At 41.0% G+C, this 58324-nt stretch overlaps 2 protein-coding genes across 9 annotated transcripts; one reads left to right on the forward strand and one right to left on the reverse strand.

Annotated features, from left to right (window-relative positions):
- Window positions 1-3807: 3807 nt before the first annotated feature.
- ccdc22 (CCC complex scaffolding subunit CCDC22) lies at window positions 3808-29231 on the reverse strand. 7 transcript variants are annotated; one of them, XR_012050838.1, is made up of 18 exons: window positions 28848-29231; window positions 28430-28607; window positions 25263-25395; window positions 24202-24308; window positions 23892-23976; window positions 21889-22058; window positions 21593-21808; window positions 21362-21523; window positions 17606-17725; window positions 17429-17545; window positions 17262-17363; window positions 14754-14861; window positions 11808-11903; window positions 10498-10557; window positions 10343-10417; window positions 4662-4760; window positions 4510-4585; window positions 3808-4433 (listed from the first exon to the last, which is right to left on the reverse strand). XR_012050838.1 is itself a non-coding variant. In XM_072914814.1 (18 exons), exons 1-17 carry the CDS (start codon window positions 28895-28897, stop codon window positions 4495-4497), a joined length of 1893 nt encoding a protein of 630 aa, XP_072770915.1. In that variant the 5' UTR covers window positions 28898-29231; the 3' UTR covers window positions 3808-4374; window positions 4451-4494. The 7 variants fall into 7 exon arrangements, 6 of the variants coding, with proteins under 6 accessions (XP_072770915.1, XP_072770912.1, XP_072770908.1 ...); XM_072914814.1 differs by lacking the exon at window positions 4510-4585 and adding an exon at window positions 4451-4509 and having other exon boundaries at window positions 3808-4374; XM_072914811.1 differs by lacking the exon at window positions 4510-4585.
- Window positions 29232-29533: 302 nt separating this feature from the next.
- Window positions 29534-52202, forward strand: tbc1d25 (TBC1 domain family, member 25). 2 transcript variants are annotated; one of them, XM_061970196.2, is made up of 7 exons: window positions 29534-29834; window positions 39346-39455; window positions 39527-39681; window positions 47741-47868; window positions 47944-48132; window positions 49361-49636; window positions 49734-52202. In XM_061970196.2, the coding sequence occupies exons 1-7, from the start codon at window positions 29757-29759 to the stop codon at window positions 51351-51353; spliced, it is 2556 nt and encodes an 851-aa protein (XP_061826180.2). In that variant the 5' UTR covers window positions 29534-29756; the 3' UTR covers window positions 51354-52202. The 2 variants fall into 2 exon arrangements, with proteins under 2 accessions (XP_061826180.2, XP_061826189.2); XM_061970205.2 differs by lacking the exon at window positions 29534-29834 and adding an exon at window positions 34619-34782.
- Window positions 52203-58324: the final 6122 nt, after the last annotated feature.

The following is a 58324-nucleotide window of genomic DNA, read 5'->3' on the forward strand; positions in this document are numbered from 1 at the left end:
TGATCGGTCACATCTAGTCTTAAGACTTTGATCGGTCACATCTAGTCTTAAGACTGGTCACATCTAGTCTTAGACATTGATCAGTCACATCTAGTCTTAAAACTGGTCACATCTAGTCGTAGCCTTTGATTGGTCACATCTAGTCTTAGACTTTGATCGGTCACATCTAGTCTTAGACTTTGATTGGTCACATCTAGTCTTAGACTTTGATCGGTCACATCTAGTCTTAAGACTGGTCACATCTAGTCTTAGACATTGATCGGTCACATCTAGTCTTAAGACTGGTCACATCTAGTCTTAGACTTTGATTGGTCACATCTAGTCTTAGACTTTGATCGGTCACATCTAGTCTTAGACTTTGATCGGTCACATCTAGTCTTAGACTTTGATCGGTCACATCTAGTCTTAGACTTTGATTGGTCACATCTAGTCTTAGACTTTGATCGGTCACATCTAGTCTTAGACTTTGATCGGTCACATCTAGTCTTAAGACTGGTCACATCTAGTCTTAGACTTTGATTGGTCACATCTAGTCTTAGACTTTGATCGGTCACATCTAGTCTTAAGACTGGTCACATCTAGTCTTAGACATTGATCGGTCACATCTAGTCTTAAGACTGGTCACATCTAGTCTTAGACATTGATCGGTCACATCTAGTCTTAAAACTGGTCACATCTAGTCGTAGCCTTTGATTGGTCACATCTAGTCTTAGACTTTGATCTGTCACATCTAGTCTTAGACTTTGATCGGTCACATCTAGTCTTAGACTTTGATCGGTCACATCTAGTCTTAGACTTTGATTGGTCACATCTAGTCTTAGACTTTGATCGGTCACATCTAGTCTTAAGACTGGTCACATCTAGTCTTAGACATTGATCGGTCACATCTAGTCTTAAGACTGGTCACATCTAGTCTTAGACATTGATCGGTCACATCTAGTCTTAAAACTGGTCACATCTAGTCGTAGCCTTTGATTGGTCACATCTAGTCTTAGACTTTGATCTGTCACATCTAGTCTTAGACTTTGATCGGTCACATCTAGTCTTAGACTTTGATCGGTCACATCTAGTCTTAGACTTTGATCGGTCACATCTAGTCTTAGACTTTGATCGGTCACATCTAGTCTTAGACTTTGATCGGTCACATCTAGTCTTAAGACTGGTCACATCTAGTCTTAGACTTTGATTGGTCACATCTAGTCTTAGACTTTGATCGGTCACATCTAGTCTTAAGACTGGTCACATCTAGTCTTAGACATTGATCGGTCACATCTAGTCTTAAGACTGGTCACATCTAGTCTTAGACATTGATCGGTCACATCTAGTCTTAAAACTGGTCACATCTAGTCTTAGACTTTGATTGGTCACATCTAGTCTTAGACTTTTATCGGTCACATCTTAGACTACACACATCTACACACACATCTAGTCTTAGACTTAGATCGGTCACATCTAGTCTTAAGACTAGATGTGACCGATAAAAGTCTAAGACTAGATGTGACCAGTCTTAAGACTAGCATCTTTAATCGGTCACATCTAGTCTTAGACTTTGATTGGTCACATCTAGTCTTAGACTTTGATCGGTCACATCTAGTCTTAGACTTTGATTGGTCACATCTAGTCTTAAGACTGGTCACATCTAGTCTTAAGACTGGTCACATCTAGTCTTAGACTTTGATTGGTCACATCTAGTCTTAGACTTTGATTGGTCACATCTAGTCTTAGACTTTGATCGGTCACATCTAGTCTTAAGACTTTGATCGGTCACATCTAGTCTTAAGACTGGTCACATCTAGTCTTAGACATTGATCAGTCACATCTAGTCTTAAAACTGGTCACATCTAGTCGTAGCCTTTGATTGGTCACATCTAGTCTTAGACTTTGATCGGTCACATCTAGTCTTAGACTTTGATCGGTCACATCTAGTCTTAAGACTGGTCACATCTAGTCTTAGACATTGATCGGTCACATCTAGTCTTAAGACTGGTCACATCTAGTCTTAGACTTTGATTGGTCACATCTAGTCTTAGACTTTGATTGGTCACATCTAGTCTTAGACTTTGATTGGTCACATCTAGTCTTTGACTTTGATCGGTCACATCTAGTCTTAAGACTGGTCACATCTAGTCTTAGACATTGATCGGTCACATCTAGTCTTAAAACTGGTCACATCTAGTCTTAAAACTGGTCACATCTAGTCTTAGACTTTGATTGGTCACATCTAGTCTTAGACTTTGATTGGTCACATCTAGTCTTAAGACTGGTCACATCTAGTCTTAGACATTGATCGGTCACATCTAGTCTTAAAACTGGTCACATCTAGTCGTAGCCTTTGATTGGTCACATCTAGTCTTAGACTTTGATCGGTCACATCTAGTCTTAGACTTTGATTGGTCACATCTAGTCTTAGACTTTGATGGGTCACATCTAGTCTTAGACTTTGATCGGTCACATCTAGTCTTAGACTTTGATCGGTCACATCTAGTCTTAGACTTTGATCGGTCACATCTAGTCTTAAGACTGGTCACATCTAGTCTTAGACTTTGATCGGTCACATCTAGTCTTAGACTTTGATCGGTCACATCTAGTCTTAAGACTGGTCACATCTAGTCTTAGACTTTGATTGGTCACATCTAGTCTTAGACTTTGATCGGTCACATCTAGTCTTAGACTTTGATCGGTCACATCTAGTCTTAAGACTGGTCACATCTAGTCTTAGACTTTGATCGGTCACATCTAGTCTTAAGACTGGTCACATCTAGTCTTAGACTTTGATTGGTCACATCTAGTCTTAGACATTGATCGGTCACATATAGTCTTAAAACTGGTCACATCTAGTCTTAGACTTTGATCGGTCACATCTAGTCTTAGACTTTGATCGGTCACATCTAGTCTTAGACTTTGATCGGTCACATCTAGTCTTAAGACTGGTCACATCTAGTCTTAGACTTTGATTGGTCACATCTAGTCTTAAGACTGGTCACATCTAGTCTTAGACATTGATCGGTCACATCTAGTCTTAGACTTTGATCGGTCACATCTAGTCTTAAGACTGATCACATCTAGTCTTAGACTTTTATCGGTCACATCTAGTCTTAAGACTAGATGTGACCGATCTAAGTCTAAGACTAGATGTGACCGATCTAAGTCTAAGACTAGATGTGACCGGTCTAAGTCTACTTAGACATTGATCGGTCACATCTAGTCTTAAAACTGGTCACATCTAGTCTTAGCCTTTGATTGGTCACATCTAGTCTTAGACATTGATCGGTCACATCTAGTCTTAAGACTGGTCACATCTAGTCTTAGACATTGATCGGTCACATCTAGTCTTAAAACTGGTCACATCTAGTCGTAGCCTTTGATTGGTCACATCTAGTCTTAGACTTTGATCGGTCACATCTAGTCTTAAGACTGGTCACATCTAGTCTTAGACATTGATCGGTCACATCTAGTCTTAAAACTGGTCACATCTAGTCGTAGCCTTTGATTGGTCACATCTAGTCTTAGACTTTTATCGGTCACATCTAGTCTTAAGACTAGATGTGACCGATCTAAGTCTAAGACTAGATGTGACCAATCTAAGTCTAAGACTAGAAGTGATGAAGTCTAGTCAGATGAGAGATCTTCCAAGACAAAGCAGTTGACTAAATGGACTAAATGCCCTGAGAATATATCACAATAGTTTCACATTTGAGGATGAATTGAACTTTGACAGATATTGAGATTAGAGTATACATTGTGGTTAGACAAGGTAATAAATATATAAATATTGAGATTAGAGTTAGACAAGATAATAAAGTCATCAATAGTTAATACTTTAATAACAAATCAAGTCTCCTACATTGACTTTAATGTACTGATTGGCTCAATAGGAAAATGCTGCTTGGTTGAGACAATAATGGACTAAACATTTCAAAAATGGTTTCAACTATGATGCAGGTGGTCTTGAAGGAATAAGGCGGGTGGGGCAGCACCATCTGCTGCATCATTCAGGATATAAATACAATCAACATGGGGATACAAAAGACTTGTTCCATGGTACAAATATTGCAAAGAAAAGGGGCACCAACGGTGGTGTTAACCAGCTACCACCTACTTCCTGGTGATGGGGTCAAGCCTCTCTAACCTTGCAAAGAAAAGGGTGGTGGTGTTCACCAACTACCACCACCAATTTCCTTTTGATGGAGTCAAGCCTCTCTAACCTTGCAAAGAAAAGGGTGGTGGTGTTCACCAACTACCACCACCTATTTCCTTTTGATGGAGTCAAGCCTCTCTAACCTTGCAAACAAAAGGGTGGTGGTGTTAACCAACTACCACCACCAATTTCCTGGTGATGGAGTCAAGCCTCTCTAACCTTGCAAAGAAAATGGCGGTGATGTTAACAACTACCACCACCTATTTCCTGGTGATGGGAGTCAAGCGTCTCTGACCTTGCAAACAAAAGGGTGGTGGTGTTAACCAACAACCACCACCCATTTCCTGGTGATGGAGTCAAGCGTCTCTAACCTTGCAAACAAAAGGGTGGTGGTGTTAACCAACTACCACCACCCATTTCCTGGTGATGGAGTCAAGCGTCTCTGACCTTGCAAACAAAAGGGTGGTGGTGTTAACCAACTAACACCACCCATTTCCTGGTGATGGAGTCAAGCGTCTCTGACCTTGGCAGCAAGTGCAGAGTTCTCCTGTCTGATGGCCTTGTAGTCTTCCACAATCCTCTCCAGGTTAGCAACAGTTTTGTTACTATTCTCTGTCTCAATCTGTTGATGACACAGAAATACAAGACTTCATTGTGAGTCTAAAAGACTCAGATGAAAGCTTTCATCCACTGTAAAAAAAAACAACCTATGAATATTTGAACCTATCACACTTCCTTGTGATCTTGATCTGGGGTTCTTCAACCTTTTTGACCAAAGGGCCAAACATTTCCACAACCGAGAGGCCCACTCAAATATTAACACTCAATTAGTCATCTTAATCATACTTTTAATTCTACGGTTTACAAACTTGACAAATGATATTAGGGCCGGGCGATAAAATGATAACATATAGACACGTAATCCATATCAATAAAACACGTGTTCAATAAAATGTTCAGTATTTATTTTTCTTTGACGGAAGAAAGGTGACGTATGGAAGCAAGGTTGGTTGCATGAACAAAGTCACTCGCTGTCTGGTAACGCAGGAAGTGATCAGTGGGAGGGGCATACTAACAGACAATCAGATAGCAAACTATCAAGTTTGGTTGATTCTTTGCATGGAGTGAGACGAGAAATGTCCAAATGAACAAATTGTGGATAAAAGAGGAAGAGTCACCTGGACAGTATGGCACTTTTGGGGAATTTTCCAAAAGGACCGTAGTCAGACCAATGTGGTGTGTACATGATGCAAGGCAAGACCGCTAATACCACACCACCTTAGCTCACCCTTTAGAGCACAGCTGTAACTTCTTGCCACTAAACCTGCAGAAAATAGTTCTTCTCAGATTTTCTATGATTACATTTTCACACTTTGCACTATTTTTTCCACTTTATCAAGCATTTATTTTCCTTAACTTTGCACCAACATTTTAAGAGCTTATAGTTAAGTGTTAAATGTGATTTGACTATTTTGTTTACATTGTTTTCCATGCTTGTGTTGACATTTCCTTTCTGCTTTAATAGCTAAGGGATTATAATCAAAAGGAAGTTACAATTCAAATAAAAATGTTTACACTTAATATGTTTTTCTCCTTGTCCTTATGTTTGATAAGTCATAAAAAAAATACAAATAATTATCAATATCGACCGACATAAAATACTCATGATACGGTTTTCACCCAGCCCTAGTGTTAATTAACAAATGATTATTTTTTTCAACACTTAAACCTTAGAATTAGGTCAGGCTGATTAGAAAAATAAATACTAATCAAATATACTTCATAAGAAGGGCCTTGTAAATAACTGATGCAAAATAAATGTACACACAAATATGTAGTGTGAAAATAAATCAACTGAAAATGGAATAAATATGTTTCTTAATTAAAATGTCAATAAAATTCAAGTGCAAAAGAAAATAGAGCTTCCCTTCCCCATTAAGGTCATACATTTTGGGAGGAGTATATTGACAGCTAGAATTCACCAAGTCAAGCATTCCATACACACACATATACATATATATATATACATATATATATATATATATACATATATATATATACATACATATATACATATATATATATACATACATATATATACATATATATATATATACATACATATATATACATATATATATATATACATACATATATACATATATATATATATACATACATATATACATACATATATATATATATATATATATATATATATATATATATATATATATATATATATATATATATATAAACACATACACATACATACATGTATATATATATATATATATATATATATATATATATACCGTATTTTCCGCACTATAAGGCGCACCTAAAAACCACAAATTTTCTCAAAAGCTGACAGTGCGCCTTATAACCCGGTGCGCTTTATATATGGATAAATATTAAGATTCATTTTCATAAAGTTTAGGTCTCGCAACTACGGTAAACAGCCGCCATCTTTTTTCCCCGTAGAAGAGGAAGTGCTTCTTCTTCTACGCAAGCAACCGCCAAGGTAAGCACCCGCCCCCATAGAACAGGAAGCGCTTCTTCTTCTACTGTAAGCAACCACCCGCCCGCGTAGAAGAAGAAGAAGCGCGCAAATATTACGTTTCATTTCCTTTGTGTGTTTACATCTGTAAAGACCACAAAATGGCTCCTACTAAGCGACAGGGATCCGGTTCATGAAAAGACGCAATCTCTCCATCCGCACACGGATTACTATTTCACAGCAACTGCCTAAAGACTTTCAAGAAAAGCTGGCTACTTTCCGTGCATATTGTAAAAACAAGATAGCTGAAAAAAAGATCCGGCCAGAGAACATTATCAACATGGACGAGGTTCCACTGACTTTTGATATTCCTGTGAACCGCACTGTGGATACAACGGGAGCACGTACGGTGAATATTCGCACCACAGGGAATGAGAAGTCATCCTTCACTGTGGTTCTAGCTTGCCATGCTAATGGCCAGAAACTTCCACCCATGGTGATATTCAAAAGGAAGACCTTGCCAAAAGAGACCTTTCCAGCCGGCGTCATCATAAAAGCTAACTCGAAGGGATGGATGAAGAAAAGATGAGCGAGTGGTTAAGGTAAGTTTAAGTTTACGCGAAGAGGCCGGGTGGCTTTTTTCACACAGCTCCGTCCATGTTGATATACGACTCCATGCGCGCCCACATCACGCTGGTTTTTAATATATTATTAAAGTTTGACTGACCTATCTGACTGTTTTTTTGACATTCCCTTTAGCGCAGTTAGATGCGGCTTATAACACGGGGCGGCTTATAGTTGGACAAAGTTTTGAAATATGCCGTTCATTGAAGGCGCGGCTTATAACCCAGGGCGCCTTATGGTGCGGAAAATACGGTATATATATATATATATATATATATATATATATATATATATATATATATATATATATATACATATATATATATACACATATATATATATATATATATACACATCCTGAAAATATGCAAACAAAACTGTGTTTAGATAATTGATACATCAAACTTGCATAAATAAATCTTAATGAATATAACATAACTTAGCTTCTGAGAGCTTCAAAATGTAATGAATAAAATGCTAAAGTTGTTGATAAACAAGCAATTATTTTAATAATTAGATATGGTCATTTTAAATGAATTACTATGATCATTTAAAACTAATTATTTCAAACATGTTTAATTAAATGTATAATTCTATGGCTGGATGTAATAAGGAGTCAGAAAAAATACAAATAAAAATACAATTAATTTTGATGTTTTTAGCAAAATATAGTAAAAATGTATTTAGGTTTTTTTTTTTTTTAATTAACAAATATATTTATTTGTAGGTAAGATAAACATAATAATACAATTTATCTCTAGTCTGGATGATTTAGTTCTTGTCACCCTGTTGTCCTCCCGTCGTGAAAAAAGGCTGTCCTCACTCAGGTCTGCATGGAGCTGGAGGGGGCGTGGCCTCCAGCTCCGGCTGAAAACCGGGAGATTTTCGGGAGAGGCGCTGAATTTCGGGAGTCTCTCGGAAAATTCGGGAGCGTTCGCAAGTATGCATTACTGTCACAAGTGGTGGAAACATGTATTACAACCGAGTACGGACCGTAGCTGAGAAACGGATATTTTATAGAGGCCCACTAGGGGGCGCTTGTGGCCCAACAATGTATTAAGAAACATGATCTAGGGGTCTCTCAAGTGTTCAGCAGGAGTATCCAACAGAGGTGGGACCAAGTCATTGTTTTGCAAGTCACAAGTAAGTCTCAAGTCTTTGCCCTCAAGTCCGAGTCAAGTCCCGAGTCAAGACAGGCAAGCCCCGAGTCAAGTCCAAAGTCAAGACTGGAAAGTCTCAAGTCAAGTCCGAAGTCCTGCATTTTGAGTTTCGAGTCCTTTCAAGTCCTTTTAACCACAGACTAATATATTAACACAGATTGTGTATGCTTTTCAAATGCTGTATTTATTTATTAAAACAAGTGCATTTGAAAATGCAGGAAAGAAAATTGTGCTGACATTGCACTTTATAATAGCACTATTAACCAGTCATTTTAAACATTAACTCATTCCTTTACAGAACAAACACATTGAAAAATAAAGTGCAAATGTACTTATTTGTACAAAAGTGCTAACATTGAAAAAACATGAAATATACGTGAACATAACAAAAAAGTTGTACTTTTTATATGTCAGGGCCCTATGCTGCATTGCATTTGCAAAAGACCAAATTAGCCAAGAGTCTGTCAGTCATTTGTGCACGATGGGGGCGTAGTATGATGCCACCATGGCTGAAAACTCGCTCCACTGGAGCACTGGAGGCAGGCACTGCCAAGACTCTCATGGCCACTCGGAACAGTGAAGGAAGAGTCTTCATGTTCAATGCCCAGAACAAAAGGGGGGAGAGAGTTGTTTTGGGTTGGTGCACTACTTGTAAGTGTATCTTGTGTTTTTTATGTTGATTTAATTAAAAAAAGAAAAAAACTATTATTTCTTGTGCGGCCCGATACCAATCGATCCACGGACCAGTACCGGGCCGCGGCCCGGTGGTTGGGGACCACTGAGGTAAACAACCAACAGTATGTCAGAAAGCTAGCTAAAACGGTACACATATTCATAATATAGTATACATTTTAACTGACCTTTATTTGACTATTTTTGTCTTTTTTTAGGTGGCTAAAATACGCGGTGCTGCTGACCGCCGTCTAACGTTACGTGTGATATATTGACTAACGTAACCCTGCTTGAAAAAAATCACTGAACAAAAAGTATGAATAAGGTAGTGAACTGCAACAGATTCCCGTGTTTGCAATAACGTTATAACGTTAGCAGTGAGTTTACAGCCTCACTGATTTAACTACACAGCAAATAAAAGTCACGTTACTTAGCCAATAAACGTTATCTTACATTCAAAACTTACCGTTCTTTGTGCAACTTCAAATGCCGGACGAAGTTGGAAGTTGTTGCCTCTCCATCAGTCATTTTGGAACCGCATGTGTTGCATACTGCAAACCGTTTTGTGTTGACCACCTCGTAATTTTTATACCCAAACAAAATTATTTTAGGTATCATTTTTTGTTCACTGGCGTGTGGTTTGGACATGTCTTCTTCGTTGGTTGTCCTGCAATTTGATTGTGATGAAAACAAAGTAGATGTAATTTGATTGGCTGTTGTACTGAGAGCACACCAGCTGACACACGCAACGCTGATAGACAAGTACACAATGAAAAATACGGAGCGCTCCCGAATAACTTTTTCATCTTTGGGTTTTGGGGAAAGTAGCAAGTCATGTCAAGTCATGTCAATTCAAAAGGCTCAAGTCCAAGTGAAGTCACAAGTCATTGATGTTAAAGTCTAAGTCGAGTTGCAAGTCTTTTTACATTTTGTCAAGTCCAGTCTAAAGTCATCAAATTCATGACTCGAGTCTGACTCGAGTCCAAGTCATGTGACTCGAGTCCACACCTCTGGTATCCAACATTGTTACAACAAAAGACGAAAATCATCATGCAGATGGGAATTAGCCATTTAGCTATAATCTGGTACAGAACATATCTGTCTTTGAGTTTAATGTTTCTGTGCATTGTCCCTCCAAATAAAGACTCAACTCAACTAATCATAGGTCTTCGTTACAAAAAGACAACTCCATGTATCTTTTTTTTTGTTTGTGCCAAATATCTAAGGCAACTGGACGGCAAATCCTACCTGCTCTTCTAGATCTCTTATCTCCCTCAGGATGGTACCAGTGTCCTCGATGGTTTGGATCAACTGACTGCAGTTCTACACGAGAGAGAGAGAGAAGGTGAGGTACAACATTGCCAATGGAAATCACTTGAATTCGGGGAAATGGCTGATCGTACTTCGTGCAGAGCAGCCAGGTACTTGTAGGACTTGCGCACCGACTCGTCTTTTTTGGCGTCCTGTCGGTGATGACAAACATAAGATGTTGAATTTTGTTCATACGTACCAAAGAGAAAAACCACCTCTTAAGTGTCTTCATCTAAGGACGTGACAATCGACTTTCATGGAAAAATATAAGATTAGCCAACGGCCATCAGAAAAACCCATCCCCTCTTGCTGGTATTTGATCTATTTTTGGTGCTGCACACAGTGAACATACACAGTGTGGAGCCACTTCCATAAATGAATAATATTTACCTCCATTGCTGCAAATAAACTACATGTTTACAAGTAGGCATGCTAATCTAGCTGCAAAGCTAGCTTGAAACAACCAAAAATACCACAGAAGAAATAAGTGCTTAGTAAAGCTTAAGAAGTGTAGCTGGGAGCAAATATTGATTATTGACTATTTTATTGATTATGGGACAAGCAGTAGAAAATGGATGGATGATACTTTTTCGCCACTTAATGTTTGTCTTTGGTACACTAATGTGTATAATATAGTTCAAGTTAAGTTAGAGTTAAAGTAGCAATGATAGTCACACACACACTAGGTGTGGTGAAATGTGTCCTCTGCATTTGACCCATCCCCTTGTTCACCCCCTGGGAGGTGAGGGGAGCAGTGGGCAGCAGCGGTGCCGCGCCCAGGAATAATTTTTGGTGATTTAACCCCGAATTACAACCCTTGATGCGGAGTGCCAAGCAGGGAGGTAATGGCTCACATTTTTATAGACTTTGGTATGATTCAGCCGGGGTTTGAACTCACAACCTACCCATCTCAGGGCGGACACTCTAACCACTAGGCCACTGAGTAAGTCATAGGCCATTGGTTCTTTGTTTTATTTTTACAAAAATATATATCTATTTTTATATTGCTCTTTTTATCTTTGGTATGAACATTATTATGTAAACTCGAAGTTATTGTTTTTTTTTTGTTCTTTGTTGTTGCTATTTTTGTATCACACCATTTTATTATTGATCATGTTATACTGCATTGTAATCTTTTGTTTTGTGATTGTGTGATGTTTTTTGCCTGGACACCAGGAAGAATAGTCTCCACTGCGGTGTAGACTAACGGGGATCCTTAATACCGGTAAATTAAACTAAACTAAACTAAAATGAGCATATATTACCAGGAAAAGAACAAAAAGATAATAAAAGTAATATGTCTATTGCTGTGAGTAGCGTACTCCAAGTTAGTTATTGTGTACTACTGACTACGTTTGGACCAAACAATTGTATGTAATAAAAGAAGATTAACTTCACTGACCTTAAAGACAAGCTCATCGGTCACAGCAAAAGTCCTGTCCAGTTTTCCTGTCAGACTGTTGATCTCTTTTTGCAATTCCTTTGTGTCGCACAAAATCTGTTAAAACAAAACAAAAATGTTAAAGGTGCACCACATTCCTAGACTAGCTCATACCTGCCAACTTTTGAAATCAGAAAAACCTAGTAGCCAGGGTCCAGGGGCCGCAGGCCCCGGTAGGTCCAGGACAAAGTCCTGGTGGGGGGTTCAGGGGGGCCGACGCAAAATGATTATTAGCATTCAGACAGGTTAAAATGTTGCTAAAACCATCACTGTTTGGGCGACGAAAAACGTTGAAAGTTTTCCACTTGTATCGCTAGCAACGGCATTAGACTTGTGTTTTTTTGTCCCAACGTGGTCTTTTACATGCTAATTCCTCCGTGTCCGATCGAAAAATCTTGTCTGCACAAGGTGCAATTTGCGTAGTTTTCACCCTTTTTGGAACGGATAATTATTCCCGGATATGCTTTTGAATATTCTTCACGGAATGACTGCAGTTTTCTTTTCGGTTTAAGACTCGTTTGCGATTTTTCTCCGGCTGATTCCATGATCGTTCGCTCGTTTGGAAACAATGGCAACTGTATGGCGTCACATTAGTGCCAAAAATCCGAGCGCATAAAAACTGTTATCGCGCGCTGATTCTCCACTTCGTGCGCGCGCGACACCATTTTGCGCGCGCGCGGTGCCTTTCTGCGCGCGTGCGACGCCTTTCTGCGCGCGTGCGACGCCTTTCTGCGCGCTCTCTGTGTACTCCTGGCATCTCTCCTGGCGCTGTCATGTTTCTTTTTGGCACTTTGGGGGCGGGTATGCTTAGACGGCTCCTTCTTTCTGATTGGCTGTGAGCATTTTTCATATGACCAATCATTCTCCAGTGTAACAACGTTGTAGCCATCTTACTTCAGACATCTAGCCTCAATCATTACATTGATGTCAATGGTACATGTACTAATTAAATTACCGTAACTTGCTCGATTTTCCACCAATTTACAAACGGTTTGCCTTGTTACAAATCTTATTACATGTAGATATGACATAGGATGCTGTTGAAATTACCTCTTTCGCTTTAAAAAAAAAAAAAGACTTAATTGTGCAACATAGTTGTGTAGGGTCAGTGTTAGTCAGTTCTCTGATTATTTTAAACTGTTTCAGAATACATTATTAAAAGCTATTTTTAACATTTTAAAAACAAAATTCAAAGATTATTTCATTAATTTTATGGCTGAATCAAAAGAAATTCCATAAATTAGAAAACAAATGTTCAAGAAGAAGTGAAAATATAAAATAATGTTATTGCTGGTGGACCAGTTCTGGCTGAAAGATGTGATTATGGTGTTTGTTGTCTTATTATTTATTTGGCTCACATTTTGTATTACCCTGTATTGTGTTTATGTGCTATGAAATAACCTTCATCAGCGCGCAACATTTTTTTTATCCACTTCTTCCTCCGTAAATCTTGATACATATTGACGATGACCCGCCCTGCTATACTTCTGATTGGCTCCGAGCATTTTTCAGCGTTTTTCGCCTGACCAATCAGAAAGAAGAGGCCGTCTAAGCATACCCGCCCCCAAAGTGCCAAAAAGAAACATGAGAGCGCGAGGAGAGATGCCAGGAGTACACAGAGAGCGCGCAGAAAGGCACCGTGCGCGCGCTAAAAGGCACCACGCGTGCGCAAAATGGTGTCGCGCGCGCGCACGAAGTGGAGAATCAGCGCGCGATTACAGTTTTTATGCGCTCGGATTTTTGGCACTAATGTGACGCCATACAACTGGTGCCTCGTGCTTGGCAGCGGTGCTATAAATAGCCTCGCGCATGGCATTCGGAATGGCTCGATAGGAAGTTACGGGAAGCAGTGTCGATTGTCATTGTTGTTACGCGATTTCGTGAATAAAACTTTTTTTTAAATATATATTTTTAATTAATGAAAAACCGTACTTTTTATCACTGCAACCGTAACCCGGAATAGGTTGATGAAAACCGTACTAATTACGGGAAAACCGTAGTAGTTGGCAGGTATGCTAGCTCCAGCTGAAGGTTCTGTGAGGGAACTGACTGGCTTTGGGAGCTTTTCGTCATGTCTACATAACTCACTTTAGCCATTAGCGCGCTAGCTGCTTATCCTAGAAACGTGCAGTTGAATTGACCAAAGTGTGATAATCCATCATGGTTTCACAATAATTACAATTATTAACCATCAGGAATTTATCCTTACATCCCTAATCCCATCTTGACTAGGGATGTAACAATAAATGGTGATTAATAACTGCACTTTGATAAACTCAAGGACTGAATGGCGCCAGCTCGCTAGCTTAAATGCTAACAAAAAACAAGAGACATTAACGTCTTTCCCCATTATGAAACGACATACCCAAATCTAAATTTCTATAAAAGACATTGCGGTCTGAGCATGGAAGCTGTTTAATTGTGTACATGGAACCTACAAGCTGTGCTCTTTTAGAACAAAGTCATCCTTCTATACTCAGGAATACGAGACGTGTTCAAGGACCTCTGAACAGAGTAGGATGCCACAACGCCCGCCAGAAATAATAATAACAGATTTTACTTGTTACACACTTGTCATTTACGTAATTAAATCTTAAAGTACAAACCAATAATTAAAACGGTGAAGCAGAAGAAACACAAAACATGACAAAAAGTGGCTTTTCTAAGTGTGTCTATTTGTTTGACTTATTTCAAAAAATAACTTCTTCAAAAGATTTCAGTGTGTGTATAACACATTCAACAATAACAATGATAAGCGTGCTGTACTTTCATATTGTTACATCCCTAATCTTGACTAAAGCCCCACTTTGAATGTTGCAGTCACACAACTTTAACTTCACTTTCTTTCTCTTCAGAGACTTTCCTTTGTTGAAGCATATTCACTATCAAATCTTTTTCAAATGATACCTTGGTGATTTCCTCCTTCTGTTTCTTGATGTTGCTCACAATCTCCAGAATCCTCTGGGTGTATGCCGCCCGGGAAACGTCCTTGGGAAGGTTCTCTAACTGCGATACCTTTGTTGTAGGACAAAAGGACACAATGTTAACATACACGAAGAAATGAGGACACCCCTGAAAACACACAAAAGGCTTCAAATGTTATTGTGCTTCAAAATTACAAATACACCACATGATGGCGCTGTTGTTTCACCTCAAGTTGCATTGACTTCAGGCAATGGAAAGTAAAAATAATACAACTTGTAAAATAGAGAGAACCATGAGTAGAGATAAAGGATAAAATACAAGACATATGAAAATTTAAAAAAAATACATACATAAAAAGATAATAAAATGAATATACAGTAAATATATAATAAATAAATAAAATCTTGCATAACTAATTAGATAAAAAGTCAAATACAAATGACTTCAATAAAATAATTAATATTACGTAAAAGCCACATCAAAAAGGTGGGTCTTAAAAACATGAACGTTAAAGAACTATCTTGACACGTACAGATAAACAAAATATACATTACATTGGGGGGGGGGGGGGGGGGGCGTGAAAATAAATGATGTCCCAAATAGGGGGCGTAACAGAAAATAATTAACCAAAATGCAGTGCTTCTTAAATAGTAAGGTGTCGGGGGGAAAGAGGACATGAGAAGTAATAGCATCTTTTGTGCTAGTAAAGAACTATCTTCATACCTGCCAACTTTTGAAATCAGAAAAACCTAGTAGCCAGGGTCCAGGGACAAAGTCCTGGTGGGGGGTTCACTTCGCCCCCCGAAGCAAAATGATTATTAGCATTCCGACATGTTAAAATGTTGCTAAAACCATCACTTTTCTATCAGTCACAGTGACTTTTCAAAACAAAAATATTACAGCAAAAATCATATGGGTTGATTGACATGTTTATTCTGTAAGCTAACTTCAATAGTTTGAAATTATTTTGACAGTTAATGCCAGTTATCCTGTCAACCTTTCACAAGACTTCAATTTGTTCATTGAAAGTATAAACACTTTTTACAGTAAACAAATGGTAAAACAGTACTAAACAATTCCATTAAAAAAAAAAATTGGTGTCATTATTAACTTTCTGTTCAAGCTTGTATAATCTACTGCCTTGTTCAATTGTAAAAAATATTCTGTGCCTAAAATTCACATTTCTATCACAATTATCATACTGTAAACATGGTAAGCTAACTTCATTAAAATTAATAGTCCTGTCAATAGCATGGAATTACAATTCAAATGTAGTTTTTTTGTAAGCCTTTCAAAAGAATTCAAAATATGAAAAATGAATGAAAATTAATTGAAGCCATCAGACGCTTGAAAAGTGGCACATCACATCTCTAATGTAATCATTTGAACTTTTCAACAGAAATAGCACTGCAAAAATATTAAGGACATACTTCTGTATTTTGGTAGTTATGCTGTCAACATTTAACAAGATTTCTTCAACTTGGACTTGAAAGCATAAATAGTATAAACACTTTTAACAGTATAACAGTACTAAACAATTCCAATAGATAACATTGGTGTCATTACCTTTTTGTGGCTAAAATCCAAATGTATTCTATCAGATTGATGTGATCATGCCAGTGCGATTGGAAGTTCATGCTCAATTATTGCCTCCGTAAATAAAACTTCGGCATTTATCACATCCAAAGAATCTGTTTGGGCGACGAAAAACGTTGAAAGTTTTCCACTTGTATCGCTAGCAACGGCATTAGACTTGTGTTTTTTTGTCCCAACGTGGTCTTTTACATGGCTAATTCCTCCGTGTCCGATCGAAAAATCTTGTCTGCACAAGGTGCAATTCGCGTAGTTTTCACCCTTTTTGGAACGGATAATTATTCCCGGATAGGCTTTTGAATATTCTTCACGGAATGACTGCAGTTTTCTTTTCCGTTTAAGACTCGTTTGCGATTTTTCTCCGGATGATTCCATGATCGTTCGCTCGTTTGGAAACAATGGCAACTGCTTGGCAGCGGTGCTATAAATAGCCTCGCTCATTGCATCCGGAATGGCTCGATAGGAAGTTACGGGAAGCAGTGTCGATTGTCATTGTTACGCGATTTCGTGAATAAAACTTAAAAAAAAATTTAAAAAATGTATTAATGAAAAACCGTATTTTTTATCACTACAACCGTAACCCGGAATGGGTTGATGAAAACCGTACTAATTACGGGAAAACCGGAGTAGTTGGCAGGTATGTATCTTGACGTGTACAGGTGAACAAAATATACATTACATTTGGGAGGAGGCGGGAAAAAGAATCTGTCCCCTATAGGGGGCGTAACAGTAAATAATTAAGAACCAAAATGCAGTGCTTCTTAAATAGTCCACAGAAGTACCACAGATTGGTTAAGCAAAGCGTTAGTAATTAAGTGACTCATCCAAATTCAAAAGTGTGATTCATCTGATATTAAAAATGTATTGTTTGACAGCACTTGTAATGATTTATTTTACCAACTGTTTGTAGATTTCCTCCTTCTGCTTGGCCTCTTCTGTTGACACTCGGATTTTGTCGTGCAACACCTTGATTTCAGACAGCTTCCTGGAAGACTCCATCTGAGAAAAATGCAGATGAATTATACACATGACTGAAACCTAAACATGTGATGAATCCTATTTACATCCTGATGACTGCAGATCTCCTTGAGTCTGCGGTGTTGGTCAATGAGCGGAGCGCGGTGTTTCTCCCACTGAGAAGCCAGGCTGACCACCCGCTTGGCGCTGGCCTCCACGAGACCCTGCACACAAGCCCAGACGTGACTGGACGCTCTGCTACATCTGAAGAAGTAACAACCCACCTGAAGCTTCAATAGGTTGTTCTCAGCATCTGGCAACAAGTCAATGGATTTCTTCTTCACCTGCATCTTCTCCTCCTCCTCACGGTTTTGCAGCTCTCGCTGCTTCATCTCATCAAGTACCTTCACAGAAGAGCAGCAGGTAACGTCAAACACTCCGATGCCCAAGTAAAAGATTATTATCTCATTAAAATACAGATCTGATACCAAATATCTGTCTAATATCAGCAAATAAAATGAGTATTTGACGATATCTCCAATATAAACGTCAATACAAGCAGTCCTGCAGCGTCTGTACTTGTGCAAACACCTAAATGTCCCCCAATAAACACACAAAAATGGTCATTTCTTCCAGTTTAGTCATTTACAAAAGGTAAACATGGTGGGCTATAGGCTACTAGGAGCTAGCAGCTACACAACAGCTAAGCACAAGATAGCACACTAGCTAAACATGTGTAATTGAACAATGTTGCAATGTAAAACAGCACGTTTGTTCATAAACAACTGTTTAACATTTTACAATTACATATTAATTACACCTACAGCATCTCCAAGGCAGATGCACATTAGAAAGTATCCAGTAACAAACGTGTCCGCAGCATTGAACTACTTCATGAAAGTCATACGCTTAACCTAATGCAGTGTTTACTTAACCTTAAGGACGGGGCCTTTTGTTAGATATTCGTTTCTCAACTGTGGGCTGCAGCGGTACTCAGTTGTAATACACTTTTCCACCACTTGCGGCAGTAATGACAATATCAAAACAAACAAAAGAAGTCTGGAGCTAAAGTCTTAGGGAAGATTCTTAAAGGGTAACTGCACTTTTTTGGGGGAATTTTTCATATCGTGCACAATCATGAAAGAAATGACGGATGGATTTTTTTTTATGCATTCAAAATATTAAATACATTTGATCAAAATCTATTTAGTTATATCTGCACCTTATTGCTTTTTTATCCTGCACTACCATGAGCTAATGCAACGAAATTCCGTTCTCATCTGTACTGTAAAGTTCAAATTTGAATGACAATAAAAAGGAAGTCTAAGTCTAAGTCTAAAAGTCCACTTACTTATGGAAGCCGCTCTATTCTGCCCATAAATCACTTAAAAAAAACATCCAAACACCTCCATTAGTGTTTTCTATACATGATGTAAGTATATATGTCATGTAGTAACATTCATAATAACATGTAATATATACATGATGTAAGTATATATGTCATGTAGTAACATTCATAATAACATGTAATATATACATGATGTAAGTATATATGTCATGTAGTAACATTCATAATAACATGTAATATATACATGATGTAAGTATATATGTCATGTAGTAACATTCATAATAACATGTAATATATACATGATGTAAGTATATATGTCATGTAGTAACATTCATAATAACATGTAATATATACATGATGTAAGTATATATGTCATGTAGTAACATTCATAATAACATGTAATATATACATGATGTAAGTATATATGTCATGTAGTAACATTCATAATAACATGTAATATATACATGATGTAAGTATATATGTCATGTAGTAACATTTATAATAACATTAAATACATACGTATTTTAATCATTGTAAGCATACGCGGCGTATTAATTTAAAAAACGCATCATGACGCTTTTTTAGTTTTTTTCAACAACATGACTGATTATTACTCACTGGAGACTTTATGAGAGCCAACAAACATAATAAAACATCACTTACTGTACAAGGTCTGCTGTCATTAGGATGCTGACTGATAGAATCTTATTATATTCCCATTTAGATGAAGAATGTCTCATAATCCTGACAAAGAAAAGGGGGGTGGAACCAAGCATCTTTTTGTGTTGTTCTTGCCATTATCAGGTCTAAATGGGCTGTCAAAGTGTACCAACTTGTCGAAATACGTCCTCATCCTTCTACTATCCGGGTGAGAAGCATGATTTATGATCTACAATAAACTTTCAGGGAGTAGGGAAGCGAGGAAACAGGGGACCACTCGATCATGTCAACATTGGCACACAAGCTTGTGATCAGAGCGCCGCAATAAATAGTTGGTCTGCGTTAGCGCTTATAATAACAATATCACTAATACTTGGTTCATTTTCAGGTTACCAAATGTAAATGGACTATTGTTGGCGCTTTTTCGATGGTTTTAATGAGTTTTATGGGCGGAAAAGAGGACATTCCACTGGTGTCACTGTAAGCAGACTTTTATTTACATTTATTTAAGAGTAAGAATGCATTTTAAAAAATCCATCCGTCGTCATGTCTTGTGAAAAATAGACAACATTCCCCCAAAAAGTGCAGTTCCTCTTTAAGCATAACAATTATGACTAAAGTGGTGAGGCTGTGCTTTCATTTGGACTTTAATATTAATTACAATTATTTATTATCAATTCTGTTAGAATTGATTTTAACACTGCGTGGTAGGTAGTATGTACATTTACTTTATCAGTTTTTGAGTGCCTTTTTTGCAATATATTTGATTAGTATTTATTTTTGTAATCAGCCTGACCTAAGCCTTGATAATAATCTATCTGATTATTATTATGGTTTTATATCATTTGACGAGGTTTATTCTACTAAAATGTAAGTAGGTTAGATACAATTATTGAATACCCTAAAATCAAGAGTAATATTACTAATTCAGTTAATAATTGAGTGGGTCCGGGCCCCTCTGTAGTGGAAAAGTTGGGTCCTGGGGTCGAAAAGGTTAAGAAACCCCTGATTTAAATGACTAAAATACGACTAAAACTAAAAGATTTTCTTCAAAAGACTATGACCAACACAAAATACAAAATGCTGTCAAAATTAACACTGATAAAATGCTAACATAAAACCAAATAAAATACTATTTGAGTAAGACCAAGTAGAAATGTTGTAAGAATGGATTTAAAACCACAATCATTTCACTTGATCGAGACTTTTCTTACTGTTGGAATAATTGTTTGTAAGTTATCACAAAAGAAACGTTGTATTATGAATGCTGTCTTTCGAGGCCTAACAAGAGGAAGAATGCTCGTGAAACGCCACTGTGATTTCAACACGAACAGATGGCAGGATCTGCTCAACTCCCAGAGGAACTCTCTTTGAAGTGTTAAACAAACTCTCTTTGAAGTAACTCACAAACTCTCTTCCAACTATTTGGTAACCGAGGTCAACGCTATTTACGACCCGCTGCCCTCTTGAAGTCCCTGTGGTCAGGAGACGGGAGGGGTTATCTATTGTCCTCCAACACCTGCCCCAGCTGGATCCAGGAAGAACCCAAGCCCGAGAAATCCTCTTCTTGGACTTCAAAGCGACCGAAAACAATGACTGTTTTAAATACCTCCCATTCCTGCTGTGACATATGTTGGTGCGTGAACATGGAACATCTGAATTAAAATAGGAGACGAAAACCTTCTTCGTCAGAGCGTGCTAAGACACTGTAAGAGGTTACAGGTTGACGCATGTCTCTCCTCAATTGAGTCCAAATTGAATTCTGTCTCTGTTTGATTCCTTGCCTTTTGTCTTGTTTAATAGATGTCCTGTGTTTGAATGTGACACTTACATTCCACACTATAAAATAGTACAAGGATGAGCTATGATTTGCGCTGACAAAGTTTTTCAAAAATAAACAGGCATGACAAAGTAATAGTGTCTGATTCGAGAGCGGTAATAAACAACAGGCTGGATGATGATGTCATTACCATAGATACAGAGGTCTTGAGGAGATTCTATTTAGGCAAGAGAGTGTGTTAGTGTGTGTTACCTGGGCATTTGTGACTCTCATGTGCTTCATGTCCGTGGTCAGCTGGTCTACGTCGCTGCACAGTTGCTGAAACTGATGCTGCAGTGATGCCAGCTCCTCCTGCTGACTTTGATGCTTGTCAACATCCGTCTGCCGCACAGCGGACGGCGCCGTTTCTACTTCCTGTTCACACACAAACACACATTTGTGATGAATGGTGTGCAGACACATTAGCTGTGAATCGTTATGCACCTGTGTGAAAGTGAACTTCTGGGAGTGGGAAAAGTGAGAGCCCTTTGTCAGGATGTGGTCCGAGGAGGCGGAGCCTTTGAAGGCTTGCAGGATGTCAGACAAATCCGAGGTAGAGCCAAGGGCTCCAAAGGCACTTTCCGCAGAGGGAAGGGCAACAGAGCGCAACTGCTCCTCAATACGTTTACGCAGTCGAGTCCGTTTTCGGGCCCTGTAGTCCTGTACAAAATAATTCAATATTTACAAGGGAAAAGAGAATTGACAAAATAAAAGCATGTTTACAGTATGAGTGCATGTACCTGTGGAGTAAGACGTGACAGCAGTCCCTGACTGTTCCACTCATTGTCCCACTCCTGCGCCGCACTGAGCTCAGCGGTGTGCTGCTCCAGTATGGACGCCACCACAGATGCATGATGGGAGAGCTGAGCGGTGACCGGTGGGAGGAACTCTCTCTGGTAGTCCCGGATCTCTGAAATCATGGCACACATTTCAGTTCCACTGCCAGTCTTCCAGCGTAAACTAGGGCTGTGAATCTTTGGGCACCACGCGATTCCATTCGGTTCTTGGGGTTAACAATTCGACTCAGAATCGATTCCATTTCATCCAATTCTCAATTCAAAATAAATACTTTTCTATAAACATTGGGTGCCAGTTTTATGATTACAGCAGAGAAGGGATTCATATGGCCCCATTCCTGGGTGGAAAAGGAAAAGGAGGCAGGGGATCATTTTGGAATGCATCCAGTCTGCTGAAAATGACGCTGTAGTCAGAGTTGGAATTGCCACAAATGACCATGCATTTTGAGCGTATCACTGCTACTCTGCACCATACTCAAGCAAAACAAGTCTGATACCAGCCAAGGATGTTCAAATAATATCTGAAGGACGGTCATTCCATCCATCCATCCATCCATCTTCTTCCGCTTATCCGAGGTCGGGTCGCGGGGGCAGCAGCCTAAGCAGGGAAGCCCAGACTTTCCTCTCCCCAGCCACTTCGTCCAGCTCTTCCCGGGGAATCCCGAGGCGTTCCCAGGCCAGCCGGGAGACATAGTCTTCCCAACGTGTCCTGGGTCTTCCCCGTGGCCTCCTACCGGTCGGACGTGCCCTAAACACCTCCCTAGGGAGGCGTTCGGGTGGCATCCTGACCAGATGCCCGAACCACCTCATCTGGCTCCTCTCCATGTGGAGGAGCAGCGGCTTTACTTTGAGCTCCTCCCGGATGGCAGAGCTTCTCACCCTATCTCTAAGGGAGAGCCCCGCCACCCGGCGGAGGAAACTCATTTGGGCCGCTTGTACCCGTGATCTTGTCCTTTCGGTCATAACCCAAAGCTCATGACCATAGGTGAGGATGGGAACGTAGATCGACCGGTAAATTGAGAGCTTTGCCTTCCGGCTCAGCTCCTTCTTCACCACAACGGATCGATACAGCGTCCGCATTACTGAAGACGCCGCACCGATCCGCCTGTCCATCTCACGATCCACTCTTCCCCCACTCGTGAACAAGACTCCTAGGTACTTGAACTCCTCCACTTGGGGCAGGGTTTCCTCCCCAACCCGGAGATGGCACTCCACCCTTTTCCGGGCGAGAACCATGGACTCGGACTTGGAGGTGCTGATTCTCATCCCAGTCGCTTCACACTCGGCTGCGAACCGATCCAGCAAGAGCTGAAGATCCTGACCAAATGAAGCCATCAGGACCACATCATCCGCAAAAAGCAGAGACCTAATCCTGCAGCCACCAAACCGGATCCCCTCAACGCCTTGACTGCGCCTAGAAATTCTGTCCATAAAAGTTATGAACAGAATGGGTGATAAAGGGCAGCCTTGGCGGAGTCCAACCCTCACTGGAAACGTGTCCGACCTACTGCCGGCAATGCGGACCAAGCTCTGACACTGATCATACAGGGAGCGGACAGCCACAATCAGACAAGGACGGTCATTTATCCATGAAAATATAGAAAAGCTGCTGATGGTGTGTTTGACAGAAAAGCACCTGGAAGTCCACTCTCCAATGTATTACATTACTTCATAAAACTACTGTTTGTACCACGATATATATTACCGGTAGTTACATTTTTAAAGACATGTTACATTTTAAAATTGGGGGCACTAAGCACGTATCAAATAGCTTTCAGTGTTTGTGTATCTTGAGGTAAGAGCTGCACCACACAACTAATTAAACTCACATCTCCAAATACCATTGTGATTTCTTTTAGAACAGTACAATAACAGCTTTTTCTGAAGGTTCTTGTCAAATATCTATCCTTCCATTTGCAGTTTACTGAGCTGAGAAGTATGCCTACCTTTCTGTGGTTTATTTCCTGGATCTTTGACACAATGGGCCACACTGAGATGTTGGCTGTGGAAGCTGTACAACACTCCTGAAGTCTACAGAGAGAAAAAGCTCACATGACAATACAAACTTTTCACGCAAGTTCTTCCAGTTCTCCCAATGAAGATAAAGGGTAGACTGTTGTAATGTCATTATGCATGCAATGTACAACATTTGACTTCTTGGAAGCTGAGACAGGCCTCTAAACATGCAGCAGCAAGTTCCTCATCCGCTCCCCTTTGAACCACTATCCAAACAAAGTGCACATTTTAAGAGTTTACTTGTGTTTCACCATGCAGTGGCAGCCTGCAGTTTGGAGGAAGCCAGGGGGCACCCAGCTGGGCTTTAATGGCAGAAGCAATGGCTCTCTGAAGGATTGTTGATTTGCCTGCAGGAGGACAAGAATATTTGCAGACTCTTCAAAATGATGGAGGTTAAACAAGTGTGGATGTGTTGCCAAACCACTGTTGGCGTGAGCATAACCATGTTAGTATTGCATCACATCATGTGACAGAAACAACAAGAAAACAGAACAAAAGCACCGTAAAGTGTTTCTTAACCATAGAGTTCTCAGCTGTGGTTTGTATGGGCCACAGCGGTGATGACAATATCAAACAAAAACTATGTTTACACTGTAGGCCAAAATGTACATCAAGAACATCAATTTTCTACTGGGCCACCAACATTAGGATTCCTAAATATTGGCTACAATATGAAGTATTTGATTATGGTTGGTTCTGGAGGCAAACTCAACCAAAACAGTATCTCTTTAGGGCTCTGGTTCCCTCATCAACATTCGCTTTTATGAAAAAATCCCAACGTAAAGATCTCATCTAGTATGTGGGTACATTCTAAGCGCTATTTTGGCTTGCAGATTATTTCTAGTCTTGCACCCATCACTGCTAATCATGATTTCCCTCCATCTCTAGTTGATAATACTTTCCCTAGGTTTCCAGATTTGCCGACTGACACAGTTTGAAATGTGTTTCTGACAGTGTTGGGACTAACGCGTTACTGTAACGCCGTTAGTTTCGGCGGTAGCTAGTAATCTAACGCGTTATTTTTTATATTCAGTAACTCAGTTACCGTTACTACATGATGCGTTACTGCGTTTTTTATGTAGTATCGGCTAGAAACAGAAGATCTGAGTGTGTTTTATTGCAGCGCTGCAATGTCGTCCTTCTGAATGTTCTTGTGTCACAAGCCAGAGGCGCGCTCTGTGTGTATCTGGGTGTGGGTGTGGGTGTGGGTGTGGGGAGGGGAGGAGAGGAGAGGGGGTGTGTCTGTGTTTACTAACAACGGAGCCGCAGTCTACATTAGAAAGTGCTTGATGGGAGATTACCTGTTGGCTGGTCAGAGGCCTCAGCACTTTCTCTGGGCAGTTTCTCCACAAGAAACATGAGCAGGGAGCGAATCTCGGTCTCGCTGCTGTACAGAAAGGTTTGATAGCCTATCTCCCCTTTGTAGCCAATGTCCTGGAAGCAAACACACATGTCAGCAACTTGATATGGATGGAATTTTGGAGGGCGGAATTGGAATTCCCCCTAATTTAAAAATGAGTAACACTATCCTACTGTGATGTTTGTCCCAAGTTGGCTTTAATATACCGTATTTTTCGGACTATAAGGCGCACTTAAAATCCTTTTATTTTCACAAAACTCGACAGTGCGCCTAATTAAGGCTGCGAATCTTTGGGTGTCCCACGATTCGATTCAATATCGATTCTTGGGGTCACGATTCGATTCTAAATCGATTTTTTTTTCGATTCAACGCGATTCTCGATTCAAAAACAATATTTTCCCGATTCAAAAGGATTGTCTATTCATTCAATACATAGGATTTCAGCAGGATCTACCCCAGTCTGCTGACATGCAAGCAGAGTAAAAAGCTTTTATAATTGTAAAGGACAATGTTTTATCAACTGATTGCAATAATGTAAATTAGTTTTAACTATTAAATGAACCAAAAATATGACTTATTTTATCTTTGTGAAAATATTGGACACAGTGTGTTGTCAAGCTTATGAGATGCGATGCAAGTGTAAGCCACTGTGACACTATTCTTTTTATTTTTTATAAATGTCTAATGATAATGTCAATGAGGGATTTTTAATCACTGCTATGTTGAAATTGTAACTAATATTGATACTGTTGTTGATAATATTCATTTTTGTTTCACTACTTTTGGTTTGTTCTGTGTGGTGTTTGTGTCTCCTCTCAGTTGCTCTGTTTAGTGCAGTTTTGAGTGTTGCTGGCTCGGGTTTGGTTTTGGAATTGGATTGCATTGTTATGGTATTGCTGTGTATTGTTTTGTTGGATTGATTAATTTAAAAAAAATAAATTAAAATTAAATTAAAAAATAATTTTAAAAAAATAGATTTTTTTTTTACAAATTAGAATCGATTCTGAATCGCACAACGTTAGAATCGCAATTCGAATTCAAATCGATTTTTCCCCACACCCCTACGCCTAATGCAGTGTTTTTCAACCTTTTTTGAGGCAAGGCACATTTTTTTCATAAAAAAATACGGAGGCACACCACCAGCAAAAAACTTTTAAAAATTAACCTCCACCAGGTCGTCGTGCCTTATTTTGAGTGTGTTGGTGTTTTCCTGTGTGTAGTGCTTTAGTTCTTGTCTTGCGCTGTTATTTTGGTGGTCCTTCCTGTTTTGTTGGGGTTTTCCTGTAGCAGTTTCATGTCTTCCTTTGAGCTTATTCCGCACACCTGCTTTGTGTTAGCAAGCAAGGCTATCTACGTTGTTGCGATCCTTCCTTTGTGGGGACATTGTTGATTGTCATGTCCCGTACAGATGTACTTTGTGGACGCCGTAAGTTTTTGCTGTCGTCCAGCATTCTGTCTCTGTTTACTTTGTAGCCAGTTCAGTTTGACTTTCGTTTTGCATAGCCTTTTCCTTTCGTTCATTTTAGGTTTAAGCATTACATACCTTTTTTACCTGCACGCTGCCTCCCGCTGTGGTCTGCATTAAGGCTGAAACGACGCGTCGACGTAGTCGACGTCATCGGTTACGTAAATACGTCGACGCCGTTTTTGTGCGTCGGCGCGTCACATATTTACGTCACTCTACTTTACTGTCATGGCGGAGCGCAAAGCAGACGATGCGAGCGAGGGGAAAAAAGCACGCCAAAAGTCATCAAAAGTGTGGGAGTATTTCAATAAACGGCCTAATAATGTTGTTGTATGCACACTGTGTCGAGCGGAAATGGCCTATCATAGCAGCACAACGGCTATGAACGAACATTTGAAAAGAAAACCCCCGACAGCGTTCTTGCCATCACCATCAACAAGTCAATCGTCCGCGTGCGTATACGTTGTCATTATTACACAAAAACATGAATGTGTCATTTGTATCTGCGTTGTAAATTCATAAACTAAAGCACCGTTTCGCTCGGAGAGGCGCGTTTGGCGTGCCTGTTCAGTGTTTACAAAGACGCGCTCCTCTTTAACGCTGTGGAGAGGCGGCGGCGGCGAGCGAGCGGCGAGGCGGGGCGCGCCGGGAGCGACGCCGCAATCGTGCCCAGGTGCGCGATCCGCGCAGTTGGAAGAGAAAAGACTTTGTGTAAAATTAAAAGATTGTAAACCTGGCAAAGCCGTCTGGCGTTCAGTCTGTCGGTCCTGAAAGAACCCCACGGCACAAGACGTGTCACAAACGCTAACGTTAATTAGTTGTGCAAATACCTTTTACAACATTAACAGTTACATATACTATGTACAAACCAACAATTAACTTTCACTTTAATCATACTATCATTGTTGTGTTATTAAGCAAAATAAGCAATACTTTTACTTTTGTTGAAATGTTTACACTGTACACTTTTTTGTATTGGATGTTTAGCTTTATTTTTGCACATTTTAGCAAATAAGCAATACTTTTACTTTTGTTGAAATGTTTACACTTGTTACAGAATATTTCCGTTTTGCACTTTTTTGTATTGGATGTTTATCTTTATTTTTGCACATTTTAAAGCAAAATAAGCAATACTTTTACTTTTGAAATGCTTATACTATTCCAGAATATTAAGATTTGCACTGGATGTTTACTTTTATATTTGCACATTAAAAAGCAAATAAGCTACTTTTAATTTTGTTAAATGTTAAAAGTTTTAAATGTTTACATTGTTACAGAATATTTTGTCATGTTGTTGTCAATGTTGACTGAGTGGCCATACTTTTTTTTTTGTAAATAAACGCCATGCCTTTTGAAAAAACTGGCCTACATTTATTTTTTCCTCTTCATTTTAAATAAAAAAAAAATCGGTAAAAGGAAAAATAATCTATAGATTAATCGAAAAAAATAATCTATAGATTAACCGATTAATCGAAAAAAATAATCTATAGATTAATCGATAGAAAAATAATCGTTAGCTGCAGCCCTAAATTATTGATTTGCAAAAAATATTTTTGGGATAAATTAGGTGAAGTTGCATAATTTCCCACGGCCCACCAGGCAATATATCACGGCACACTAGTGGTTGAAAAACACTGCCTTACCTGACAGGCCTGTGCCAGGCTCATGCCAACCCTGAAGCGGGCAGACATGCCAGGAGGGAGGGAGGTTGGCAGTGCGCTGCCCAGACCGGGATCGATCACGCGGATACATCTCACCACCGCCTCTACTATCAGCTCACTGGTGAAACTTTTCACCCCCTCAATGTCCTCACTGAGCTCCCTGCAAAAGGCAGAACAAACACATTGGAACATGTTTTTTTTTTATTTTGACTGCAAACTGACATTCTTCAACCCACGTGTTCGATCACATGATTGTCATTTAGTGACAGTCGCAGTTTAGCTGACTGACTTGCAAAGTTAAATGCATATTGTACCCCAAAAGGGACAAGCGGTAGAAAATGAATGGATGAGATTAATGATCCCAAAGTGAACAAATGTTATATTAGCCAAAAATACTTACGTGCCAACTTGTTTTAGGGCGTGAATCAGGATTTTGTCAACTTCCTCCATCGCGGGTGTTTGAATCAACGCGCAGGATTGCAGCAGCGCATCTAAAGTTTGCAGTTTGTTGAGCTAGCAGCCAGTTAGCATAAGTGTGGCTCTACCATAGTGGTCAACGAGGGCAACGTTCACACGGTTAGCATTTAGCTACTTGTTAGTTAGCATTAGCTCGTCCTCACTGAATCCATTCTATTCTCCGCGTCAAACGAGGCGCATTTTTTTTTTAATACAAAATAACGCTGACGTGTCTGCCCCGGCATCAAATGGACACAAACTGTTTCATTCGACAGGCAAATATGACAACTGAGTGGCTCATTTAGTGTGAACGAGATAACATAATGAAAAAAAACCGTGTTTCTGGGAGTCGAAGTCCTGACGACTCAATGATTAAACGTGCAGAGTGTGGTAAAGGACTTCATTTCCCGGCATGCATTTAGACTTTTTGTCATGAGACTAACGACAAAAAAGTTTCGGAATTGTTAAAACGAATTATGGAATCATTAATTTTATGGATTAAAACATGAATGTCCAACTCATTGGATGTCGGTTTATTACTATATATTATGTTTTACTTTATGTTTTATTGCATTGCTTGTTTATTTTCATTAATAGGCGAGGGCGGACCTACGTCACTTCCGCCTGCCAATCCCCTAGCAACCGGTCGCCATATTGAATTCGTTGAAAACAAACCAGCTCACAGCGAACACAGCATTGACAGAAAAGGCATTTAACGAGGTTTCACGGCATTTTAAACTGTTCTAAATGGCGTATGATTATGTAAATAGTCTTTCCAGTGAGGCTAGGTTAAGATACGAGTTAAAATGTTCTGTAGTTGGATTAAACGACTGCCCTTACCGCCTTCCAGCAGATGCGTGGACTGATAATCCTACACAATGGCCGGACATGGAATTTGGAAATCTTTATGTCTACCTCACAAGCGCACCAGGTCGGTTGTTAGCTTCAGTTGTGCAACAACAACAACTTCAGCTGTCGAACGTTATTCAGTAAAAATTCAACGGGTTCAACATTAGCATGGACGGTATAGCCATGTTGTGGTTAAGAAGGTGGATTTTTGTTCCTTATATTTACCAGAAACGAAGTGATCCGAACACACGACCCGGGATTTTGGGGGACTCCAGTGAAAACCGTCCTCGTTTTCCCGGTGTAAAGCTGCGAGCCATTTGTCTCGTCTCTGTGGGCTTTTAGCACGCTTTGGCAGAACAAAATACGACCTTTGTTTTCCCTGTTTCCAGTTGTGGTTTGCACAACCAAAAACAACACAGTTTTTGGGCATTTTGGAGGCAGAATGACGGGTTTAATCAGCGCAGGTCGACAGGTTAAAGAGTAATGGCGACGGTTTGTTTTCAACGCCAGTCAGGTTGCTATGGCTCGAAGAACCCGTATGTAGCTCAGTTGCCCGGATGTCGGCCCTGCCCTATGGAAATTGATCAACAAAAAACAATTGATGTATTTGAATTTCATATTAAAAAGCACAAAAGCGTTATTCTTTTTGGTGCCGAAGAGAAAAAACTACATCTGAAAATGGTTTAATTTTCATTTTATATTTCATTTAACAAAACGAAACGGAAAAACAGACCAAACGAGTGATAAAATCACTTTTTGTCTCCACTTTCGTGTGATATATGGATAGGGATATCTGTATGCATCAGACCCCTTTGTGCCATGTGTAAAATTATTTTTATGTCTGAGTACATTTTAGCCAGGCACAGCGTAGTAGGTATCCACCATAGACATGTTGTAAGGGTACGCAGCATGGAGCGCTACTGCCTACTGGCGCTGACGAGACGCGGGGCCGCCATCTTGGAGTGGTGATCCGCTCCACTCAGTGCAATTCATTTGACAGGAGCAATGAACTGTCAGCGCATTTAATTCATCTTACCTCACTGAATACCACTGATTTTTACGCGCTTTTTTGTCATACGTGTAGCTATGATAAAGGAAACATGTTTTATTATTCATAGTTTGCTTAACAGTAATAGAATATTCTTATATGCTATAAGTGACCAGATCAAAACTGGGAATATAATCCCAGAGAAGGGGGGAAAAAGGGCCGGCTATTTTTAAGTTGAAGAAACAATATGATTGGCTCATATATACATGCGTATATCCTACATAAACAACATTAGATATCTATATATCTTATAGACTGTATCTCTGTTGCTGCAGCAGCAGAGAGTTGATTCTGTCTTGACACTTTGTATTGATATTGTGTATTACATTCTTCCCTTAAATGATCATGTTTACACTGATTGTTTTATATGTATTTATCATGTATGTCGCTTTGGATAAAAGCGTCTGCCAAATACTTCAACATAAACATATATAAACACCTGAAAGTCTTCATATCAAGCTAAAACCACCTATTTGTTTCACTGCATTCAGAATAAAACCAAATTCTGTCTTACCCAACAATGTTAGTATTTGAATATTGTTACTTGAAGACTTATTCCTGGTTACAATTATACTGTTAAGAAAGTGTTGTCTTACACTTTGCCTAAAATGAGAATGCATCATATTCAGTGGCAGCTGGTGAATTTTGAATTTTGGACAATCTTTATCTTCATCATTTATTTAAACTTTATGTTATTGAAGTATGACATGTTTTAAATGTAATTAATTTCATTGACAAGCAATTCTATTATGGTCATACTCTTGTTTGCTAGCGGCTACCATTTCAGTACTATTGAAGATCTTTGCTCCTTCTCAACTCTGTGCTAATATTCTTTTCACAAAATACAACCAATAGTCCGCTAATGTTAAATCTTACTTGTGAAAAGTAATCCCCCGATTCCTATTTTCAACAGTCCGCTCATTTGAGCAGGAAAACGCTGAACACCATCTTTGTTTTCTACCTGTCAACTGTCAGTTTAGCATCTTTGTTTTCTACCTGTCAACTGTCAGTTCAGCATATTTGCTTTCTACCTGTCAACTGTCAGTTTAGCATCTTTATTTTCTATCTGTCAACTGTCAGTTTAGCATCTTTGTTTTCTACCTGTCAACTGTCAGTTTAGCATCTTTGTTTTCTACCTGTCAACTGTCAGTTTAGCATCTTTGTTTTCTTCCTGTCAACTGTCAGTTTAGCATCTTTGTTTTCTACCTGTCAACTGTCAGTTTAGCATCTTTGTTTTCTACCTGTCAACTGTCAGTTTAGCATCTTTGTTTTCTTCCTGTCAAGTGTCAGTTTAGCATCTTTGCTTTCTACCTGTCAACTTTCAGTTTAGCATCTTTGCTTTCTACCTGTCAACTGTCAGTTTAGCATCTTTGCTTTCTACCCGTCAACTGTCAGTTTAGCATCTTTGCTTTCTACCTGTCAACTGTCAGTTTAGCATCTTTGCTTTCTACCTGTCAACTGTCAGTTTAGCATCTTTGTTTTCTACCTGTCAACTGTCAGTTTAGCATCTTTGCTTTCTACCTGTCAACTGTCAGTTTAGCATCTTTGCTTTCTACCTGTCAACTGTCAGTTTAGCATCTTTGCTTTCTACCTGTCAACTGTCAGTTTAGCATCTTTGCTTTCTACCTGTCAACTGTCAGTTTAGCATCTTTGCTTTCTACCTGTCAATTGTCAGTTTAGCCTCTTTGTTTTCTTCCTGTCAACTGTCAGTTTAGCATCTTTGCTTTCTACCTGTCAACTGTCAGTTTAGCATCTTTGTTTTCTACCTGTCATCTGTCAGTTTAGCATCTTTGTTTTCTACCTGTCAACTGTCAGTTTAGCATATTTGCTTTCTACCTGTCAACTGTCAGTTTAGCATCTTTGCTTTCTACCTGTCAACTGTCAGTTTAGCATCTTTGCTTTCTACCTGTCAACTGCCAGTTTAGCATCTTTGCTTTCTACCTGTCAACTGTCAGTTTAGCATCTTTGCTTTCTACCTGTCAACTGTCAGTTCAGCATCTTTGCTTTCTACCTGTCAACTGTCAGTTTAGCATCTTTGTTTTTTACCTGTCAACTGTCAGTTTAGCATCTTTGCTTTCTACCTGTCAACTGTCAGTTTAGCATCTTTGTTTTCTACCTGTCAACTGTCAGTTTAGCATCTTTGTTTTCTACCTGTCAACTGTCAGTATAGCATCTTTGTTTTCTACCTGTCAACTGTCAGTTTAGCATCTTTGTCAGTTTAGCATCTTTGTTTTCTACCTGTCAACTGTCAGTTTATAAATAAATAATACATTTTGCATCTTTGTTTTCTACCTGTCAACTGTCAGTTTAGCATCTTTCTCAGTTTAGCATCTTTGTTTTCTACCTGTCAACTGTCAGTTTAGCATCTCTGTCAGTTTAGCATCTTTGTTTTCTACCTGTCAATTGTCAGTTTATAAATAAATAATAAATTTAGCATCTTTGTTTTCTACCTGTCAACTGTCAGTTTAGCATCTTTGCTTTCTACCTGTCAACTGTCAGTTTAGCATCTTTGTTTTCTACCTGTCAACTGTCAGTATAGCATCTTTGTTTTCTACCTGTCAACTGTCAGTTTAGCATCTTTGTCAGTTTAGCATCTTTGTTTTCTACCTGTCAACTGTCAGTTTATAAATAAATAATAAATTTAGCATCTTTGTTTTCTACCTGTCAACTGTCAGTTTAGCATCTTTGTCAGTTTAGCATCTTTGTTTTCTACCTGTCAACTGTCAGTTTAGCATCTCTGTCAGTTTAGCATCTTTGTTTTCTACCTGTCAATTGTCAGTTTATAAATAAATAATAAATTTAGCATCTTTGTTTTCTACCTGTCAACTGTCAGTTTAGCATCTTTGCTTTCTACCTGTCAACTGTCAGTTTAGCATCTTTGTTTTCTACCTGTCAACTGTCAGTATAGCATCTTTGTTTTCTACCTGTCAACTGTCAGTTTAGCATCTTTGTCAGTTTAGCATATTTGTTTTCTACCTGTCAACTGTCAGTTTATAAATAAATAATAAATTTAGCATCTTTGTTTTCTACCTGTCAACTGTCAGTTTAGCATCTTTGTCAGTTTAGCATCTTTGTTTTCTACCTGTCAACTGTCAGTTTAGCATCTTTGTTTTCTACCTGTCAACTGTCAGTATAGCATCTTTGTTTTCTACCTGTCAACTGTCAGTTTAGCATCTTTGTCAGTTTAGCATCTTTGTTTTCTACCTGTCAACTGTCAGTTTATAAATAAATAATAAATTTAGCATCTTTGTTTTCTACCTGTCAACTGTCAGTTTAGCATCTTTGTTTTCTACCTGTCAACTGTCAGTATAGCATCTTTGTTTTCTACCTGTCAACTGTCAGTTTAGCATCTTTGTCAGTTTAGCATCTTTGTTTTCTACCTGTCAACTGTCAGTTTATAAATAAATAATAAATTTAGCATCTTTGTTTTCTACCTGTTAACTGTCAGTTCAGGCTGTCATCCTACTTCAAGATGGTGGCCGAATTTCTCGCGTCACAACAGGCAATGCTGTGTCTACTTATAAGATGTCAATGGTATCCACGCTTTTACTTTGGAAATAAAACTTCCGGTGTCAGAATATGAAAAAAAACAACAACATCCGTTTTGGTCTGTTTTCCGTTTCTGATTACAGGGAATTGAAATGTTTGTGATATGAAATACAAAATGTACTCAAACAATTTAATTTGTGTTTTCTCTTCGACACCAACACAGATAAACGTTGTGTCTTTCCATTCTCTTTTCGAAATGAAATAATGTAGCAAAGAAGACGACCGGAAGGGGGCAGTAACTCGCCCACATAGTTTGAGTAAAGCTGAAGAAGAGCCGTAGCGAAGCCCCTCGGCTAACCTCATCGTGTTATTGATCACAATGTTGCTGTAGATGGAAGAAAGATCGTTTTTCAAGGAGCCACGCTGATCTAAAAACGGATTTACTAAAATGGCGGGCGAGGAGGAGAGGGGGGTGGTTCGAGTCAAAGTAAAGGTATGTTGGCCAGCTAGCTTCCAAGCTTTGTCAAATTATTGCACTGTTTCCTATCATATATCATATACGCATAGTCTCTATACGCAAATAAATACATAATTAAAACAATTCAGTGTGAGAAAGTGCTACCGGCGGAATTGGTCACGGTTCCATCGTCACCATTGTTGTTGTTAAAAGGCCATTCTTTCTTGACGTCATCTTGTTTTGACAGAGCACAATGTCTCTCATCACACCTGACAATGTAGAAGACAACAATAATAGCAGCACGCCAAGTATAAACAATGTACATTTGAGCCATAAACGTCAAAGGAGTCGAGAATGACGTCACTCATGTGCGCACCGTGCACGCGCGTGCACGCGCTTGGTGCGTCAGCAGCACCAATAGGCTGCGATCATTAACGTCCGTTACATTTGATCATCAACAACAAAACAACAACACTAAAACACTTGTGGGCCTGATCTACTAAGATCACACTAAATTAGTCTTTTTCAACCTTTTCTGAGCTGAGGCACATTGTGAGGCACGACACATTCAAAAATGAAACTCAGTGAAGTGAATTATATTTATATAGCACTTTTCTCTAGTGACTCCAAGCACTTTACATTGTGAAAGCCAATATCTAAATTACATTTAAAGCAGTGACTAGGATGGCGGAAGCGGGGATCGAACCTGGAGCCCTCAAGTTGCTGGCACGGCCGCTCTACCAACGCAGTTTATACCACTCCACTCAGCAGCCGATGTTGACAATAAAAAGTCGTTCTTGCAATTGTTTGATATGAATTCCAACCGTAACCAAGCATGCATCACTATTAGGGCTGCAGCTAACGATTATTTTTCTATCGATTAATCTATAGATTATTATTTTTTCGATTAATCGGTTAATCTATAGATTATTTTTTTCGATTAATCTATAGATTATTTTTCCTTTTACCGATTTTTTTTTTAAATTTAAAATGAAGAGGGAAAAATAAATGTAGGCCAGTTTTTTCAAAAGGCATGGCTTTTATTTACAAAAAAAAAAGTATGGCCACTCAGTCAACATTGACAACAACATGACAAAATATTCTGTAACAATGTAAACATTTAAAACTTTTAACATTTAACAAAATTAAAAGTAGCTTATTTGCTCTTTAATGTGCAAATATAAAAGTAAACATCCAGTGCAAATCTTAATATTCTGGAATAGTATAAGCATTTCAAAAGTAAAAGTATTGCTTATTTTGCTTTAAAATGTGCAAAAATAAAGATAAACATCCAATACAAAAAAGTGCAAAACGGAAATATTCTGTAACAAGTGTAAACATTTCAACAAAAGTAAAAGTATTGCTTATTTGCTAAAATGTGCAAAAATAAAGCTAAACATCCAATACAAAAAAGTGTACAGTGTAAACATTTCAACAAAAGTAAAAGTATTGCTTATTTTGCTTAATAACACAACAATGATAGTATGATTAAAGTGAAAGTTAATTGTTGGTTTGTACATAGTATATGTAACTGTTAATGTTGTAAAAGGTATTTGCACAACTAATTAACGTTAGCGTTTGTGACACGTCTTGTGCCGTGGGGTTCTTTCAGGACCGACAGACTGAACGCCAGACGGCTTTGCCAGGTTTACAATCTTTTAATTTTACACAAAGTCTTTTCTCTTCCAACTGCGCGGATCGCGCACCTGGGCACGATTGCGGCGTCGCTCCCGGCGCGCCCCGCCTCGCCGCTCGCTCGCCGCCGCCGCCTCTCCACAGCGTTAAAGAGGAGAGCGTCTTTGTAAACACTGAACAGGCACGCCAAACGCGCCTCTCAGAGCGAAACGGTGTTTTAGTTTATGAATTTACAACGCAGATACAAATGACACATTCATGTTTTTGTGTAATAATGACAACGTATACGCACGCGGACGATTGACTTGTTGATGGTGATGGCAAGAACGCTGTCGGGGGTTTTCTTTTCAAATGTTCCTTCATAGCCGTTGTGCTGCTATGATAGGCCATTTCCGCTCGACACAGTGTGCATACAACAACATTATTAGGCCGTTTATTGAAATACTCCCACACTTTTGACGACTTTTGGCGTGCTTTTTTCCCCTCGCTTGCATCGTCTGCTTTGCGCTCCGCCATGACAGTAAAGTAGTGTGACGTAAATATGCGATAGAAATGTGAATTTTAGGCACAGAATATTTTTTACAATTGAACAAGGCAGTAGATTATACAAGCTTGGACAGAAAGTTAATAATGACACCAATTTGTTTTTTAATGGAATTGTTTAGTACTGTTTTACCATTTGTTTACTGTAAAAAGTGTTTATACTTTCAATGAACAAATTGAAGTCTTGTGAAAGGTTGACAGGATAACTGGCATTAACTGTCAAAATAATTTCAAACTATTGAAGTTAGCTTACAGAATAAACATGTCAATCAACCCATATGATTTTTGCTGTAATATTTTTGTTTTGAAAAGTCACTGTGACTGATAGAAAAGTGATGGTTTTAGCAACATTTTAACCTGTCTGAATGCAATCAATCATTTTGCGTCGGGGGGCGAAGCCCTGAACCCCCCACCAGGACTTTGTCCTGGACCTACCGGGGCCTGCGGCCCTTGGACCCTGGCTACTAGGTTTTTCTGATTTCAAAAGTTGGCAGGTAGGAAATAATGTTGTGGACTACATCAAATATAGTGACAGGCCATTAAAATGATGTGGCGGGCCACGTAAAATGAAGTGACGGGCCACTTAAAATGATGTGGCGGACCACATAAAATGATGTCGCAGGCTACGTGAAATTTAGTGGCGGACCACATAAAATGATGTGGCGGGCCACATAAAATAATGTGGTGTACACTTAAAATAATGTTGTGGACTACATCAAATATAGTGACAGGCCATTAAAATGATGTGGCGGGCAATGTAAAATTAAGTGACGGGCTACTTAAAATGATGTGGCGGACCACATAAAATGATGTCGCAGGCTACGTAAAATATAGTGGCGGACCACATAAAACTAAATAGCAGACCACATAAAATGATGTGGCGGGCCACATAAAACTAAATAGCAGACCACATAAAATGATGTGGCGGGCCACATAAATATAGTGACAGCCCATGTAAAATGATGTGGCGGGCCACGTAAAATAAAGTGATGGGCCACATAAAATGATGTGGCGGACCACAAAAAATGATGTCGCAGGCTACGTGAAATTTAGTGGCGGACCACATAAAATGATGTGGTGGGGCACATAAAATGATGTGGTGGACTACATCAAATATAGTGACAGCCCATGTAAAATTATGTGGCGGGCTGCGTAAAATGAAGTGACGGGCCACATGAAATGAAGTGACGGGCCACATAAATGATGTCCCAGGCTACGTGAAATTTAGTGACGGACCACATGAAATAATGTGGTGTACACTTAAAATAATGTTGTGGACTACATCAAATATAGTGACAGGCCATTAAAATGATGTGGCGGGCCATGTAAAATTAAGTGACGGGCCACTTAAAATGATGTGGTGGACCACATAAAATGATGTCGCAGGCTACGTAAAATATAGTGGCGGACCACATAAAACTAAATAGCAGACCACATAAAATGATGTGGCGGGCCACATAAATATAGTGACAGCCCATGTAAAATGATGTGGCGGGCCACGTAAAATAAAGTGATGGGCCACATAAAATGATGTGGCGGACCACAAAAAATGATGTCGCAGGCTACGTGAAATTTAGTGGCGGACCACATAAAATGATGTGGTGGGGCACATAAAATGATGTGGCGGACTACATCAAATATAGTGACAGCCCATGTAAAATTATGTGGCGGGCTGCGTAAAATGAAGTGACGGGCCACATAAAATGATGTGGCGGGCCACATAAATGATGTCCCAGGCTACGTGAAATTTAGTGGCGGACCACATGAAATGATGTGGTGGGGCGCATAAAATGATGTGGCGGACTGCATAAAAAGAAGTAACAGGCCACTTCAAATGATGTGGCGAGCCTGATTAAAAGAGTGGCGGGCCATATCTGGCCCCCGGGCCTTGAGTTTGATCTCCAGTGACCTGACTTTCTTCATGTTTGACTGTGGAGATATTTATCATGTTAGTATGAGGACTGCAACAATCAACCCGTGAATTTGATGAGAAAACAACTTCTATTCTGTTGCTTTCAATAATGCTTTAATGTGAGTAACTAATCAAACTTGATCAATGGGAGGGCCTTAAAGATATACACATTGCTTAATGTGAGTAACTAATCAAACTTGATCAATGGGAGGGCCTTAAAGACATACACATTGCTTAATGTGAGTAGCTAATGGAGCGTCCATGAGAGCGGTGGTGTGTGGGTGCCATCATTTGTAGTTTGGCAAACTGTGGATCATTTCATTTGTAGTCTTGTTATTCATGCACACATGTTGTAGCAGGCAGAAAAATATTTCTCTATTTCAACTATTTTCCCTAAAATAGGCATTGATGTTTTGAAGTGGCTTCTATTCCATGAAGTAATGGATCTAAAGTTGCAACACTAATTAGCGTGATTTGTTTTCAGATTGTGATGTCATAATGCATTTCAGAAAAGTGACGGAGTTCTTCCTGTGGACTTCCGCTCCTTCGCCGTGGACCCTCAGATCACGTCGCTGGAGGTGTTGCAGCATATTCTCATCAAGGCCTTTGACTTGAACGGGTGAGTAAGTCTGACGCCATGGATCAGAGACAATCCTCCTGGCAAGGTCAAAATGTCTTCTGTTTTCCTAGGAAGCGGAATTTTGAGATCAGTTACATGTCCCGAAGCGGAGGCGCCACGGAAATGTTCCTGACGCTGACGTCCGACGGGGATTTGGATGTTGCCTTCGCCAGCGCAGCCAAGCCGTATCTGCAACTCAAGATGGACGTGAAACCTTCAGAGGACAGTAAGGACACGTAATGTCAGGAATTGTACGCTCAGACAGACAGTCTCTGCTTGAAAATGCTATAGAAATGATCGAGTAGCCAGAGGAGGAGATTGTAGGACAGGACAGAACATCGTAGCTTTGGGACTCACTGGCCAGAACAAAGAAAAAAGATATTTGGACAACAAAGATAGTAATCCTAGTTGCAGAGAGAAAGAAAAGAGCATCTGAGTGACAGGAGCACGTATGAACAATGCTGAGTAACTTTGACTGATACTTCTGCTTTTGACGGGAAATAAAATACCTATTTTTACATCTTTTTGAACCGCAGAAAAACAGACTTTGTGTCATCTGACAAGTAAAGTTTCACACTCTCTTTCCAACACTTCTTATTTGGAACATTTTGTAGCATCTAGAGCTGGGCAATATGGCCTAAAACTGTATCACCATATAAGTCTTTTGATATCAATCATTATTGATATTTATATGACCAATCGAAAATAATGACTGGGATTAAAAAAAGTACCGTATTTTCCGGACCATAGGGCGCACCGATGAATGGTCTATTTTCGATCTTTTTTCATATATAAGGCGCACCGGATTATATAAATCTTTTGATATCAGTCATTATTGATATTTATATGACCAATCGAAAATAATGACTGGGATTAAAAAAGTACCGTATTTTCCGGACCATAGGGCGCACCGATGAAGGGTCTATTTTAGATCTTTTTTCATATATGAGGCGCACTGGATTATATAAGTCTTTTGATATCAGTCATTATTGATGTTTATATGACCAATTGAAAATAATGACTAGGATTAAAAAAGTACCGTATTTTCCGGACCATAGGGCGCACCGATGAATGGTCTATTTTCGATCTTTTTTCATATATAAGGCGCACCAGATTATATAAATCTTTTGATATCAGTCATTATTGATATTTATATGACCAATCGGAAATAATGACTGGGATTAAAAAAGTACCGTATTTTCCGGACCATAGGGCGCACCGATGAAGGGTCTATTTTCGATCTTTTTTCATATATAAAGCGCACCGGATTATATAAATTTTTTGATATCAGTCATTATTGATGTTTATATGACCAATCGAAAATAATGACTAGGATTAAAAAAGTACCGTATTTTCCGGACCATAGGGCGCACCGATGAATGGTCTATTTTCGATCTTTTTTCATATATAAAGCGCACCGGATTATATAAGTCTTTTGATATCAGTCATTATTGATATTTATATGACCAATCGAAAATAATGACTGGGATTAAAAAAGTACCGTATTTTCCGGACCATAGGGCGCACCGATGAATGGTCTATTTTCGATCTTTTTTCATATATAAAGCGCACCAGATTATATAAGTCTTTTGATATCAGTCATTATTGATATTTATATGACCAATCGAAAATAATGACTGGGATTAAAAAAGTACCGTATTTTCCAGACCATAGGGCGCACCGATGAAGGGTCTATTTTCGATCTTTTTTCATATATAAGGCGCACTGGATTATATAAATCTTTTGATATCAGTCATTATTGATGTTTATATGACCAATTGAAAATAATGACTAGGATTAAAAAAGTACCGTATTTTCCGGACCATAGGGCGCACCGATGAATGGTCTATTTTCGATCTTTTTTCATATATAAGGCGCACCAGATTATATAAATCTTTTGATATCAGTCATTATTGATATTTATATGACCAATCGAAAATAATGACTGGGATTAAAAAAGTACCGTATTTTCCGGACCATAGGGCGCACCGATGAAGGGTCTATTTTCGATCTTTTTTCATATATAAGGCGCACCAGATTATATAAATCTTTTGATATCAGTCATTATTGGTATTTATATGACCAATCGAAAATAATGACTAGGATTAAAAAAGTACCGTATATTCCGGACCATAGGGCGCACCGATGAATGGTCTATTTTCGATCTTTTTTCATATATAAGGCGCACCGGATTATATAAATCTTTTGATATCAGTCATTATTGATATTTATATGACCAATCGAAAATAATGACTGGGATTAAAAAAGTACCGTATTTTCCGGACCATAGGGCGCACCGATGAATGGTCTATTTTCGATCTTTTTTCATATATAAGGCGCACTGGATTATATAAGTCTTTTGATATCAGTCATTATTGATGTTTATATGACCAATCGAAAATAATGACTGGGATTAAAAAAGTACCATATTTTCCAGACCATAGGGCGCACCGATGAATGGTCTATTTTCGATCTTTTTTCATATATAAGGCGCACTGGATTATATAAGTCTTTTGATATCAGTCATTATTGATATTTATATGACCAATCGAAAATAATGACTGGGATTAAAAAAGGACCGTATTTTCCGGACCATAGGGCGCACCGATGAATGGTCTATTTTCGATCTTTTTTCATATATAAGGCGCACCAGATTATATAAGTCTTTTGATATCAGTCATTATTGATATTTATATGACCAATAGAAAATAATGACTGGGATTAAAAAAAGTACCGTATATTCCGGACCATAGGGCGCACCGATGAATGGTCTATTTTCGATCTTTTTTCATATATAAGGCGCACCAGATTATATAAATCTTTTGATATCAGTCATTATTGATATTTATATGACCAATCGAAAATAATGACTGGGATTAAAAAAGGACCGTATTTTCCGGACCATAGGGCGCACCGATGAATGGTCTATTTTCGATCTTTTTTCATATATAAGGCGCACTGGATTATATAAGTCTTTTGATATCAGTCATTATTGATGTTTATATGACCAATTGAAAATAATGACAAGGATTAAAAAAATACCGTATTTTCCGGACCATAGGGCGCACCGATGAATGGTCTATTTTCGATCTTTTTTCATATATAAGGCGCACCGGATTATAGGGCGCATTAAAGCACTCATATTATTATGATTATTTTCTAAAAGTAAAAGACTTCCTTGTGGTCTACATAACATGTAATGGTGGTTCTTTGCTCAAAATGTTGCATAGATGATGTTTTACACATCATCTTTAAGTCGCTTTCTGACAGTCTCTTCAGGATGCGCCGTTTTGTGGGCGGTCTTATTAACGTGCCTCCACTTGGACAGTGTCTTCTCCCCGTCATCTTTGTTGTCGCGGCGTAGCGTGCAAGGACGGGAGTGGAAGAAGTGTCAAAAGATGGCGCTAACTGTTTTAATGACATTCACACTTTACTTCAATCAATAACGGAGCAGCATCTCCTCATCTGGAAACAACAACACCGGAAATGTGTCCCGTGAAAAAACATCCGACCGGAACTCTCTAATAACTAAAGTTCCTTGGGTGAATAATGTCAAGTCACTACACCGGTATGTTTTAGTGCTTTCATGGTGAGTTTACTGACAGATATAAGTAAGAACTTTACACTACTTTATATTAGAAATGGCAACAGTGGAGGATGAATGTCACATAACAAGAAGATAGAGAAAAAGAAGAAGCTTATCCACTACGGTGTCGGCACGGACTACAAAGGCGGACACGCACAAATTTTAAGGACTTATGCAGATCCCAAATACAGATCAGCAGGTACCAGAAGGTAAGAAAAGTTGCTTTTGCTTAATATTGTGAAACAAAACGGCAGATAACCTTATACACACAGCATAATAATACTCCTATGTTGAAGCACAGTACAATCCATCATGCTTCATAGCTTACCAAAGTCCTACTACCGTATTTTCCGCACCATAAGGCGCCCTGGGTTATAAGCCGCGCCTTCAATGAACGGCATATTTCAAAACTTTGTCCACCTATAAGCCGCCCCGTGTTGTAAGCCGCATCTAACTGCGCTAAAGGAATGTCAAAAAAACAGTCAGATAGGTCAGTCAAACTTTAATAATATATTAAAAACCAGCGTGATGTGGGCGCGCATGGAGTCGTATATCAACATGGACGGAGCTGCGTGAAAAAAGCCACCCGGCCTCTTCGCGTAAACTTAAACTTACCTTAACCACTCGCTCATCTTTTCTTCATCCATCCCTTCGAGTTAGCTTTTATGATGACGCCGGCTGGAAAGGTCTCTTTTGGCAAGGTCTTCCTTTTGAATATCACCATGGGTGGAAGTTTCTGGCCATTAGCATGGCAAGCTAGAACCACAGTGAAGGATGACTTCTCATTCCCTGTGGTGCGAATATTCACCGTACGTGCTCCCGTTGTATCCACAGTGCGGTTCACAGGAATATCAAAAGTCAGTGGAACCTCGTCCATGTTGATAATGTTCTCTGGCCGGATCTTTTTTTCAGCTATCTTGTTTTTACAATATGCACGGAAAGTAGCCAGCTTTTCTTGAAAGTCTTTAGGCAGTTGCTGTGAAATAGTAATCCGTGTGCGGATGGAGAGATTGCGTCTTTTCATGAACCGGATCCCTGTCGCTTAGTAGGAGCCATTTTGTGGTCTTTACAGATGTAAACACACAAAGGAAATGAAACGTAATATTCGCGCACTTCTTCTTCTTCTACGCGGGCGGGTGGTTGCTTACAGTAGAAGAAGAAGCGCTTCCTGTTCTATGGGGGCGGGTGCTTACCTTGGCGGTTGCTTGCGTAGAAGAAGAAGCACTTCCTCTTCTACGGGGAAAAAAGATGGCGGCTGTTTACCGTAGTTGCGAGACCGAAACTTTATGAAAATGAATCTTAATATTAATCCATATATAAAGCGCACCGGGTTATAAGGCGCACTGTCAGCTTTTGAGAAAATTTGTGGTTTTTAGGTGCGCCTTATAGTGCGGAAAATACGGTAAAACATTTTGACAGATTTTTGAGTGCCGTGTGTAAGATTCTATATTTTCAATGGAACATATAACATTTTGGTGTTGTTTACTTGAGTCATATTGCAGTCTGCATGTATCTCTTATGTGTGACTGCCATCTACTGGTCACACTTATCATTTAACCATGTACCAAATAAAATAGCTTTGAGGTCGGTAAGCACAACCAAAATGATTCCGTACATTAGGCCAGTGTTTTTCAACCACTGTGCCGCGGCACACACTAGTGTGCCGTGAAATATTGTCTGGTGTGCCGTGGGAAATTATGCAACTTCACCTAATTGGTCCAAAAAATATTTTTTGCAAATCAATAATTATAATCTGCAAATAATGTGTACTGCTTAGTGTCTGTGCTGTGTAGAACTCGGCAGGGTAACCACGTAATACTCCATGTCAGTAGGTGGCAGCAGGTAGTTCATTGCTTTGTAAAAGTGGGAATGTGTCGGGTGAGACGAGGATGTTTTGTTGTGATCCCGATATGCAGAGCACAGCGGGAGGCAGCGTGCAGGTAAAAAGGTTTGTAATGCTTAAACCAAAAATGAACAAAAGGGAAAGGCAATGGCTATGCAAAACGAAAGTCAAACTGAACTGGCTACAAAGTAAACAGAAACAGAATGCTGGACGATAGCAAAAACTTACGGCGTCCACAAAGTACATCCGTACATGACATGACAATCAACAATGTCCACACAAAGAAGGATAGCAACAATTGAAATATTCTTGATTGCTAACACAAAGTAGGTGCGGGGAATAGAGCTCAAAGGAAGACATGAAACTGCTGCAGGAAAACACCAACACAACAGGAAGGGCCACCAAAATAAGAGCGCAAGACAAGAACTAAAGCACTACACACAGGAAAACACCAACAAACTCAAAATAAGGCACGACGACCTGGTGGAGTTTCATTTTTTAACGTTTTCTGCTGGTGGTGTGCCTCCGGATTTTTTAATGAAAAAAAATGTGCCTTGCCTCAAAAAAGATTGAAAACACTGCATTAGGCGCACCGGGTTATAAGGCGCACTGTTGAGTTTTGCAAAAATAAAAGGATTTTTAAGTGCGCCTTGTAGTCCGAAAAATACGGTATATTAAATGTTTTAATCCCTCAGCTATCAAGGCAGAAAGGAAAGTAAATGTCAACACAAGCATGGAAAACAATGTAAACAAAATAGTAAAATCACATTGAACACTTTAACAATAATCTTATAAAATGAAGGTACCGGTACAAAAATCATGAATATGTAAGAAATGCTTGATAAAGTGTAAGAAAATAGTGCAAAGTGTGAAAATGTAAACATAGAAACCTGAGAACTATTTTCTGCAGGTTTCGTGCCAGGAAGTTACAGCTGTGTTCTAAAGGGTGAGCGTGGCTAAGGTGGTGTGGTATTAGCGGTCTTGCCTTGCATCATTTACACACCACATTGGTCTGACTACGGTCCAAAAAACTGCCATACTGTCCAGGTGACTCGTTTTTACTTTCTCTTCTCACTCCATGTAAAGAATCAACAGCGAGACAAACAAGATGGCGCAACCAAACTTGGCAGTTGATACTGTTGCCCGATTGGCTGTTAGCGTGTCACTCCCACTGATCAGTCCTCACTTCCTGTGTTGCTGGTAGAGATGCGCGGATAGGCAATTATTTCATCCGCAACCGCATGAGATAAATGATAAATGGGTTGTACTTGTATAGCGCTTTTCTACCTTCAAGGTACTCAAAGCGCTTTGACACTACTTCCACATTTACCCATTCACACACACATTCACACACTGATGGAGGGAGCTGCCATGCAAGGCGCTAACCAGCACCCATCAGGAGCAAGGGTGAAGTGTCTTGCTCAGGACACAACGGACATGACGAGGTTGGTACTAGGTGGGGATTGAACCAGGGACCCTCGGGTCGCGCACGGCCATTCTTCCACTGCGCCACGCCGTGAGAAAGTCGTCAACCATCCGCAATCCACCCGATCTAACATTTGATCAGAACCGCATCCGCCCGCCATCCGCCCGTTGTTATATATCTAATATAGACGATGCAAGGCATTAGTGAGGTTATAAAGCTTTTGCCTGTTAAAGAAAGGAGACTGATCCAATGCAGCACAGACATTCGTGTGCCACGCTGTCACGACCCAGACGCACACCAGTGCGCAATCATATGGGAGCCGCGCTGAGCGCACCTCCAAGCGCGTCTCGCTGCCGGCGACAGCCGGGTATGGGCCCGACGCTCCAGCACCATCCATTTTCAGGGCTAGTTGATTCGGCAGGTGGGTTGTTACACACTCCTTAGCGGGTTCCAACTTCCATGGCCACCGTCCTAGCTGCTGTCTATATCAACCAGGGTGAGCCCCACCCCTTTCGTGAGCGCACTGCGCGCGGAGTGACCCCTGTTACGCGCCCCCGGCAACAGGGGTGGCGGGCAGGTAAGCTGCGCGGGCGGAGCGACCCCTGTTACGAGCCCCCGGCCACGGGGGTGGCGGGCAGGTAAGCTGCTTACCTGCTGCGCGTGACGCCGGTCGCGGCGAAGGCAGACGAGGCGGGGTGTCGGTGCGGTGGGCGCGGTGGTGACCCTGGACGTGCGTCGGGCCCTTCTCGCGGATCGCCTCAGCTACGGCTCCCGGTGGGGCCCTCTCGGGGGAAGGGGCCTCGGCCCCGGACCCCGGCGAGGCGTCCCTTCTCCGCTCCGTAAAAGTGTCCATCTCTTTTTTTTTTTTTCTTCTGTTGTGGCATATGCTGCAGGTGCCTGCTCGTTTTTCGTATGTGGGTAACAACATTTAACTATGTATATATATTTCCCAATTGGTTTAACTGCCACCCGCCTGAATCTATTTAAAATCTAATTTTTTTTTATTTGAACCACCCGACCCGACCCGACCCGCGGATAAAATCTATTTTTTTTAAATTTCATCCGCCCGATCCGCGGATAATCCGCGGACTCCGCGGTTGTGCCCGCAAACCGCGCATCTCTAGTTGCTGGGTTACCAGAGGGTGAGTGCCTTTGTTCACGCAACCAACCTTGCTTCCATACTTCACCTTTCTTCCGACAAAGAAGAAATAAAATGATCAAACTTTTTTATCAAACACTATTTTTTATTGATATTGATACATATATTGATATGGTTTTATGGCCCAGCCCTAGTAGTATCCTACAAGTTTATTGTACCAGGTTTTGGTCTTGGGCGTATACTGGATGTAATATTTCCTGTGGTGATGCTGAGGGATGGCCAGCGAAGTCGCTTTCTTATTTTACAACAGAGTTTATTTGTTCAATTTTAGGTCCCGTTATGGAGGACTGGGACATCATCAGTCCTAAGGATGTGATTGGTTCGGAGCAGCTTCTCGCAGACAGGACGAGGTCTTTGGCATCTGCAGCACTTCCTTTCACCCAGTCTTTAATCTCCCAGGTTCCTTGGATTCTTTGTCTTCCCACACTTTGCCACAAATCTCTGTGCTCATGCGGTCCTTACATTTGGTTTCAGGTTGGTCGGACCTTCTCTCGAGTCCAGCAAGCTTTCAGCTGGTCCTACGGCGAGGAGATCAAGCCTTTCAAGCCACCTCTGAGTGACACTGAGTTTCATAGTTACCTCAATGGACAAGGACAGTTGACACGGCCCGAGGAGCTAAGACTGCGCATCTACCACGGCGGTGTGGATCCTTCTCTACGAAAGGTGCAGTAATAATAATAGAAATAATAATAGATTACAGTGCATTTAAAAACGTAAATACATATATCTAAAAAAAAAAGGCTTTTTTAAAAAGAAGGGTTTTTAAGTCTTTTTTAAAAGCATCCACAGTCTGTGGTGCCCTCAGTTGGTCAGGGAGAACCTTCCACAGACTGGGAGCAGCCGAGCAGAAAGCCCGTGTCCCATAGTACTGAGCTTTGTCCTCAGAGGTTGGAGGAGGTTAGCCTGTCCGGAGCAGAGGTGTCGTGTGGAGGATTTGGGGGTGAGCAGTTCTTTGAGGTAGAAATGCCTTTTGAACAAATTAGGCCTAGAATATACTCTCACGTCACGCAGTGTAGTCCTCCCTCAGACCTTGACGTGCACATCCAAAAAAAAACAGCAACGACGCAGACCGCAGGGCTGTGATTGGGCTGCTTGTTATTATTTAATTTCTGGGGTTTCCTGGCCGGCGGAAGCAAAAATAACCTACTACCTCCTTTATAGAAACAATGGCGGGCATTTAATCGAGAAAATTGGCAAATATGACCATTTATACGATACTTTTTCACCAAACTACAAAGATTGCCTCGATTCATTCAGGGGTCGCACAAGTTCAGAGGTGTTTTGGGAAGAAGTTCTGAAGTGGAGGATGCGGAGTCTGTCAGAATGCCTCGCAGCCAGACCCAGTCCCCCATCAGACCCATAGCATAGCACTGCTTCCTTATGTCAACGGTGACCTTGTTAGGTCTACATCCTCTAGTTCGTCAACTTTGATCGTATTCTCAGCGCTCAACCAGAGCCTAGGCCATCCTCAGGGGCGCTGATCTGATCCTTAGTCGCCTGTCCACCGGTGGGTTATAAGAAGGTCTTCACGCAGTAAAATGTGTTCTTTTGATTTGTTCTTTGTTACTCAGAGAGTTGTTCAGAAAGTGCAGGCAGCTTCACTGGTGGCTGTTGAAGCAAAGACTTGAATTGGGACAATGGTACATGACTTTTTGACCATCAGACTTGGGAAGGTGAAACAGGCCTCGACTTTAGTTTTTACTGCAACCTACCAAAAGTCCAAACACATTAGAGTTGGGGGACAGACCAAATGGATACTTCCGTAGGCTGGGACTATGACTGATTATAACCGTGACTATCACTTCATGACTATGACTAGAGACTTACTGACATGTAATTCTCTGTTTTCTGAACGGAAATAAGTTTTCTTTATGACTGTTGTTCTTTTTAGGTTGTTTGGCGCTACCTCCTTAATGTCTACCCAGACGGACTGAGTGGGCAGGAAAGAATGGACTACATGAAGCGGAAGACAAGGGAGTATGACCAGCTGAAGAACGCATGGACATCTCACGTCAGTCACGAGGATCTTGAATTTATCCGAGGGAACGTACTGAAAGATGTCTTGAGGACAGACCGAGCCCATCCCTACTATGCCGGCTCCGAGGACAGTCCACATTTGACTGCCCTCACAGACCTGCTTACTACCTTCGCCATCACGCATCCACAGGTGTTTATAGCTCTTATGTTTGTTTTTTTATTCAAGGCCTTTATCACAATGAAGACTGTCTGTCTGATCATTTCATGGATATTTGTTATTCTTCCAGATCTCGTACTGTCAAGGCATGAGTGACATCGCCTCCCCTATACTTGCCGTTATGGATAATGAGGCACATGCCTTCATTTGCTTTTGTGGCATTATGAAACGCCTGGAGGGGAACTTCCGACCCGACGGACAGCTGATGTCTATTAAGTTCCAGCATCTCAAATTACTCTTGCAGTACTCGGATTATGAATTCTACTCTTACCTGGTTTCCCGTGGAGCTGATGACCTGTTCTTCTGTTACCGCTGGTTGCTCCTGGAGCTCAAGCGAGAGTTTGCTTTTGATGACGCTCTAAGGATGCTTGAGGTTACTTGGAGCTCCTTGCCTCCTGATCCTCCTGAAACTGAAGTGGAGCTGCGGGGACCGCCGTTGCCGTCGGACAAAACGACGCGTTTCACAAGCAAGAAAAAGCCCGCTGACAATCGACTTGAGCAAGACTGGGAAATAAAAGAGAAGCAGCGTAGGCAACATATGCTTCGGCCCTCGAGAGAAGATCCTGATGTCTTCACAGCAGCGGCAGGACCTGGAAGTAGTGGCGGTCTTTCTAAAGTCACCCCCGGCAAGGCTGCTTCTTCTATTGAGGAGAGCTTTGGAGAGTTTAAATACTACACTGCCCAAAGTGAGGATTGCTTTGATGGGAAGGATGCCAAGCAGCAACAGGGTTTGATCGATTCACGGTCGTCACCGCGCATTCCAACCCGTCAGTCCACCACTGACAGTGAGGAGGATCCTGGAGAAAGAACCCCTTTGATCAAATACTGTAACAATGGCTTCCCTCCAGAGTCATCACATCCCATGTCCTTCAGTGGTCCACCAGTCTTGAAGGCTGGCCCTGCATCTCATTCCTCTTCAGGCTTACCTTCCAGTTGGTCAGGTGCTACACCGGAATCTCCTCCGCAGACCACCTTTGGATTCGTAACCAATGGAAGAGAGGCCCTATCAAGAACTGTCCCAAAAGTAATCACGTCTCCTGCACAGTTGCTCAGGAGTACGGGTTTGAACTTGACCGCCAATCCTTCTATAAAAACATCTCACTCCCATGCTCAAAATCGATCCTTTCTCTCCTCACCAATCTTGCCTTTCGGGAGGGGTTCGTCACAGGCTGGCTCCAGGCCCTCTTCCAACATCCTGCATTCTCCCAGCAACAAACCCTCGAGCGCTGCGGTTCACATGGACACCTCGCCAAAACTGGAGGCCAGCATCAAACCGTGTTCGCTTCCACCTCCCCAAGAGTTCGGGAAAGGAAATCCTTTCATGCTTTTTTTGTGCTTGTCCATTCTGCTGGAACACCGAGACCACATCATCAAGAACAGCCTGGATTACAACGAGCTCGCCATGCACTTTGATCGGCTGGTGCGGCGCCACAATCTCAGCCGGATCCTGCAACGCGCCAAGGCCTTGTTTGCGGACTACTTGCAAAGTGAAGTGTGGGACTCGGAGGAGGGCGATGAGGTGAGCTCGGACTCGCCAACATCTGCCACCGCTGCTCAATACTCCCCGCCTTTACCCATCTCCGCTCGGCCCATTTATAGTCCGCTAGCGTCCCCTCGGTCTTCATCTCAAAACTCCACCTACAACCTGGCAACAACTATTCCTTCACCGACACTTTCCCTTTCCTCCTGACTCGCACAAGTATCCCGAGCTTGGCGTTCTCACTATAGCTTCTCAGCCCATCAGAGGCGTGGACCATTTTTAGACCACCTCCCACGTCGGATTTAATGCTCCATAACACGCCGCATACGCAAGATTCATGTACGCCTCGTCATATTTGTGGGTCAGTTCTCTGGCCCTCGCTTCAAGAAAGTAGGAGAGGATTGGATCTTTTGAGGTTGACGACGCATGCTTGCTAATCCCCGCTTTTCCACAGGATCATTTCTTTGAAATAAGAAAGCTGAAGCAAGCGCTCGTTGATGTCAAGTCCAAACTCGCTAGATCTGGGGTGTCCAAAGTTTACATTTTTGGTCCACAGCGGCTTTTTTAATAGCAGTCTCTCCAGGATTTTGCGCTGTCACAATCGTCCAAATTCAACCAATCCCTGTCAAATAATGATGCGCGGCCTCGCCACTTTGTCCAATGCCTTCAACTTCCCCCAATATTTCGGCCAATCAGCCTCCAATTTGTCTCCGAACTGTCTGATCAAAACCTATCTTTGTTTCTTGTTTCAGGAACAACAACCTGTAACAATATTTCCACTATTTATTCCTTACACGGTGCTCCTCGGTGGCAAGGCCCCAGGGGTGGATGAGACCCGCCCGGAGTTCCTTAAGGCTCTGGATGTTGTGGGGCTGTCTTGGTTGACAAGACTCTGCAACATCGCGTGGACATCGGGGGCGGTACCTCTGGATTGGCAGACCGGGGTGGTGGTTCCTCTCTTTAAGAAGGGGAACCGGAGGGTGTGTTCCAACTATCGTGGGATCACACTCCTCAGCCTTCCCGGTAAGGTCTATTCAGGTGTACTGGAGAGGAGGCTACGCCGGATAGTCGAACCTCAGATTCAGGAGGAACAGTGTGGTTTTCGTCCTGGTCGTGGAACTGTGGACCAGCTCTATACTCTCGGCAGGGTCCTTGAGGGTGCATGGGAGTTTGCCCAACCAGTCTACATGTGCTTTGTGGACTTGGAGAAGGCATTCGACCGTGTACCCCGGGAAGTCCTGTGGGGAGTGCTCAGAGAGTATGGGGTAACGGACTGTCTTATTGTGGCAGTTCGCTCCCTGTATAATCAGTATCAGAGCTTGGTCCGCATTGCCGGCAGTAAGTCGGACACGTTTCCAGTGAGGGTTGGACTCCGCCAAGGCTGCCCTTTGTCACCGATTCTGTTCATAACCTTTATGGACAGAATTTCTAGGCGCAGTCAGGGCGTTGAGGGGATCTGGTTTGGTGGCTGCAGGATTAGGTCTCTGCTATTTGCAGATGATGTGGTCCTGATGGCTTCCTCCGGCCAAGATCTTCAACTCTCACTGGATCGGTTCGCAGCCGAGTGTGAAGCGACTGGGATGGGAATCAGCACCTCCAAGTCCGAGTCCATGGTTCTCTCCCGGAAAAGGGTGGAGTGCCATCTCCAGGTTGGGGGGGAGATCTTGCCCCAAGTGGAGGAGTTCAAGTACCTCGGAGTCTTGTTCACGAGTGGGGGAAGAGTGGATCGTGAGATCGACAGGCGGATCGGTGCGGCGTCTTCAGTAATGCGGACGCTGTATCGATCCGTTGTGGTGAAGAAGGAGCTGAGCCGGAAGGCAAAGCTCTCGATTTACCGGTCGATCTACGTTCCCATCCTCACCTATGGTCATGAGCTTTGGGTCATGACCGAAAGGACAAGATCACGGGTACAAGCGGCCGAAATTAGTTTCCTCCACCGAGTGGCGGGGCTCTCCCTTAGAGATAGGGTGAGAAGCTCTGTCATTCGGGGGGAGCTCAAAGTAAAACCGCTGCTCCTCCACATGGAGAGGAGCCAGATGAGGTGGTTCGGGCATCTGGTCAGGATGCCACCCGAACGCCTCCCTAGGAAGGTGTTTCGGGCACGTCCGACCGGTAGGAGGCCACGGGGAAGACCCAGGACACGCTGGGAAGACTATCTCTCCCGGCTGGCCTGGGAACGCCTCGGGATCCCCCGGGAGGAGCTGGACGAAGTGGCTGGGGAGAGGGAAGTCTGGGTTTCCATGCTTAAGCTGCTGCCCCCGCGACCCGACCTCGGATAAGCGGAAGAAGATGGATGGATGGATGGATGGATTCCTTACACGGCACAATTGTTGTCCTCCCGCATAGTTTAGCGCTACTTTAGCGTCTACAGTGCTAAGCCTTCTGGGTAATAAACATGCTCACTTCCTAACTAACATATATTTATATATTAGATCAATCTTTTACAGTGTACTTGCCGTGCCAACCTAGCAGAACATGCAATTTGTGGACGACACCGGACAATGAAGAAGCCTTTTGTAGCATTTGAGCGGTATAGCTCGGTTGGTAGAGCCGCCGTGCCAGCAACTTGAGGGTTGCGGGTTCGATCCCCGCTTCCGCCATCCTAGTCACTGCCGTTGTGTCCTTGGGCAAGACACTTGACCCACCTGCTCCCAGTGCCACCCACACTGCTTTAAATGTAACTTAGATATTGGCTTTCACTATGTAAAAGTGCTTTGAGTCACTAGAGAAAAAGCGCTACATAAATATAATTCACTTCACATTTCTTTCTATAATTATAATGAACCATTACTTATAATGATTTAAACAGCACAGTAATTAAAAAAAGGTGCTTTTACTGCCATCTAGTGTCTACTTTAAGTCTCTGCGGTATAAAATGAGTACAACATCAATACAGTATTTTTTTTCCATTTTTATTTTTTTTTCATCCTGTGGTTTTTGAGGATGAATTTGATCAATTCACACAATCAAAAGTTGATTCCATGTTACTGGAAAAAATAATTATCAAAACATCGTATCTCTGGAAAAAGCTGCCACATGTTAAGACATTTTAGGCCGCAACAATCTCAAATAAACTAGCGAAATCTTGGAGGGACTGATCATGTCAAAAAAAAAAAAATACATTATTATTAGTTACGATTGCCCAGATAGCTTAGCATACATTGACCTACAGTACATTGGATTGGCTTTAGCATCTTTAAACTTTTAAAAAAATATATCAAAGTTAGGGATGGGTACAGAATTTTGTAATTTTACGAAAGGACTTGAACCTCCATCTTTATCGTATTATTCAAACGGACTCTAACCCAAGAATATAACATACGAAAGGACTTGAACCTCCAACCATTCTAGTCACAGGTGAAAGATTTAAGACGCAATGACATGAGTTGGCCACCATATGCAATGACGGACAAGGCAAAATGCAACCAATCTATCAAAATGTCCACTCTGTGTCTGGGGTACAAACAAGTGTTTGACTTACATACTTCAAGACAGACTCCTAAAGCAGATTTTAGAAAAAGGCTCTGCTTACCTTGTTTTATGTTTGGCCAACAATTGAGTCTGTCCAGAAGAGTGCAAGAGGTGTCCAATTCTCAGCGTGTCGCCCGGACGGGCCCCCAAATTGTTGCGTTTTGGACCAGTTGTTCCTCCCAGGGAATTCAAGTCACAATTCGCTCCCAAGTTCTTTCCGACACTTAAAGCTGAGTTGAAAAACCACCAGAGACAGAATAGGTATTTTGTTGTATATTCTCAAAGCTTTGCCAATATACATTGATTGAGACCAGTCTAACCATAGAACATTCTATTGCGCCTCCCAAAATGGTCTGTCTTCCCGATCCCACCACCCTCTCTCTCGTCCCATCTCTGTAGACAAAACAAATGCTAGCCATAATACATTCCAAAGAACTCAAGGTTAACACACACAGTATACTTGCTGACAGAGCATCAAGAGAAGAAATGGAAAACACGAGCTGTTTTCAAATATGACAAAGAAATGGAAGAAGTACAACTTAAATTCGGATATATGTAAATATCTGCCTCCGACATTACCAACCAAATTCCTTCGGTGCTACCAAGTACCGAGTCACGTAAAATAATATTTTGATATCTTTGTTGCACGTGATGTCATGAAGGTATGCCTGATGGACTGTGCTAAAAAAGTAAGGTTCCACCTTTCGAAATGTGCTAGCCCTGTGCTAATTTACATTGTCTTTGCCATACACATGCTATTGATTAGCATTAGTGATTTTACATGGCGATCAAAACTGCAATGAAGATGCACGTTGCAACCAAACAGCTGGTGTGCAATAAGTACAACACGCTGGGCCTGATTTACTAAAGGTTTGTGTGTACTACAACGTGATAGCACACGCAAAGCTGATCTACTAAACGTGCGTAAAGTGAAGAAAAAGGCGTGCAATCCATTTAGCATCTCTGTCTTCATTAATGTGCCAAATATATGCTGGTAAAATACTGGAAAGAGAAGATGCAAATATAACAATATATGTGATTTATCAACGCTCATCACAGATAGACGATGAACAGATGAGAATCCTCCGTCCTACGTGGGTGTGTCAACATTTTGGACGGTCTGAGAAGAAAAATATTAGTCTATTCAGCAACATCCTTTTATAACTGCTAGAGGACGTGAGGGGCTGATTAAAATCAATTCAATGCCTTTTGGTGTACTTTAGTCATTTTCAAATGACGTTTGCTTTCTTCACGTAGAATATATTATGTGAAAAAAACAACATTTTAAGCAGGCATTTTTTTGTATGCATCTTGAGTGGCGTAAGTGCAGCCTCTCCAATTAATGCAGTTAAAAACAAAAAAAAAGTGGGGTCAATGTAGACTAGAGATGCGCGGTTTGCGGGCACAACCGCGGAGTCCGTGGAATATCCGCGGATCGGGCGGATGAAATTAAAAAAAATTAGATTTTATCCGCGGGTCGGGTCGGGTCGGGTCGGGTCGGGCGGTTGAAATTAAAAAAAATTAGATTTTAAATAGATTCAGGCGGGTGGCAGTTAAACCAATTGGTAAATATATATACATAGTTAAATGTTGTTACCCACATACGAAAAACCAGCAGGCACCTGCAGCATATGCCACAACAGAAGAAGAAAAAAAAAAGAGATGGACACTTTTACTGAGCGGAGAAGGGACGCCTCGCCGGGGTCCGGGACCGAGGCCCCTTCCCCCGAGAGGGCCCCACCGGGAGCCGTAGCTGAGGCGATCCGCGAGAAGGGCCCGACGCACGTCCAGGGTCACCACCGCGTCCACCGCACCGACACCCCGCCTCGTCCGCCTTCGCCGCGGCCGGCGTCACGCGCAGCAGGTAAGCAGCTTACCTGCCCGCCACCCCCGTGGCCGGGGGCTCGTAACAGGGGTCACTCCGCCCGCGCAGCTTACCTGCCCGCCACCCCTGTTGCCGGGGGCGCGTAACAGGGGTCACTCCGCGCGCAGTGCGCTCACGAAAGGGGTGGGGCTCACCCTGGTTGATGTAGACAGCAGCTAGGACGGTGGCCATGGAAGTCGGAACCCGCTAAGGAGTGTGTAACAACCCACCTGCCGAATCAACTAGCCCTGAAAATGGATGGCGCTGGAGCGTCGGGCCCATATACCCGGCCGTCGCCGGCAGCGAGACGCGCTTGGAGGTGCGCTCAGCGTGGCTCCCATATGATTGCGCACTGGTGTGCGTCTGGGTCGTGACAGCGTGGCACGCATTGAATGTCTGTGCTGCATTGGATCAGTCTCCTTTCTTTAACAGGCAAAAGCTTTATAACCTCACTAATGCCTTGCATCGTCTATATTAGATATATAACAACGGGCGGGTGCGGTTCTGATCAAATGTTACATCGGGTGGATGGCGGATGGTTGACGACTTTCTGATGCGGTTGCGGATGAAATAATTGCCTATCCGCGCATCTCTAGTGTGGGGTCAATGTAGACGCACTTTGGACGGCTTCTAAAATGCTCGTAAAAAGTAGCAGATGTCATCTGCGTGTTTGGAAACATAGCAAAACACCACAGCATGATACCATGAATGTGCAGTAAATGAGCGTTTCCATGGTGATGCCCCCGTATAGTACATGCAAAATTCTCATTGAAATAGGGCGGTCTGCCCCACTCTGTTGCACACGCAGTCTTAGTGAATCCCACGTCAACTAATAGTACACGCTATTTAGCGTGTGGTACTTGGATCTTAGTAAATCAGGCTCTTGCAGTATAAACACTTTGTAGGACTCAACAAATCCAAGACTGTCACTACACGATCGGTGCAGGCAGCTACGTCACTTCCGTCAGCTTGTTTTACGGAAGGTGTGTACGTTGGTGCGCTGTCACCATGTTTGTTTTATTTGAAGAACAATCTCACAGAAAATGAGATTCATTGAGAATAGAGTATTTCTTTTGAAACCTGAAGCAGCATTAAACGGCAAAGATAGCAATCTTTTTTTTTTGCTACTTTATTTATATCAAATACATCAATTCACAAAACTGATCATTTGAAAAGTCTACTTTTTGTTAGGCTTTAAATGACAGTAAGTGCCTTGTTTAAGGAAAAAAAATGTTTTAAAAATGAAATAAAATGTGGTGATAATAATCCCTGATTTTTTAAAAATCTACCTCTTGTTCATGTTTGTATTCGTGTTTCCTTTTACTCCTAGATAAGCTATTTTTTTTTATACAAAACATGAATAACTATATTAAATATCACAGCACGTGGTAAAAAATTGAAAGTCCAAGAAGTGATGTGGTCTTAGGCACCGATGGTGTAGTGACAGGCACATTTACCTAATGGCAAAGACTACTTCCTGACTACACTGAGGACAAACTGAAAAGAGACTTCATTGCAACTTAGAGAGTTGTATGAAAGACATGAAAGGTGAAAGGTAGCCATCCCTACTTCTCTTCCTGCTGGGCTTTTAGTGAATTCTCTTGCTGTTTGTGCATGAAAGGCAGGCTGGGAAAATCCACCTTGCCTCCTTCCTGTTTGCTAAAAGTCCAGGAATTTACGGGTGAAAGTCCAACAATGTCAATATTGTATGACTTATTTCAGCAGTTCAACTTCAGTTGTCATTGCAGAAGTACAACAAAGCACAAAGCCTTCAAGCTGATGAGTCGCCCCATAAAAACAAAAAAAAGTGTGTCTCAGACTGAGCTGCTACATGCAGAGTGAAATA

This window comes from Nerophis lumbriciformis, linkage group LG01 (assembly GCF_033978685.3).
Source record: "Nerophis lumbriciformis linkage group LG01, RoL_Nlum_v2.1, whole genome shotgun sequence".
Taxonomy (NCBI): Eukaryota; Metazoa; Chordata; class Actinopteri; order Syngnathiformes; family Syngnathidae; genus Nerophis; species Nerophis lumbriciformis.

Bases quoted from the DNA above. Each gene is read 5' to 3' on its own strand.
- ccdc22 (XM_061973296.2), bottom strand. From the start codon at position 28,897: ATGGAGGAAGTTGACAAAATCCTGATTCACGCCCTAAAACAAGTTGGC. The intron at 28,608-28,847 runs GTAAGTATTTTT...TGCCTTTTGCAG, and splicing joins GCCCTAAAACAAGTTGGCAC to GGAGCTCAGTGAGGACATTG. The intron at 17,546-17,605 runs GTGGGTTGTTAC...GCTTGTGTGCAG, and splicing joins ACAACCTATTGAAGCTTCAG to GGTCTCGTGGAGGCCAGCGC.
- tbc1d25 (XM_061970196.2), top strand. From the start codon at position 29,757: ATGCGTGGACTGATAATCCTACACAATGGCCGGACATGGAATTTGGAA. The intron at 39,456-39,526 runs GTGAGTAAGTCT...CTGTTTTCCTAG, and splicing joins AAGGCCTTTGACTTGAACGG to GAAGCGGAATTTTGAGATCA. The intron at 47,869-47,943 runs GTTCCTTGGATT...ATTTGGTTTCAG, and splicing joins CCCAGTCTTTAATCTCCCAG to GTTGGTCGGACCTTCTCTCG.